The 72089-nt window shown below is 41.4% G+C and overlaps 1 protein-coding gene across 1 annotated transcript; it reads left to right on the top strand.

Moving 5' to 3' along the window:
• The first annotated feature begins 310 nt into the window (after positions 1–310).
• On the top strand, positions 311–35883 carry LOC111721608 (transmembrane protein 182-like). Its single transcript, XM_023507010.2, has 5 exons — positions 311–463; positions 4331–4448; positions 8183–8281; positions 10496–10633; positions 33895–35883. Exons 1-5 carry the CDS (start codon positions 311–313, stop codon positions 34125–34127), a joined length of 741 nt encoding a protein of 246 aa, XP_023362778.1. The 3' UTR covers positions 34128–35883.
• Positions 35884–72089: the final 36206 nt, after the last annotated feature.

A 72089-nucleotide genomic window follows, 5' to 3' on the forward strand; every position in this document is an offset into this window, starting at 1 on the left:
TTGCAAAGGTTTGTAGGAGCCAGCCTCCTTTTGGGACACGAATGTGCCTTTTTTCCCCCATTAGATTCTTTGGATCACTTGTGGAACTTTTTGGCTAATACTCCAGTGACTTGGCTGAACAAGATCATCTTCTTTTAATAGCACTGCTCTTGGAGCCCTCCACGATTTGGACCAATCCTAAAATGATATTCATCTGAGTCTTAAAATAGTGCCCTCCTCCCTATGTCCCAAAGCTGGGCAGTCCCTGACAGCTGATCACTTCAGAACTTCTCTTGTGGGCATAAGGAGCACCAAAGCCACTTGTTTGAGCATGAAAACTGGAATTGGTGCCCTGGTTGCAGGAATTGTTGGTGTTATTGGCATTCTTCTGTTCCTCATCGCTTTTGGAACTGAGTACTGGCTGCTAGCTACAGAGGCCTGTGGAAAGCCGGCATCTAAAAATGGAACTCTGGACATTGAGATGGTAAGCAGCAATCAAATGAACCTTATAAAAAGCTACCAGGAGTTCCCGCCAATGGCCTAAGAAAAAAATTAGGGTCCTAGGAAACTGGCACAAAAATAGTACAAGATGGCTCTTAGACTTTTCACTTTAACTCATACTTTTAGCACCTGACAATGATTGAAATGAAACTGTCAGATGTTAGCAAAGCACCTCTTGGAAAACACAGCTATTGGGAGGCCAAACTGAGGCCTGAGAGGGAAAGAGAGGCCCATTGGTATTTCTGAACTTGTAGACTTGCTTGGGAGTCAGGGGATCTTTGTTTTACCCCAAGCTTCCTAGCATGTGACTTTAACCAAGTCATTTATCTCTTATGAACCTCAGTTTCTCCCTCTGTAAAACAAGGAGGTTGGTCTCCATGGTAGCTAAGTTCTCTCTTCATTTTGAATGGTCTAGGATCCTAGCTAGGATCCTGCAGTATGGCAGGCTGAAGTGTCAGGAGAGGTATTTTACTTACTTAGAGATGATATGCTAGGTTCTCCAAATGTTTGAGGCTTTCATTATCTTTATTATTTCAAACCAAATGTCATATTTTTAAAAATATAGTTGTGTTCAGTCCAGACCTGAGATTTCTTCAGGTACAGGGAATTCCTTATGTGGAAAGTCTCACCAGTGGTACACAATGGCTACTCATCTGCAACTTGCAGTCTTAGAGAGTTGACTGGGCATTGATAAGGAAGGTAATTTACCTAGGATCACACTGCTGGGCTCTGTCAGAGGCAAGTCTTGAACCCAGCTTAGCAGGATTCCAAGGCTGACCTTCTCACCATTGTACCGCATGGCTTCTCCTCAGCTATATACCTTAAGCAGTAGATCAGGGATTAACACATTTGAGGGATTTGGCAAAGCAAGTAGCCAGGAAGGCTTACAGAGAAAAAAGGATCCAAATACTCCATTCATTCACTAAGGGAATGGTTTCTAGAATTAAGCTCTGAGGGAGAGCTTTCTCTGCTCAGACCTCCAAAAGCAGCCTTTGATTAGCCTGAACTGTGGTCCACCCCAAAGGGCTCTTTCATCGTGGAACTCAGATGCGGATCATGGCTTTAGCTCAATATTGTCATGGTGCTTATGTTTAATGGTGTCCTAAGACATGGTTAGAAAGGTAGCATGACATAGGAAGAAATCCCAGAGTCAACAGGAACTGGGTTCAAAACATGCCTGTGACATATGCTTACCCTCATCTGAAACTCTCAGGGCTCTAGGCAGCTCTTTTAGACCAGAGCTGCTGAGTTGTATCTGAGATGGGAGCCTGATACCAGGAGGTGACCAGAGTGATGAAATTATGGGTCTCGATTCACAGCAACCAGTCAAGGCTGTCATCGTGTACTTTTGGGGTAAAAACTGTATGGACGGCCTGAATGTCATAATTTTTTTCCTTAGTTCTGGGTGGGGGAGCTGTCCGCTTGCACTCCCTAGAAAAAGGAGCTTTTTTGTTCCCCACAGAAGGTCCTCAGGGAAATCCATAGTCAAAACTTCTGTCTTTGCTGTCTCCATTTCTCCTTTCCCCATCAATGGGATCTTTCTGCCTCATGATGTGATGCTCCTCTAGTTGTAGAATTCCAAGTGAAAGCAAACTGGGTAGGGGAAGTATTTGAGAAGAGAGGTTATGGTGATGTTGGGCTGTCCTGGCAAAACTGGAACCACAATTCAAGGCTAATAATGGCACAAAAGGATGTCACTCCTTGGCCTCTAGTTGGGGACTTTCAGTGTACTCTAGGAGGAATTTCAGGGAATCTATCCAGAATCCTTTGCTAGGAAATACTCTTTTTTTTGTCTCTGAACTTAACATGTGTCCTTATGGAACACAATATGTATGCACTATATTTGTTCAAATATACACTGTACTTTTCCTTCAGATCTGTCTTGTATAAAACTTGATTGTGATATTTTTTTAACTTTCTTTCAAGGTGTACAGCCTGTTTCTGGGAGAGGTCAGTATCTAGGCAAATACAATAATTAAATTTCATTTTAATGAAAAGTAAGTCCTTAACTCAAACTTGACCCTAATCCAGTCTCAGCTCACTCCTAGTTCCTTGCAATTAAAGAAAGTAGATATTATTTTAGAATCCAGCCTTTTATTCAGCCACTGCCATCCTGACCAAGAAACTTGGGGAAAAAACCAACTCACCAATCCACATTGGTGGTCCATTTTTCCATGCATCAGACTCACCTGGAATTGTTCTGCCCAAACAATAAGGCCGGTACATCAAGAGACCAGGGGAATCCTGGATCTCTGCCCATTGGATGACTATAGAGACATATTGAGACAGATGGTTTCACAGAGGTTTGCAAGATGTTTATTAGTAGGACTGGAGCATTATGGTTAGTTAAACTGAAAGTTTGTGTCCAAATGGTTTCTGATACAGTCCTAAGAAAAAAAAATACATAAATCTGAGTAGATAATGGGAAGGATATTCAAACAAACATCCCCATTTGAGATTGGAGTGCTTTAGGGAACTTTTATTTTTTCCTTGGGAGTTGAATCATGTTTAACCAGGAATTAAACCATTAGTGGTTCTTGTCTATAATTTAGTGTTATTTGCAACTCCCAACTACTATTTAGGTTTTTGTCAGTCAACTAACAAGTATTTCTTGATTTGTAATCATGGAATCTCAGAATTGGAAGGAACTTGGGGGCCATCTAGGCCAAAACCTACCTGAACAACATTCCCTTCTTAAACATTCATCCCCAACAAGTGGCTGTTCAGCTTTTACTGGGAAGACCTTTAACGAGACTACTAAGATAGCGCTCTCCACTTTTGAGCAGCCTCATTTCTTAGGGAGTTTTTCTGTGATGCCATCCCTACCCCATGTCCTAGCTCTGCCTTCTGGGGCCACGCAGCACGAGTCTATTCCCTTTTCCATGCAAGAAAGTTTGATGACTTCCTCTCCCTATCTTGCCTCCTCCCCTGGTCTTTGCTCCTTCAGCTTATATACCTCACATGTCTGGGTTCCTTCACTGGATCCTTTTAGGTCATTACCTCTGGGTCATTTTTGATCCTTCTTGGCCTCATCTGGATCCCCTTCATGCTACCAAAGATGACAGTTCAAAGAGTACATTTGATCCAGGGCACTTTGTTGGCTCTCTGGGCCTGGAGACTGAAAATCTCCAAATGCAGGTTAATAGGTTCCCAGTAGCTTGGGGGTTGCCATAGTTTAGTCCTGACTTTTACTGAGCTTGTACTTGGTTCACATCTCCAGCAAATTTTCAGGTAAGCTGATCTCCCTCGGTTGTACTTGTGAAGTTGATTGTTTTTCAATTCAAATGTAAGACTCTATATTTATCCATTTAAATTTTTACCTTATTTGTTCTCTTCAGTTGTTCTAGACTATCAAGATCTTTTTGGATTTCATCTCTCTTATGAAATGTGACAGATTAGTGGTATCTCCACATCTGAAAGACCTGCCTTCTTCATGGCCCTCACCTTTGTCTCCATCACTGATAAAACAGTTAACCAGTGGAGGGTCCAGCAGATGCCTGGGGGCCCTTAATTAGTTGACATCAAGCTGTTACTAACTGACCCTTGGTGTGCTCTGTTGTCAGAAGAGCCGAGCTTACATTTTGGCTCTGGGGTCTTGAGAATATTCATCTGCTCATCCATAAAATGACTGGGTGATCTCTCAAGTCCCTTCCATCTCTATAGCCTATGAATCAGGATGCACCCTGGGCCCAGTTCTAGGCATTTTGTTGGCTCTCTGGGCCTGGAGGCATTTAGTATGCTTTCCACTTCCTGAAAAGCTAAGGCAATGTTCCTGCTAGTCCGTGTCCAAGAGGGACTCCTTTTTGGTAGGACCATGAGTTCCACTGTTGCCATGTTTTGTTTCTTGTAGGAAGGTGTTTCCAGAGACTCCGCAACAGGTGTCCTCACATTCCACCATGAAGGCTTCTTCTGGAGGTGCTGGTTCTCAGGAGAGGGCACCCATGGGAACGTCTGGAAATTCTGGTTCAGTGAGTGCAACTGAGAGACTTGCTTATGGCTTCTGGGAAGCCCTATCATATGGGGATTATAAATTGGAGGGTACTGAATACGAAGTGCTGAGCCTGAGTTCTAAGAGGCCTGTGCTCAGAAGACATCGCCTTCTGTTTTCATTCACTGGTTTCTGCAGAAGGGCTATGGCCATGGTTTTTTTTTAGAGGGTTCATTACTGTCTTGGCTACTCACTAACAGTGTGGTCTATGGGCAAATCACTTAACCATCAGTGGTCAAATGAGTGGGTTGGACTAGATGATCTGTAAGATTCCTTCTATCTCCAGATTAATGATCCTATAACCTAGAAAACTCATTTATCCATTAATCTATCAGTAAACATTTATCAAACACTTACTGTGTGCCAGGCATTGGGCAAAGCCTATGGTTCTTAAACTGGGATTGATGGACCCTTTGCTCTATGGACAAATTTCTGAGGGTCTATGAACTAGGATGGGAAAAAAGTAAAGCTATAGCTTTATTTCATTATAATTTGTAATTCTAAATTTTATTTTATACATCTAAGAACATTATTCTGAGAAGGGGACTTTCAGGTTCACCAAACTGCCAAAGTGATCCAGGGTGGAAAAAGAATCCTTGTGCTGATCACTGGGGAGAAAAAGAAAAAGAAAAAAATGTAGTTCCTGCTCTCAAGGCACTTAGATTCTAATGAGGGAGTATCTACTTGTACATATCCTGTATAAAACAGTGCCATACAGGATATGTACAAGTAGATACTCTATCTCTTGGTTAATCTCAAAGAATTGGCTGAATCTTTGAGCTAAATTTTGAAGGAAGTTAGGGATGTGAAGAGGCAGAGGTGAAGAGGGAAAGCATTTCAGGCATAGGGGACAGTCAATGAGAAGACAGAGGTGGGAGAACAGCAAGTATACTAGTATGCCTGAATGTGAATGGGGGGGCGATGTGAAAACAATTTGAAAAAGGAGAAAGATGTGATGTTTGAAGTAATTTAAAGGACAGAGAATTTTTTATTTGCTCTTAGAAGAAAGGGAATCAGTGGAGTTTGACAAACCGGGGAATGCCCTGGTCAGATCTTTGGTGGCTGAGTGGAAAATGGACGGGGGGAAGAGGAGAGTTGGGGCAAAGAGAAACTATTATCAGAGTCCAGGTGAGTGGAGATGAGATCCCGAACTCAAATGGTGGTGAGAAGGAGAGGTATATGGGAAATGTTAGGAAAAGAGAATGGACAAGATTTGGGACTTGGCTTAGTAGATGGATGAGTTCAAGTGAGGAGTCAAGATGACAGCTTGGGTACAAACCCAGGTGACTGGGAAAATGGTGGTACCTTTGACAGTCAGAGGGAAGCTGGGAAGAGGGGATGATTGGGTGGGGAGATAATGAGTTCAGTTTTGGACATGTAGGGTCCAGGTCCCCTCTAGGCTTTAGTTTCCTCATCTGTAAAATGGAGTACCTTCTCACTCTAAGCCCATGCTCCCCTTTTATTTATTATCTATTATGTGGCCAGGCATTGTGGGGAATGCAAGGGAGCATAAGGAGGATAAGACACTTGCAGTTTAGTTTAGATCCAAGCTGTGAACAGATAAAAAGCTCAACAATCCAAGATGAAGATACAAAGGCATTGTCAAACAGTGATGATTCTTATCGGAGGTAAGAGTTGGGGAATTTCCCAGGAGGGCTTTGGAAGGGAGATGGTAGAGTAGCAACTGCATCTGAAGAATGGGCAGAAAAATACTCCGAGGCAGGATTTTCTCATAGGAGGCACTGAAACAAATGTACTTTGAATTGAGCTGAATTGCAGGACAAGAGAAAAGATCCCAAGGTGTTTGGAGGCCAGTGAATAAACCTGTCGAACTGAAGCAAGGATTTCATATTAGGAAGTAGTAGGAGATTAGGTTGGCAAGGTAAATTGGAACCAAATTGTGGAGAGCCTGGATTGCCAGGTTAAGGAATGAGACTTTATCTTATAGGCCCTAGGTATCCCATGAAGGCTTTTGAGCAGAATCACAGAATTTCAGAATTAAAAGAGGTTTTGGAGTCCTTTGAATCCAAACCATTCCTGAAACAATGTTCACAATGCCCTTGATATGTGATTGGTCAGACTTTATTGGAAAATCTCCAAAGAGCAATACCTATTGTTCCCTTAAGGTGGTCATTAACCTTGGCTCCCAATTATATTTCGGCTTTTTGGTGGCTTCTACCTAGTCCTCTTTGTTCTGTTTTCTAAGAAGGGGCCAAACAGTTCTGGCCCCTAATCCCAGTGACTGCCCTTCATACACCTGAAGGTATCTATTATGTCCTCAAGGCCTTTTTTTCTCCAGGCTAAATATCCCGGCCTCTTTCAGTGTGCCTTTCTATGGTGTGACCTTGAGGCTCGGTCAGGGGCATGACCTGATGAAGACAGAGACATTTTAGGAAGGTTAACTTGCCGTGGGGTGGGATCAGGGAGTGGAAGAAGAGGAGACTGAGACACCACTTAGCAGCCCAGGCCAAATGAAGAAGCCATTGGGCAGGAAGATGCTGAAGGGCTTGGCATCTTTGGGGCTTGTGGACAAGGAGGCATTGGGGAGGAGCTCAGTTCCAGGTAAGGGTGAGGAGGACAGTGATCCAGTGGAGCTTATTGAACTGTTTCCCATGTGAGGACACAGAATGGCAAAGAGTCTCCTTTTGGGGGGTATGTCTAAGCTGGGTTGCAGACTTGGTGCGCTGGGTACACGTGCAAAGCCAAGCTAAGAGGAAGGCCGCTTCCACCCTCCATGATTTTTGTTGCCCACTTCACTAGAGAGCGGACAGATCCTCACTCTTCTTTGGTGTTGAGTAGAATAGAAGCAGATTAGGTCCAATTATTTTGATCCCCTTGTACTAATGATAATCAATTCACTAAGAGTTCCAGAGACGTTTGGGTAGGGACAAGTGTCCACTTATTATGATATGCTCCTCTTAACTAGGGAACATAGGGAAAGAAGTGGCCTCGCATTAATGACTAATTGCAGCAGTCTCGTTAATCACTCAACACTTCTCTAGTGCTCCTGTCCTAGGATGGCACTTCTCTTGTCACTGCTGCAGACTCTGGCCGGTCCCTCGAGCAGCTCCTTTCCAGCTCCCTTCCAGATGGTTTGGCACACATTATATTATTATGGATTCTATTTTGGAGTATGCCATGGAAAGCTCTGATCTCTAGAGTTGAGCATTATCTTGGTTGGAAGAGATAAACTATGAACATGTCCTGTTGGGCTTCATGGCCAATCTGGAATGCTGACTTTGGGGACTTCTTTGGAGGCTGTTTCCTTCTGAGCCTCCATGTCATTGCTTCCCTCTGTGAGGATGAATACCTCGGAGAAATAATGGAGGGTGACTGCCTTAATCTGAACTCCACAGTGTCTTTCCGGCTTCCAATTATACAAATGTGCAAAAGGAACTCTGGACATGGGAACTCTCTCCCCCAGTGCAAATTGCACACATCTCTGACTCAGTAGAGAGTCCTGCAGAGTTGCCTGAGACACAGAGAGAGGGGAAATTGCTCAGCAAATGTTAGAGGTGGCATTTGAATCCAGGTCTTCCTGACTTCAAGCGCAGGGCACTAGCCACTGGACCCCAGCTGCCTTCATGGTCACGTCCTCACTAATCATCTTTATATCTTTGGCCCATTGTTAAATGTATAATTTGCAGAGGGTTAAAACTCTGTAAGATTGGATGCTTGTTAGGTTCTAATTGCTTTTCTTTTTTCCTTTTGTAGCTAACCAGCCTCATACCAAGCAGTGCCGTCCCGGTTATCTCTTTCCTATGCCCATTGCTCTGGGACCTTTACCGCATCCTTCTTATGATGCGACTGCAGGTAAGTTTGGAAAGTGTGCTCAGGCTTTATGTTTCCTCCTCTCTTTCACCCTGACCTTTGCACTCCATCTCATCTTACTTTATGTCACTGTAGACACAGAACAGAAATAGACCACACATGGGGCATGGTCCAAAGCCCGTTGCTTCAATGGGCTGGCACACAGAACTACCAAACCAAAGTTGTCAACTGGATCCTTGTACAAGCCAGTTGGCTTTGCTTTGTGGCCCTGAATTCTTCCAGTTATCTAAAAGGTGTGCAGCAGCAAGTGTATGGACTCATTTCTGCCACAGGGAAAATGATTCCAAAGTATTCCCTACTAATGGTTGCTAAAGATTTTTCTTTCAGTGTAGAAAGTTAACATCCTTCCTCTGTCCCTTGTATTCTCACTCTGCTGTCCTCCCTGCTCCAGATTCAGAAGCAGTTTTGTAGTTTTTATTATTTCATACATTTCCACTGATGGGATTCATTTCCAAGTGGCTGGCCAATTGGTGATAAGTCTCTCTGTACTTAAGCAGGCTAAACTAAGTGGAGCCTTGGAAAGCAGAACCATTTTGTTGCTGGGACTCTACTTAAGATTTTTCTGATATGCTTGAAGTCATAAAAACTAGGACTTTGTATGGGCTAGAGAGGACAGTGACTTTTGCCATCTTGAGGCCATCTATAACCATCCGCTTCACTTTTTGTGTTCTAAAGGTGAGATCTTTGTCCAAAGATCAATAAGTGAGTTATGCTAGGTTGGCTATGTCTTGGGGATTTACAAAAGGACATGGACAGGCATTGCACAGGATGAGCAGACATGACTGGGGTATGATTTGAGTCTTTGGAAGGAGTGCTCACATTGATGAGGTCTCAGAATCAGCTAGATGATATGGAATTCAGCATACTTTCCTTTGGATGTCAGGAAATGTGCAAGGTGGGAGGAAGTAGAAAAGTACCAAGAAGAATCCTATTTATAAGTACAAAAATGTGAAGTTCTTGTCCAGTGACCAACAAATGGACCATACTGGGTAGCCCCCTTCTGGTGGAGTTGTAGGGACACAGACACACATACACACATATGGAGCTCAGGAAAGGCTTTGTCTAAGAGGCAGCATTGAAGTTGTAGGGAGCTAGGGCTTCTCAGAGGTCAAAGAGCAGAATGTTTTCAGGCAAAGGGAACAACCTGCATCAAGTCCCAAGGGCAGGAACCACAGGTACAGAGTGTCAGGTACAGGGAATGCCATAGCCACTAGTTTGATTATTAACAGAGTGTATGAGGGGGAGTAATGGGAAATCATTCTAGAAAGATAAGCTGGCACCAGATATGAAATCAAGTGCTTTGTTCCAGTGTGAAAAGGGATGGTAAAATGCTTTGAAAATGTATCATATGCCATCCTAACACAGAACATTATGATGTTATGATTGATTCAGTGTTAGCCCTGGGCATAAGTAGATTTGAAGTCTTCTTGAAACCATCTGTCCATGTATAGAGATCAGTTCTTGCTTTGAAACATATTCCCTAATTTGTAGCCCAGATGCTTGACAGAGACAGAAAGGGAAGAGAATTATAGACCAGCTTGTGATCTCAGTAGAACACCAGAGGTGATGAGACAGAGGACTAGAGCTGCCTTGTCATCTCTGCATCTGGAAAGTCAGGTGCAATCCTGTAGTGGTGATTTCAACCCCAAAGTCCTCTTTCACCCAAAAGAGCAAATTTATTGGAGGAGGAAATAGGGTTGACCTCTATTCATCATCTAGATGTTGGTGTTCCATTTGCCTTTGGATCTTTGGGGTTAGGATTTGAAATAATGTGCAAATGAAGGATATAATTATTACTTGAGAAGGGGATCTCTTTTATGGAGAAGCCATCACTGGGTACTTGGACTCACTTGTTATGGACCGAGTCCAATGAACTCACTTCTTTGGGTTGGGCTGTCTCCTCTTGGTGTCTCTGCAGGTGAGTTTGGGCAAACGTCATCAGGCTAACCCCAAAATAATAATGCATTCCAGATTTATTTGGATGTGGGAGAAAAAAGGAAGGTAAAGCAAATTGGAGGGGCAGAGAAACATTGTTTCTACGTGAACAAACATATGAATCACACCAGGCTGCTTCCAGCCCTATATCTGTGGCCACATTGCTGCTGGAGCTCAAGTTTGGCTTGCTAGATAGCTATGGCCTTCTGTTGCGCTTAGACATTTTCTCAATCATTTCATTTTCTTCTCTCATTTGTCTAGTGTACCGAGGGTTCTGGACGGTTTTCATCGTGCTAGGTGTCACTGCCAGCCTGGTAGGGGTATTCCTCCTGGTATGTGGGGCACCCTTTGTCAATGCTCGGCTTTATAAATTTGGTGGGATCTTCCTTATCACCTCAGGTAAGATACTGAGTGACACTGATAGAAGGACTGTTCATTTTGGGGGCTGAGAACTTATGGGATAAAAGTCCTACCAAGTCAAGGAGAATGGAAGAAAACCAGCAATTCCATACTCCACTTGGAATCACGCTGCAGAGTCCAACCCTCATTCTACTCCTTCCTACCTGTGTGACCTTTGACAAAGGCCCTTAATCTCTCTGTTAAAGGAAGGGCTTGAACTAGTTGCTCTCCCAAGTCCCACCTACTTCTAAATTTATAAAGATTGTCATTAGTGAGTGCAGAAAGCTGCACGTGAGATTTTAAAAAAATTTGTAGTGAATTTATTGAAATCATTTGTCCTTATATTACTTATATTTTTCAGTATATTCCTCTCTCCCAAAGAGCCATCTTCTATAACAGAATTTTGAAAAAGATTTAAAAACCCTACATCAATAATAATAACCAACACATAGAAAAAGCCAACATTTTCTGCCAATGTTCCATGCCCATTAGCCTCCCATATCTGCAGGAAAAAAAGAAGGGATATGTCTTCTTAGATCTCTTCTCTGAGGTCATTTTTGAGTTTGAGCATTATAATTTCAGGGTAGTCAGTTTTAGTGGTTTTCTTATTCTTTTCTTTAGATTGTTAATAGCTGTCATGTATATTGTTTTCCTGGTTCTTTGTATTTTACTTTGTATCAGTTCATGTGAGTCTTCCTGTGCTTTTCTGTAATCATCATGATCAGTGTTTCTTATTGTGCCATAATATCCCATTATATTCACGTATCGTAGGCTCTAGTTATTCTCCAGTCTAAGGGCATTTGCTTTGTTTCCATCTCCTTGCTACTAATTAATATGGTTGCTAATATATTGGGTGGGTCTACTAACCCACTTCAGATATTCACTAGTGTGACCTGAAAGGAAGTCATTGGATTTTCTGCCTCAGTTTCTTCATCTGCAGGATACCCTCACTGACCTCTAGGTCCCTTCTAGTTTTAAAGCTGTGATCTTAAGATCCTCTGACTCACCTCTGCATCTCTGTCCACACCTCAGTTTATGAGCTGATTATAGCACAGTTCTATAGTGCCTCATTTCAGGAGCTCTGGCTGAGTAGACAACAACCTTTGTTTGGATGTCCCAGTTTCCAGGGCCGTGTTTGATGGGATGACTTAATTTCCTTATGGAGCATGATGCTTCCTTCCATTATTTATACTCAGTAGAGGCCCGATTGGGAACATGAGGAGGTATGCTTTTTGATGTACTGCCTGGAGGTTTGAAATCCTGGGTGGAATAATTTCTGGAGATGTCCTTTTCCGGGGCTGTCATTCTTTGGCCTACTCCACCACTGACAGTCTTCAGGGTTTGAGATCTAAGACCTCATCAGGAAGACAATATCAGTGGGCTCTCCCTACAGTATCCTTTTCCTCCAAAGTGGAGTGACAACTCATCCGGGGCTCTTAGTGAAAGGAAGTGTCCCACTGTCCTCCTTCATAGACATGTGGGGTTACTTGGAGCACACAAATGGAAGCACTCTGCAAGATTTGCCTTTGTTACTTTACTCGAAGCACAGCAGGGTTTCTAAATGTCCCTCTTGGACACTCAGCAGTGTGTTTTTAAGATTTGCTTCTTAGGATCAGAAACTTAGAGTTGGATTGGGCTTTAGAAGTTATCTTACCAATGAGGAGACAGAGGGCTAGAAGGTGAAGTGACTTGCCATACTATGATAATGATCATCATTGTCATCATCATCAAAGCTAACATTTATATAGTGCTTAATATGTTCCAGTGCTAAAGGCTTTACAACTATTATTTCATTTGATCCTCAAAACAACCCTGGGAAGTAGTCCTTTTAATATCCCCGTTTTATGGATGAGAAAACTGAGGCAAATAACAATCAATTGTCTTGCCTAGCATCCCTAGTAAGTGGCTGAGGCTAGATTTCAAGGCAGGCCTTCCTGAGTCCAGGCATAGTTCCCAGCATTCACTGGACCACCTACTTGTTCCTAGAAGCCACTGAGCCAGGATTTCAACCCAGGCCTTCTGATTTCAAATTTTGCCCTTTTGACCACATGTTTTGGTCCTGTCATTTCCCAGGCACAGTCTTCCTTACTGTATCCCTTCCTGCCCCCAGGCCCCAAGTCTCTTAGGACAGTTTCTGAAGGATTGCTTCAGAATCTGATCATGCTACTTACCTGTGATCAGAAGAGTGACTATTTTAGTAGTTAGTGCAGAAAACCAAGATGACTTCTGGCAGGGTAGGGGACTTGCTTTGAAGTCATCCTTGCAGAGAAGCTGAATGTTAACAGGCAGGCAAGCCTTGGCCCTACTTCCTACAAAAGCCACATCTCCATTCTGAGCCCTGGGGGACGTAGTTCTCAGAAGGTGGTGAGGTAAGATAAGGAAGTGCTTCTTGCACCTCAGTCCTTGCAGGAGAGTGGTAAATGAGAGGAAAGCACATGCTGGGCCAAAATGGGCCCCAATTCTGTACTTGACCTTCACTTTTGTCAGCAATAGCATTACTATTCAGATAATTCTATCCACTTGGGGATGCCCATGCCAGTGAAGCCTGTGTGGAAAGATGAGGAAGATCAGTGGATAAAATGGTAAACTCTACCTTCAAATCCTGCCTCTTCTGCTTTCTAGCTGGATGAAAGTCATGGGAACCTCTCTGAGCTTTGAAGTCCTCATCTGTGAAATGATAATGATGACAGTACTCATAGATCCCACCTCCAGGTGATTGTTTGGTCAGGTGAAATAAGAGCATGTGAAGCTCACAGCATTGTTTTCATTTTGTGGGTACATCCTATACTTTGAATGAAGCACTTTCAACTTAGTACTTTGTACTAAGCCAGTATAGCTAGGAAGATTAATAGTATTAGGTCATCCATAGGACTTTATGGTTTACAATAACCTTTCTGAACCTCAAGAACTATGGGATAAAGAGTACAAGGATTTTGATCCTCTTTTTGAAGATAATGAAAGCCAAAGGACTTGCCCAAGTTCACACAGCTAGTAAATACTAGTAGAGCTGAGATTCAAAACACCATATTTTGCTTCTAAGCTTAGTCCTCTTTCTGCTGTGCTGGATTGTCATTGGGGCCTGCTTTAATGAGGAAGAGTAGGGCTTGGATCCAGGATTCCATGATATATGGAACTCCCAGACAAAGAAAGTCCCTCTTTCAGGACAGGCTGGCAGCCTCTTAGTCTTACACAGTTGCTTTGTGCATTGTGAGGTTCAATGAGTTACCCACTTAGCCAGGTTGGTTAAGTGATTGTTTCTTAAGTGTCCAAGAAAAGGTCATTCTCTTAAGGAAGTTACGAATCTTGTCAGTTTTATCTGTAGCACGAATTTACTTGGCAAACTTTTTTTTTTACAGGTAGAATACATGTAAACCTTAGCTCAGCACATATGGAAATTATCATCACAGATTCTGAATTAATAGGGACTGACTTCAGAGCTTTACCCAGGATGGAGGCAGCAAGGCTTTGCTCCAGGTGCCACTGTTCTTGAGGAGGATGTGATCTTTCTCTCTTCCCACTGCCTCTCCCAGGATCCCTTTGCTGTGCTATTCCTCTTCTAGGGCCAGCACTAGGCTCTACTGCAGACCACCTCTGCCCCCTGCCTCCACTTTTTTCAGAGGGTCAGAGGAATAGACAAAAATGAAACCTGAATTTTTAAAGAACAAGTTTAGTAAGTAGGTGTGGAGAAAGCATCAGGACACTGGGCACCTGTTTCACTCCTGGTCTTACTGGGAATGGTTCCAGTTTATCCCCATTACATATGATGCTTACTGATAGTTTTAAATAGATGCTACTGACTATTTTAAGGAAAAGTCCATTTATTCCTATACTCTCAAGTGTTTTTTAATAGGAATGGATGTTGGATTTTATCAAATGCTTTTTCTGCATCTATTGAGATGATCATATAGTTTTTGTTAATTTGGTGATTGATATAGTTGATTATGCTAATAGTTTTCCTAATATTGAACCAGCCCTACATTCCTGGTATAAATCCTAATTGGTCATAGTGTATTATCCTGGGGATGATTTTCTGTAATCCTTTTGCTAATATTTTATTTAAGATTTTAGCATCAATATTCATTAGGGAAATTGGTCTATAATTTTCTTTCACTGTTTTCAACCTACCTGGTTTAGGTATCAGTACCATGTCTGTATCATAAATGGAATTTGGTAGGAGTCCTTCATTTCTTATTTTTTCAAATAGTTTATATAACATTGGAGTTAATTGTTCTTTAAATGTTTGGTAGATTTCACATGTAAATCCATCTGGTCCTGGGGAGTTTTTCTTAGGAAGTTGATTAATAGCTTGTTCTATTTCTTTTTCTAAAATGGGACTATTTAAGCAATTTAATTCTTCCTTTGTTAATCTGGGAAGCCTATATTTTTGAAGTTATTCATCCATTTCACTTAGGTTATCAAATTTATTGGCATAAAGTTGGGCAAAGTAACTCCTAAGTTTTGCTCTAATTTCCTCTTCATTAGTGACAAGTTCTCCCTTTTCATTTTTAAGACTAGCAATTTTATTTTCCTCTTTGCTTTTTTCAATCAAATTTACTAAGGGTTTATTTTTGTTGGTTTTTTCATAAACCAACTCTTAGTTTTATTTATTAATTCAATAGTTTTTTTTTAACTTTCATTTTTATGAATCTCTCCTTCTGTTTTTAGAATTTCAAGTTTAGTATTTGACTGGAGATTTTTAATTTGTTCCTTTTCTATCTTTTTTTAGTTGCAAGCCCAATTCATTGACCATTTTCTTTCTCTATTTTATGCAAGTAGGCCTCTAGAGATATAAAAATTCCCTTTATTACCACTTTGGCTGCATCCCACACATTTTGGTATGATGTCTCATTATTGTCATTTTCTTGGGTGAAATTATCAATTATGTCTATGATTTCTGTTTCACCCAAACATTCTTTAGGATGAGATTATTTAGTTTCCAATTATTTTTTGGTCTATTTTCCCCTGGCTTTTTATTGAGTGTAATTTTCATTGCATCATGATCTGAAAAGGATGCATTTACTATTTCTGCCTTTTTGCATTTGAATTTGAGGTTTTTATGTCCTAATATATGGTCAATTTTTGTATAGGTTCCATGAACTGCTGAGAAGAAAGTGTAATCCTTTCTGTCTCCATTTAGTTTTCTACAAAGATCTCTCATAACTAACTTTCCTAGTATTCTATTTACCTCTTTGACTTCTTTCTCATTTATTTTGCGGTTTGATTTATCTAATTCTGAGAGTGCAAGGTTGAGATCTCCCACTAATATAGTTTTGTTGTCTATTTCTTGTTGCGACTCTCTTAACTTCTCCTTTAAGAATTTAGATGCTACACCATTTGGTGCATATGTGTTTAATACTGATATTGCTTCATTATCTATGCTACCCCTTAGCAAGAGATAGTGCCCTTCCTTATCTCTTTTAATTAGATCAATTTTTGCTTTTGCTTGATCTGAGATCAGGATGGCTACCCCTGCTTTTTTGACTTCACCTGAAGCATAGTAGATTCTGCTCCAGCCTTTTATCTTTACTCTGCATGTATCTCCCTGCTTCAAGTATGTTTCCTGTAAACAACATATTGTAGGATTCTGGCTTTTAATTCAATCTGCTACCCACTTCCGCTTTATGGAGGAGTTTACCCCATTCACATTTATGGTTAAAATGACTAATTCTATATTTCTTGCCATCTTGTTAACCCCTGCTTATGCTTTTCTCCTTTCCTTCCCCCTTACCCCCCTCCCCATTTACACGACTTGCCTCTCATAGCCCTTCCTTTTTCGGATTCCTCCCCCCATGTTAAAGTTCCTCCCCTTTTCTTACCCCTTTTCCTCACAATTTCTGTATTCCCTTCTGCTTAGCTTACTCCTTCCCTTTTCACTTTTTCCCTCCTACTTTTCAATGAGGTGGGAGAAGTTTCTCTGTAATTCAGTAGTACCCCCATTTTACCATTTTTCTGGTACAATTTGCTTTCCACTTCTAGTTTCTTTTTTATGTTATAACTGTAAAACCAAAGTATACATGTGTTCTTTATGTATATTCATAACAGAAATATAGTTTCCAAGATTTCTTTTTACCTTTATATGTTTCTCTTGAGTCCTATTTTTGGAGATCAAACTTTTTGTTTAGTTCCAATTTTTTCATCAGAAATAGATGAAATTCACTTATTTCATTGAATGTCAATCTTCTGCCCTGGAAAAAAATGCTCATTTTGGCTGGGTAAGTTATTCTTGGCTGCATACCAAGTTCCTTTAGCCTTTTGGGATATCAGATTCCAGGCCCTCCGATTCTTTAATGTGGACACTGCTAGATCCTGAGTAATCCTTATTGTGGCTCCTCTATATTTGACTTGTTTTTTTTCTAGCTGTAGTATTTTTTCTTGGTCTTATAGTTCTATATAGAATTTAGCCACAATATTTCTGGAAATTTTGATTTTGTGGTCTCTTTCAGTAGTTGATTGATGAATTCTTTCAATGTCTATTTTGCCCTCTGTTTCCATAACATCTGAGCAGTTCTCTTTGATGATTTCCTGGAAAATAATGTCTAGGCTCTTTTTTTTCATCATAATTTTCAGGAAGTCCAATAATTGTCAGATTATCTCTCCTAGATCTATTTTCCATGTCTGTTGTTTTCCGACATAGGTATTAGGTATTTAACATTTTTCCCCATTGTTTCATTTTTTTGTTTTTTTTTTTTGGGGGGGGGTTTGCTTGACTGATTCTTGTTATCTCCTCGGATCATTCATTTCCATTTGTTCAATTCTGATTTTTAATGAATTATTTTCTTCATTTACTTTTTTATTTCTTTTTGTAATTGTCCAATTGAGTTTTTAAGTGAATTGTTTTGTTCTATGGAATTTTTTCCCCCATTTCGCCAATTTCATTTTTTAGAGAGCTATTTTCTTTTTCCAGTTCACTAATTCTGTTTTTCAGGGATTTGATTTCTTTATGCACTCTATCTTTAAATGAGTAACATGACTTATCCAGACCCTCTTGCCAAGCTTCCCTTTCCTTTGCCCATTTTTCTTCTAGCTCTCTTGTAAGAGCTTTTTTTAAGCTATGAGAGTCTTGTGTGGTAGGGACCAGATCATTTCCCCCTTTGGGGATTCATCTGGAGACAGTCTGTTTTTCGTCTCCTCAGAGTTTGAAGTCTGCTCTCTATCCATATAGAAGCTATCAATAGTTAGAGCATGCTTTAATTTTTTGCTCATTTTGACAAAAAAGAATCAAAGAAAACAAACAAACAAAAAAAGCAAATGTGGTCTGCCTTTTGGGCAGTATGGTATTACCAAGCTTCCTCTACAGACTACAGGAGGTAGCAATGAAGCAGCAGTGGAACAGCAATGGCTGCGCTGTATCTGCACAGCAGCGACTCTCTGAGACTCTGAGAGCATGCTGAGTCACTCTGAGTATTGGGTGAGTGTGGGCAGGTCCCAAGAGACCCCAGTGTTTTGGTATTGAAGTTTTTACCCACTATGTTATAGCTTCTCTGCTGATCTACTGCCTTGCTACCAGGGCAAAGAAGCTCACGCTGGCTAAGGCAAATTTTCCGATGGCTGTGACTACAGCCCGCCCCCTCCAGTCTGCTCAGTGTGAGCTACCTTTCGTGTTCTCGCTGCCTGCCTGCAGTCTGTGCCTGGTCTAACCGTCCTTGCCCACGAGCAAAAACACACCTTTTCTGGCAAATTTTGAGGATATCTTTGTTGGTAATGTACTCGTGGGTTTTTTCAGTCAAGCACTAATTCCGAGGCCATATCATGAAAAAAGTATTCTGAGGACAAGAAAGAGCTTAAATAGATGTGTGTGTCCTCTCTGCCATCTTGGCTGGAAGTCCTCAGTATACATTTTACCCAGTCATTAACATCTTCTCTGTTTCTGTGATCTTGAACAATGAGAATTTGTGTTTAGAATTTAAGTTCAGTAATATTACTAAATCAAAGTAAGATACCTACTATAATTGCTAAGGCAGGATAAGTGGCTTTAGCTGTGTAATAATATGATAAATAAGCAGCATGGTTTAGTGCAAGGGGTGTTCACCTTATGTCATGGGCCCCTTTGGCAGTCCAGTGAATTATGTTTTTAAATGCCTAAAATAAAAATGCACAATTACAAAGGAAACCAATTTTGTTGAAATGTAGTCATCAAAATATTAAAAACAAAACAAAAGAAATTCATGGAGCCAGGTTAGAAAACCTTATGTAGTAGATAAGAGAGTCAGCATTGAAATTAAAAGGATATGGATTCAAGTTCTGCTTCTAACACATCCCAACGATGTGACTACAGCCAAGTTATTTAATCTTTCAGAGTCCCAGGCAACTCTCCAAGATCTTAAGCTGCAGATGAGTGGCTGAGTTGCACCAAGGAAGGGTGTCTGCACTGGGAGTTCCCCATATAGATGGCATGGCAGATCTAGGTCCAGCACATAGAAGGGGATGAGTCAACCCCAGTTCACCTGGCTGTGTGCAAGCAGAGCCAGAATAACCATTTGTCAGGGATGTGGCATAAGGGATCCTTGAATATGACTGAAGATCCCAGCCAGATGTAAGAATCTGGATTTTGGAATCAGTTTTAGGCTACCCAGTGAACCAGAATATTAAATTATTCATATCCTCAATTTCCATAGAATCATTAAAGACAACCAACAGTTGGGTACATTATGAGCATTCTGTGTCTGCACCTTCATACAAGCATCAACTTGTATTGAAAGTTAAAAAACATAAATAATTTCATTTTTTGAATAATTTCATGTTTTTGAAACAATCTGGAAACGGCATGTAAAGACAACCTGAACTTTCTTCTACTAGCTGATCTGGAGCTTTGTTCTACTCACCCCAGGACCTAGTTCCCCTTCTGTTCCTTAGAAGCCATTTTCTAGACACCATCACACTTGGGAAACTTGACTGAAGCATATACAGCTGCATGTGATTGCCTTGCTTTGCTTGATTTGTCAAGGCTATTTAGGGGCAACTCTTTCCATACATGGGAGTCTGAGGTCCTAAAGAGGTGATCATGAGGCCTTCCTCCCTGCTCAGATGTGTAGCCACTGTGGCACTTGGCTAGGATGTCATGTCCACTCCATGGAAGCTCTACAGATGGGGAGAGAAACTTGGGCTTTGATGGAAAGCCAGCTATTGCCAGTCTAAGAGTAGAGTTTTGAGTGTGTATGAATTTAAGAGCAAAGTTGGCCTTTAGTCTTTAAGTTGTTAGAAGTCATTTGCCCCAGTCATGGGCCTCTCTAGGATAAAGGCCAAGACTCCAAGGGCTCTGATCAATTGTTATTATTTGTTTTGCCTTGGTTTCTGATTTTATAATCTCAGGAACTTAGTCAGCTCAGCTGATTTGTTTTTCCATTTTCTCTCATCCCTCTGGAATCTCAAAGTCAGATATCTTAAATTTTGTCTTGGTTTTCTGCATCATTATTTGTCTTATTTTCCATTGCAATAATTTTGCCATCCTGACTCTTGATAAACTTAGCTTATCGTAAGAAAATTCAGTGATATCTCCACAGGACTTCTTTGCAAATACATGCATCTGAGTCCTTAAGTTAGCTCTTCCCCTTCCACCTCTCCTTTAAGTCAATTCCTTAATCAGAAAGAATCTCTTCTTTGGAACTTTCAGGACACTTAGTTTGTACCTCTCTTATGAACCGATCACTTTCTTTTTGTCTTGAGATCATTTGTGTACATACCCTGTTTTGGTGGGTACTTAGATAATCATTTAGCCTCCCAGGGCCCTAGTACCCTGGTTTTTAAGACCAGGGCATGATAGCCTTTGATCTCTCACTAGCCCTGGAGTACCTCAAGGCAGCAACTGGACCTTCTTCATGTTGCTTTAACTATATTGGGGTATAACCCAGGGGCCTTCACAGGATAGTGGGCCTTTAAGGAATGTTTCCTCAATGGACACCAATTGTTTCTAAGTTGATAAGACTGCTCAAGGAGGTATTCTTTCATTCCTCCTTTTGGTGCAGATATCAAAGCAGCTTAGGGAACTATTTCTTTTTTTAATTAAAGCTTTTTATTTTCAAAATATATACACGGATAATTTTCAACATTCACCCTTACAAAACCTTGTGTCCTAATTTTTTCCCTTCCTTCTCCCCACCCTCTCTCCTAAATAGCAAGTGATCCCATATATATTAAACATGTACAGTTCTTCTCTATATATTTCCACAAATATGCTGCACAAGAAAAATCAGAACAAAAACAAAAAAAATGAGAAAGAAAACAAATTCTAGCAAACAACAATAAAAAGAGTAAAAATTCTATGTTGTGGTCCACATTCCGTCCCCACAGTCTCTCTCTGGGTGCAGATGGCTTTCTCCATCTCAAGTCTATTGGAATTGGCCTGAATCATGTCATTGTTGACAAGAGCCGCGTCCATCAGAATTGATTATCATATGATCTTATTGTTGCTGTATACAATAATCTCCTCTAATTCTGCTCATTTCACTTAGAATCAGTTTCATGTAAGTCTCTCCAGGTCTCTCCGAAATCATCCTCCTGATTATTTCTTATAGAACAATAATATTTAATAACATTCATAAACTGTAACTTATTCAGCCATTCCCCAACTGATAGACATCCACTCAGTTTTAGGGAACTATTTCAAGTGCTAAAGAACCAATTGATTACATAATCTGCCTTCTCATACTACTTCCCTTAGGATTATTTAAGGCATCTCTCTCCAATTTAAACTTGCTAACTCAAGAATAATTTGTTATCAGAGCTTCTAACATCTTTTGAAATAAGCTTTCAAAAGGGGAAAGAAAGAAAAAGCAAAAGGACTTTTTAGATTCAGTCTCTGATGTATGTGCCTAGCTGAGTGGAAATGGAATCACAGTTTTTAGAAAATAATATGATTAATAGCAACTGAGTTTTCTTTCCTTTCTCCCTTCCTCCCTTCCTCTCTCCCTCCCTCCCTTCTTTCCTCCATCCCTTCCTCCTTCCCTTTCTTCCTTCTTTCCTTCTTTCCTTCCTCCCTTCTTTCTTCCCTCCTTCCCTCCCTCTCTCCTTTTGTCTCTTCTTTCCCTACTTTTCACAGCTTCACATTTTTGAATACAGCACTCAGTTTGACTAGAACATAGAAAACACGAAAAGAAGTGAGGGGATGTCAGATTGGCAAGGCAGGCTGGTGGAAAGTTTTAGGATAGGGAAGTAACCCGAATTAGAGTGATACTCTAAAAAGATAGTACTGTTAATATTTCCAAGGTGCTCTATATGCATGATCTCGCAATCTCTTTAAGAATTCTATCAATCTTGGCTTTCCAGACAAGGACCCTGAAGTCACATGACTCACTGTGGTCACATTCTGTATGTGTCAGGCAGAGGGTAGATGAGCATTTGGCAGAGATGGGGAAGAACATGAGAGGGGGGATTTCAGGTCAGTGCTTTCCTGACTTCAGGCCCAGCATTCTTTTGCTGCTGTTGGGTGAATCTGGTCACAGTGGGGAACGCAGATGGGAGGGAGAGGAAGGCTGCGGAGTCCAGAGAGGAGATCCTTTACTCCAGAACTTGTGTGGTTATAATGGCAATTAATAAGAGGACCCAGATCCTAGAGAAACTGAGACTATCAAGTGGGGAGTACTTGGTGTCTGCATGTGATAGATGAGGGAAAAGAGTGGGAGCAAAGTTGATTGGGATGCTTTGAACATGGGTAGTTGGGAAGATGGCAGTGCTCTGGACAGAAATAAAGGAGGACAGGCAGGCCCTGTCTTTACCAACAAATGCTCCTCCTGTTTCCCCTGCATGGGAAGCCTTTCTCCCTCTTTTCCACCTGTCTTTCAAGCCCCCACCTGCTCAGCTTCACCTCTCTCTCTCTCCCCCACCCCATTCACAGTGACCTCTCCTTCCTCAGAATTCCTTTGAAACTGGAGGTTCTTATTGCTCATTTGGTACTTCTGCCAAATTGTTTATATATCTATTCAAATAAACCGTGCAAAGGTAGCTCTTGATCAGGAAAATTTTTGTCTGTTTATGAACAGGTGACCATTTCCTGCCCTGCCTTCTGCCACGCCTCCTCCCTTTACCTAGATATGTCAACATGGACAAGCCATTTCCCCTTTCCAAGACTCAGTTTCCATATGTGTAAAACACTGATACTATTTCTAGCACATCTCTCCTAAAACTAATGTGTCTCACAAGGCCAGAGATTCAGAGTGGAAGGGATCTTAATGGTCATCTAATCCAAATCCCCTTTTTTATTGATGAGGAAACTGAGGCTCAAGTAGCTTAAGTGACTTTCCCCAGCTAGTAAATGATATGTGAAAAATTTTGTAAACTTTAAAGCACCATATAAATGTCACTTATTATTCTTGGTGTTATTACCTCCCAACGAATGTGGAAAGGAAGAATATGCTTGCTAAATGGCATCTTAAACTTTAAGAAAGGCCAGGTAGCCATGAGAGAGGTTGCAAATTCATTTTTATCAGTTCTTTGTCTCATGCCCAGTAGGAAGACCATTTTATTTAGTCCATTACAGTAGGTATTGTATGTTAATGAAATAGAAATTGATTGTAAGAAGAATGCTTACGGAGCCTCACTTGCTAGCCAATTAATTTCATTTTAAATTACACAAGCAATAAAGGCTTAATTACATTCTTATCAATATATTGTATTTTGTGAAGAATGGGTGGCCATTTATACACACACACACACACACACACACACACACACACACACGCACGCACATGTATACAGAGTAATTTTGTTATAACCAATTAATTGGTACTTTATGCCTGTGTCCATCATATACTATATAAGTTATTTATTTGTGACCCTTGTTTCAGGTGGTCCCCCACATTCTCATGGTCAGCAGTGTTTAGGGCAGATATCATTTAACCCCTTGGCTACTGACCTTCATCAGAAGGGAATTTCTTTTTGCCATGAAACAAACAAAATGAACAGCATCTCATGACGGGGGGTCACAGACACAAGACAGGTCCCCTGGGGTGGACGTGATTTAGATTTATCTGAGTTCTAAAACTCACGCCCCTGTCTAGTGGCAGAGCTTGAAAGGAAGTCTGTGATAAATAAGTCTGCCAAGCTACACAGTGAAATAAATAATGCTGCTAGTAATGAGTTTTTAATGCCCTACTCAGACATTGTGCAGGCCTGACACTGGGGTCTGGGCAACAATGAAGGACCTTTTTAGTCCAGGGGTTCTAAATTTAGGGACTCTGAACTTTGTTTTTTCCTAAATATTTGGATAACTATATTTCAATGCAATCCATTTCTTTTGTAATCCTATGCATTTCAAAACATGACACCAAGAAGGGGTCCTTGAGCTTCCCTAGGCTGCCAAAGGTATAGATGATCCCCAAAAGGGGGAAGAACTTTCTCTCTAATCAGTTGTCTTATCAAGGCATCACTAGGGGTTTGTTAAGGGTAGACTCCATGCCCAGATTCTGCATGCTTCAGTGGGTGATGATGTGGGGTAGTGAGAAGAACACTCCATCTCGGAAGTGAAGGACCTTCATCTGAAGTCCTGCTTAGGCTTTTTCCAGCTCCGTAAACTTAGGCAACCCACTTCCCATCTCTCGGTTTCTTTTCTTACCTGTAAAATGAAATCCTAATATTAATACTGAGAAGCGATGAGGGAGGGGATACAGAGGGTCAGAGAGATTGTTGTTCAAGTCCTGACACTTTTATAGAATGATTGTGTGGATCTGAACAATATGCCTTGGACTTCCCTCTAAGATTTAAGTTGCAGAATAAATGCAGGTAATCATTGATAAAAGTGTCCTTATCCGGAGGTCCCCGTACCAAGGAGATCCCAGATCTGCACCCAGAATTGTTCATCTTGTTGACCTCACGAGGTCATTTGGGGCAAAGTCTCATGTGCTAGATAAACCTGAGTCACTGTTGTCATGGACTTAATGTTGTTGCCATATGTTTAATCTGGCTTCTAAATGTATTGCTGTGAATATCTTGAGTTTAGGGGACACTCTGCAGTGTTTTAACAGTTTTAAATTTCCCATCTCTGCCACAAACTAGTGGGGATTTGGGGCAAATCATTTTCCTGCCTTTGGCTTCAGTTTTTTTCCATGGAAAATGAAGGGGTAGTTGGAATGTTCATATATGTGACCTGTAAGGTCACATCCGGCTCCAATATTTTATGTTCTTTGGTTTCATGCTCATAATACTGTAGATATGAATCCACAGTATCTATAAGGCACAAAGAATCGGGGTTCTCAACCTCTTTGATAAATCAGAGAACTGAGGGCCACAGAGGTTAAGAGCCTTACTTGAGATAATGTATTTGTGGAATGGCAATGATGGAACTAGAATCCATGTCACCTGACTCCCAGCATACTTCAAGTGGCCTGCAGTTTAGTGGGGCAGCTGGGAGGCACTGCAATGGATAGAGTGCCATGACTGAAGTCAGAAAGACTATACAATTTCAAATCTAGCTTTAGATACTTACTAGCTGTGTGGTCCTAGGCAAATCACTTTACCTTCTTTGCCTCAGTTTCCTCCTCTGTAAAATTAGCTGGAAAAGGAAATGACAAACTACTCTACTACCTTTGTCAAGAAAACCCCAAAAGGGATCATGAAGAATCAGACATGAGTAAAAAAAAAAGAATGAACATGACATGGTTAGTCAATTTTGTTTTATATATAATATAAAACTTTCATTGAATTTTGCAGTAATTTTTGTAAAGTCAAGATATAATTCTTATAAAAAGACAGGATTGGAGAGTGGGTAGATCACTAGATTTAGAGTTGAGACTTGAGTCCATACTTTGAATCTAACATCTCATTAGCCGTGTGGCCTCAGACAAGCCACTTTCAATATCCTGCTCAGAGGACTAGATGACCCGAAAAGAAGATGTACTGGCCATGTAGCAAGAGCAAAGCATATCTGAGCACTGGAAGCACCTACTGGAAGCACTGAGCACTTTGCCAAGGAAAGGAGAAACAGGCCAGCAGCATGGGAGAGGACTCCAGGTGGCAGATTTACGAGAGGCATGGATGACTCCCTGGCTGCCTTTTTGTGAGGGGTACTTATTTCTATGAGTTCACGGATACCACAAGGTGTGGAAGCATCTGGGAAAGTAGTGACACCCCTCACCCAGTGAAAGAGTGAGTGGACGGGCTATGACACCATAGCACTCTAATGGTTCCTGCTAGAGGTTTGCTGATGTTTTCAAAGCGTAAGCTCTTTTCACTGTTGCTTGCTCAAGCCCGAGCAATCCAAAGCATATCAGTGTAGACAATGAACTACCCAGTCTGCATCTGATTATGTATATGGTAAGTCTGTGAATTGTTCACCACAGTTTTCCATTCCAAGGCTGTTTACCCACAGTAGCCCTGTAAAACCCTTCATTGCCTCCTCTGGCATGGGTCAATATATGCTGAATTGAGTAATACTAATTCACTTCCTCCTTCCTGAAATGAATAAATGGAAATGTTTTTAGTTTGGAGAGACCTTAGAAATCATTGAGCCCAACCCCTCTTAATTATCAAGCACTTATTAAATACCTACTACATTGTAGGCATGTTTTTAAAAAGTCTCTGCCCTCAAAGGAGCACATGTTCTATTCCTCTTGTTGTTATAGCTGAGGAATTGAGGCTGGGAGAATTTAAGCTGTCAAGCAGAATGCTGGCATTTGAAGGGACCCCAGAAGAGGCCATATAGCTAGGTGGTAGAGCTGGCACTCAAACCTCGGGCCTTTTTTCAAGTAATGCTCTTTTTAAAAAGATTATTGTCATTTTCTAATGACCCCCTTCTCTCTTCAAGAAAACCTTCCTTTTAACTCAGAGATATAGTTCAGTAAGACAAATCAGTGCATTGACCACGTGTGGGAGACACACGTAACCAGTGCCAGTGATCTTTTGACCCACTGCTTCACTGTGATGCTTTTGAAATCATGTAATTTGGGGATGGAGTCGGTTTTAGATTGGTAGAGAGGAGGGGATGCAAGGGAAGAACTTGAGGGAGTTCTTGCTGTTACTGGTGGGCTCTTGTGTTGGAGACAGATCTTTGCCCCGTGGATTGCCAAGTTGGACCCAGAGATGTTGTGACAAGAGAATTTCTCACAAGATGGCAGTTTATTCTGGCAGCCGCCTGACACTCTCAAGTCTCCAGCTTCTGGGCCGCCTCAGAGTGCTTTGCACATGACTTGTCTGGTAGCCCGGGAGTGCTGCCAGCCAGAGGTGTGGATTGATGTGACTTTCATCCAATTCAGGGCCAAATTTGAGGCTAGTTCTTATCTCTGGATTGATTCAGCTAGTCCTAGTCTTGACCCAAGTCATCAGATGAGAGGGGACTGGCTGGTTCCCCCTACCATCATCTTTGGAGGGTGACTTACTGACATAGTCTCTACAATGCCAGCTTGTCTATGGCTAGCTTGCTTAGGGCACTGTCTAACACTGAGGGCTGCAATGGGATGGGGGCTTAGGAAAATGAAGCGTTAAGGCAGCAGATTGTGCCCGAGGCAGCATTTGGCCAATGCCAAGATCACTGATGGCAGCCAGACTGTGTCTGACACAGATCAATATGCACTCACAAGTATTTCCCACTTGATTGTGCTTGTATTCCAATTCTGAGTCCATTAACTTGTCTTCGGACCTTCCTTTTCCCACTCAGATACTACTGGGAGCTCAGAGCTTGGCCAGTTAGATGTTTATTTGTGCCAGAGCACAGCTATCACAGCTCTCCAAATGCTGACATTACTCCTTCTCTGAGTATTGACTCTGGGGCTTAGGGCCCATGGCCTCTCTAGCCCAGTTGTGAAGAAGTGCTTGTCCAACTGGATGAATTTGAATCTGCATTCTTTTACTTTTCCCTTTCCTATTAGTCTCCTGGGAACTGCAGCTCATCTTATAATCATCTGGATGCATTTGTTCATATGGTCAGTAAGTTTACTGAGGCCCCAGTGTACCCCGATGCTAGATTCTGTGTGGAAGCCAAAAATGAATATGACCCAGGCCCTACCTTTTTATTCTTTGGAGCTGAGGGAGTTAGCAACTGCCTCAGTTCTGTTGTAAGTTAATAAAGTAATTCCTCAACTGTGCAGCAATATTATCTACCTGGGCTACAACTGAAAACCAGAGGTAACCAAAAAACCTGCCAGGCTTCAGAACAAATACAATAGATGGCTATATGCTAAATCCAATTTATTTTTCTAATAGGAGAAATCCTCACTCGGAGCCTAGTTACCCTTACTTTGCATACAATTAAATTTGTGGCTTTCCCACCCATAGACATGATGTATAAAGCAAAAGAAAGAGGGAAGAGAAGGGCTATCATGGGCAGGTATACTGGCAGAAATTAGAAGTAGAAACTGGCAGCAAAGAAGGTGATCCAAGGACTCTGAATTAAGTACAGAACCGAAGAAGCCCAGCAGCCTGATATCATTTATCACAGGCAACCCGCCAACATAGGCCAAAGTATTGCACATTTAAAAGAGGGTGGGGCATAAGGGAGCCAGCCTTAAGCCTCAAACACATACTTATTGTGTAATACTGGGCAAGTCCCTTATCCTCTCAGGGCTTGTTCTTGGAGACTCCCCATTGCAGAGCAGTGGCTGATTTGCATTGGTAGAGGGGATTTCTTTACATTAATGAAATCACAGATTCCTCCTCCTCCCTTAAAAAATCCCAGTTTTTACAGATGAAGAAATTAAGTTTAGAAAGTGAGAGATTTGCTCCAAGTGACACATTAAACTTAGAATTAGAACACAGCACAGTTCCCTAAATGCCAAAAGTAGTGACCTCCTCATCTCACTGCACAGTCTCACCAGAGTTCATGCTCTGTGTGGCTCCTATCCTATGCCTTGTCAGGAGACAAGGGAAACAGGCATCTTTGAGTTTGGTCCGAGCCCTGACAATGTGGATTGCTGGGGAATCCCAAGGAGTTGCATTTTTGTATAGTGTTCCCTTCCCCAGTCTCAACCTTATTCACTAGAATGAGTGGCTCCTGCCCCCTGGGGACCAAGTTGGGCACATGAAGGGGGACTGGGGAGAAGAGAGTGACCACAAGGGGAGGCACCTAGGAAAGGGATTAGTGTAAGACAAAGGGAAAACTCAGCAATACTTAGACTTTCCATAGCAGGCTCTGCCCCTTAGGAGACCAGTATGGGTTATGGATCCATTTAGTGGAACCCAGATTTGGAACTGAGAGGGACCTTAGGGCCATTTAGTACAAATCCCCAGAGAGAGAGCAGACACAGACAGACACAGACAGATGGGGGGGGGCAGAGGCAGACAGACAAACGGAGACATAAAGACAGAGAGACAGACAAACAGAGACAGAAAGGCAGAGGGGAGAGGGACTGAGACAGAGACCACAGAAAGATATACAAAAGTCATTTAGTGCAAATCCAGAGAGAGATAGGGACAGACAGAGATAGACTAAGGGATAGAGAATAGAGACAGAGGGGAGACAGCCCTAGAGAGAGACATAAGAGGGTGAAGTTTGCTCAAGGTCACCCCAGGCAGTAAATTTCAGAGCAGGGCATATTGGAACAGTGCCACTTACACTAATTTGGACTAGTTGTGGCCTGTTTAAGCTCCTTCAGACCTGTGATAATGAAGAGCGTTGCTGTAAAGCTCCTCATATTCTTAGAAAACTTTTCATATTGGTTCCAACATGAATGGAAGTTCAGACAAGTCGAAACTTGCCAAGCTTTTGTTTTATCCCTTTTAATTTTGTTCTTGCTACTAATTTTAGTATTATTATAACTGTAATTCATTTTCATTATTTTGATATAATTCCAACTAATTATGAACGATTTACACTATATCAGGTGGTTATAAGACTTGTTTGTGCTTGTTTAAACTCATTCAAGTTGATGATAATTATTTCCATTAATTTGCTGCTATTATTATAAGTTCCAAACAGCTAGTCTCCAAGACATCTACAATTACTCTGGATGCTTGTAGGCTATAATAGGGAGGGGGTACACTAATGAAGTTCTGGTTCTTGCCAACTTGGGCCTCTTGCTCTGCTTTTGATCCTCTGTGGCCAAAAAACCCCCAAGTCTTTGACTCCTTAAAAGCAGTGCAGAATTGTTCAAAGACACACTCTACTCTGGACCCAGTTCATGGTCCACATAGAGTATGTGTTTAAGATACACAGATAATAATGGACCAGCTCTGGACACTGTCCATCTACCTGCATATCACAACATGTAGAGTAGGCATTCTTCAGTTGTTTGTTTTGTTCTGATGTAGATGATTAGGCTAGATCTTTCAGAACAATTGCACATCTCACTTAGACTCACTCCCTAGAGTTCTGGGGATCAGTTCTGCTGCACAAGAAGACATTGTAGTGATTTCATCCAGAGCACCTCAGCATCTATCCCTAATGTTCAAGGATTATGAAAGTTATCTCTAGTGTTACTTCCATCAGGGAATGTGGTATATTTCAACCTATGCTTGGGATAGACCAAGGGAAAAGATTTTTAAGATCACATATTCTTCCTCTGAATCAAATACTTTTAAAAATAACCAAACAATAATCATTGGAACTTTATGTTGTTTGTATTTCAGCTAAGCATGGGACTGTAAAGATGTGATTTGCTGTAGAAAATCATGTATCCCCTTCTAATCTTTTCATCATGGATGCCTTTGATACATATAGATTGTTCTCATCAATATGAGACAGCAGATACTCAGATCACCAATTGTTGATACCCTTTCAATCTCTCTTTTTGATGGTAATAATGCCTATGATTTCCCTTCCAAGTGTTTACTATTTTCCTTTCTTTTGAATATCTTGAGAATTGACTCTTCAAGACCCTCAATTCTGTCACCTTCAGCATTAGACTTCTCTTATATAAATTTGGTTTGGACCAGTTACTTTTCACACATTTGGCTTTTTAGGGCCATTTCCACCTCCTCATGTAGCCCATCAGGGACATTCCTTCCATGTTTCCAAATTTAGTAAGTTGGCTGTCATTGTTGAAGGAAATTGCTAGAGAAATCTTGATTTTTTTTCTTTCCCCCCCACCTTTGTTATCCCTTAAATGCTCTCTACATGATGTGGATTAATTGGATCCCATGAAATGTTTTTCCTTCTACTGTGTTGTCTTCCGGCATAAGATTTTACTAGTGACTTTATATTCTAAACTGATGTTGCCCTTGTCTGTCATATCATCTAACTTGGCAAGAAAAGCCCATGTTTTCTGCCCCAGGCAATCTGTGGCTCCTTGGCCTTCTTTTTCGGTTGTGATTACTTTACATTGGTTAAACTGCTGTAGAAAATAGTGATAGTCTGTGTTGATATCAGTTCCTTTTTTAAATCCCATTTTTTTCTGTATCAATAGCTTGTTTAAATAGGTCAGGTAGAAACTGTTTGCATATCTTAATTTTTTTCTTATTTTTATTCTTTCTTTTAGCTTGGTGTTGACTTTGATATTTTGTGAGTGAGGCTGGTTTCTTAAAACATATTCAGAGTGACTTTTGCAAGACTTGTGAAGACCTCTGAGGAGAGTTTTGCCTAAATGAAACAAATATAAGATTTTTTCCCATATGTGGGTCTTTCTCTTGATAGCAAGCACCTTCTAATAATTGTGATAGGAGAAGATAAAAAAGATATCAGTTACAAAAATGCAGAGGTGTTATATCATCCACTGTTACCTGCCCAACATCGGACATGTGTTATATTTTGAACAATTAGTTGGGCATCTGATCATATTGCTGCTGAATGGCATATACAAAGTAGAGAAGTCTCATTGTTGCTGCAGGAAACCCATTTCTACATGAATTATGCTGACATTTTGATATAACTCTTTTCTCTATGGAGCAGCATTCATATCAGGCAGCTTTGTCTCAAAACTCATTTATGGGAGATTTTCTTTTTCAGTTCTTCCTTAGATCTGTGATTTTCGGTATGGGAGTATTCCTTCCATTGGTTCATATTCTCACAGAGATCCTCAGTTCAATGGAATATTTACCTAATGTACTACAGGCCTTCCATTAGGCCTTTTTCTATATCGTGGGTACCAATGGAGTGCCCAGACTACTGATCTCATCTCTTACTCTTGCCATACATATCACCCACTTCCTTTTTAATCATACATCTCCCTTAGGCAACATCTTGTACTCAAGTCATCATAGGAAGCATATTGAGGCATAATTATGCTTTTGATGCATCTCTCTTTGTGTCACTTACAACGTGGATTGTTCAGAGATGGTAGGAAATGAGTTTTCATCTTTGTGTTCCCATTGCCAGTGATAAATGTTTGCTCAATTTAATTTTGGTAGGGAAAGCTCTTTATAATATTAGTTTCATGAAGGGGGATGAAGATAAGCCTGGGCTTGTAGGATTTCTGTTTTCAAGATCCCATGACAGAGTATCTGAAATAGCAAGGTACTTTAGAATTCCACAAATACAAAGATAAAAATGATAATTTGGGGTCTATATCCCAAAGAAATAATAAAGGAGGGAAAAGGACCCACATGTGCAAAAATGTTTGTAGCAGCCCTTTTTGTAGTGGCAGAGGATTGGAAAATGAGAAGATGCCTTTCAGTTGGGGAATGGTTGAATAAGTTATGGTATATGAAAGTAATGGAATATTATTGTTCTATAAAAATGACAAATAAGCTGATTTTAGAAAGACCTGGAAAGATTGACATGAACTGATGCTGAATGAAACAAATAGAACCAGAAATACACTGTACACAGCAACAGCAAGATTTTGCGATGATCAATTATGACACACTTGCTTCTTCTCAGCAATCCCAATAAACTTTGGATGGAAAATGCCAACCACATCCAGAGAGAGAACTTTGGAGACTGATTGTAAAACTACATGTGCTATGTTCACTTTTTTTTCTCTCATGGGTTTTCCCTTTTGTTCTGATTTTTTCTCCCAGCATACTTCATAAGGAAATATTTTTTTTTTAAAGAATGTACTTGTATAACTAAAAAAGTAATTTTATACATAACTGGTGAAAATAAAAATAAATTTTAAAAATGATAATTTCTACCTGGAGAAACTTACATTCTACTACAGAAAATATTACTTGAATATAGGCAAGGAAAAATGCTTATTGAATTATTAAAAAGTACAAATGCTTATTGGATTAAAAATACAAATGCAAGGGTAAAGGAGAAATATAGCTAAAGTATACTAGGGAAAATGCCATGAAATGTCACTGATATCTTTTCTTCACAGTTATTTTCTCTTAACACCCTCTCCAATTGAACTTCCCTTTTTAATGAAGAATAAGATGTAGAAACAAAAGATAAGTCTGACAGCATACACCCATTGTATGCCTGGTCCCTTAAAGGATCTTTGCTCACTAGGATTAATCAAAGTTCTTACATCCTTTATTGTAGTTTTTATTTATATTATTGTAGTGGCATATGCTATCCTAATGGATCTGCCTCCTTTATTTTGTATCAGTTAATGCAGACCTTCCCAAGTGGTTTTGAATCCCTTATTTCTGTAATATCTTATGCAATAATACTATTCCATTGAGATCTTACTGTGAAAATTTCTTCAATCATTATCTGATTAATGGGTTTCTACTTCTTTCTAGTTTTGGCTAGCACAGAAAATACATCTATTGGTCTATGTGAGGTCTTCCTTTGCTTTGTGCCCAAGAGCAGCCCAAGAGTCACTAAACAAAGGGTACATAAAGTTCAGCCCTGCCTCATGTGACCTCAAGCAAACCTTTTAATCTCTATGAATCCCATTTTTTTTCTTTTGTAAAATGAATTTAGCTTGAACTAAATGACCTATAAAGTTTGTTTTAGATGGAAATCTGGGGTCTTCTGTTGCCAAGGAATGGAAAACTATAAAACCAGAATGTTATATTACTATCACTTTAGTGTCTTTTCTCCTATGATGTCAAATTGTTTTCCCTAATGCTTATACCAGTTCCCAGACCTTCTAGCCTTGATGGCTTCTAGCTTTTATTGGCCTTGCCACTTGCAGGATGTGAGCTGAAGCCTCCTAGTTATCCTTATTTGCCTTTTCCTTATTATTAGTGACTTGGTACAAAGCTTCATGTAGTTGGTGATAGCTGCCAGTTATCTGGAAAACTATTTGTTCATGTTGTCCCAGAATCATTTGGGGGGGGGCTCTATGTGCATATATTACTTAATGTACATATGAAGCACATATGTGTTATACACATATATATATATATCTGTATACATATGCAAGTAAATATATGTGTGTAAACATATATGAAGCTAGGAAACGTTATAGAAACTAGGAAACTTAGTTATCAGTAGCGTTATATTTGTCTTGTTTAGCTTGTTTTCAGAAAAGACCACGCTTACAAATTCTCTCTTTTTACCTTTGTTCTAGGGGGCTTCTTCCTCCTTCTCCTCCTTCTGTTTGTGCTGTGGAAGGAATGTGCAGCTGATTTTCAGAAATACATACTTCTGGAAAGGAGTGAAAAGTGCATCCCTGAGAATGTCCCTGTGCACGTGCATTATGGCTGGTCTTTTATGTTTGCTGCTTCTGGAACACCCTTGGTTTACCTTTCAGGACTTCTGTTTTATTTGATTGGCCAGAGGAACATGAAAGTGCCGAAGTGAAAGAAGGGAGAGAGGGCTACATCCCCACTCTCCCAACACCACCTGCTCAATACTCACACACACACACATCAACATGCTTACATACATACTTACACACTCACACAACACATTTACACACATACACACATGCACCCCATGTGTGCCATACTCTTCAAGGTTTTACCCACCATAGCAGATATTTGATCAAGAAATGGTAACAAATGGTACTTCGGGAGAAACATCGAGAAGGGAAAGGGAGCACTAGACTGAGTTGTATGAAGGGGCCCAAAAGTTGGTTTTCATTGGCCTCAGATTTAGAGGCCAAAGAACCTCGCTCTCATTTCCCTAATGTTTTTATAAATCGCCCTCACTTGGCAATATCGTTTGTATTGGAGCTGTTATTTCATTTCCAATCTCTCCTAAATCCAATTGTGATTTACAGTAAGATGTTTCTTTTTGAATAGAAATTGAGTGTGCCTTTTTTTTTTTGAGCGGGGTGGGGGGCGGAGCAAGAATTAGTCATAACTGATGTCCCAGGCCAGCCATGATTATTTTTTAGGCAATTTAAGCCTGGGGAAGTTGAAAAAGTTATGCCAGGAGACAGAGAGACAGAGACAGGGACACAGAGACTGAGATTTTTTTCCTTTTCCTTTTTCCTCTTCAGATAGAATTTGGAAAGCAAACCCAGTGTGAATGCATGCACATTTTAATGGGCTGGAGAAGAGATAGCTTATATCCAGAGGCAATCTAGCTCCCATTTCCATGCAGCTGACTTTACTTCCTTCCAAGCGAAGAGGGCTGTATTTCACTGAGAGAATTAGAAAAAAAAATATTCAAAACATAAAAGCCTACACTTGGGTAAGTGAAATAAAGAGCCAACTTTTCAGCCATAGTATATAGGTCCTTCTGCAGAGGAAAACGGGAGACATTGGAACACCACTGCTTTTGACTTGGTCCTGGAAATATATTTGTATTTTGTGGAACAAATAGCATTCCTGGCTGAAGATTAAAGTGGAAAAGTAGAAGAAAGTCAGTGTCTAGAAGCTGGAAGCATAAATAGCACATTCATTCATTAGGATCCCTTTCAAGCCTTCAGTGTCAACCATAATAATTTGTCTGCTTAGGGTTAAATGGTTCATATCATTTTTGGTCCTTAGACCTAGTCCCTCTTTCTTTCTTCTGGTAGGAGGCCATGCTAGCTTACCAGAATTCAGAGAAAGCCTAAGGCTACTTTGGAGAAGTGAAGGATATGTTAAGTTAGCTATTCATTTGTTCGGAATCAGAAACAAAGTAAACTGTCATCTTGTAAAAACAATCTTGTGGTGGGGCCTGCGGAAAGACTCTCAAGGACTCCTGCCTTTCATAGCTAGTCAGTGAGCTACACACCGCACACGCACACAGAACCATTGTGTGAGTACCATTTGGAACCAGCAGTAAGATGAACCTGTGTCTGCATTTCCCTGAGTGGGATTCACTTTCTAGGTTTGCATTATGGTGGAGTGACTTACTCTCAGAGACTATTTTCAAATGTTAATGCTTGTCTTTGAGGCACAGGAGTCTCTGTGAGCTAAGAGTTGTTACAACCAGATCCATTAGCCAGTGAATATGTTATTATTCTTTCCTGCCTTGGCCATTGTCTCCTGTGAAATTGTAGCTTTGACATATATGTTTGTTTAAAATATGGGAGATCTAACCAGTGATCTCACCAGCCATGAGCTTTCTTGTTGGTGTGACTTATTTGTTCACTTAAAAAGCCTGCGTTAATAAAATACATTCTGGTGTCTTCCTGGCTTCTCATTGCCTTATAGGGAGAGGAGCTCTAGGCTAAACCACCCTCAATGAGGTGCTCCGCCAACTGGGGAGGCCCGCTTGGCTGACATCACCTTCACATTGTGGAGGATGAGAGTCATTACCTTTCTGGGCTTCAGGGGTGTGTGTGGGGGGATCGAGTAAGGAGATTTCTGGGAAGCCAGTTGGTATGTCTTATCACATTTTCTCTTCTTTAGGACCTGCCAATCACTCTAGATAATTGTAGAGTGACATACCTATTCATCCTTCTCATGCAAACTGGATCCCATTCCCCTCAAAGAGTTTGAGGTCAGTGGTGGGGATAGGTGACATAAGTGTATGTGTAGCAAAATATGTATGTGTATACATATAAACATACGAATGTATTAACACACACACAAGCCAAAATCACAGTGGCCCATGACTGCTATAACTCAAACATTTCTCAAAAAATATATTGAGACACCCTTGTGAGTTGGAAAGACACCCTTGGGCATGTGATTACATTTGAGGCAAATGTAATCGTATGGAAAGATTGCTCTTCTGATGTGGCAAGGGGAACTTGTCTCACTGCAACAGCTGTTAGGTTCAATTTTTCATCCCATATTCTTGATTCTTGCATCACTGAATTATTCTCAGTCAAGCTCTAATTAGCACAGAGTATTCCTCTTGAGCTGAATCTAGAATCTGAGTCCCCTCCAGGCTAAATCAAAGTGCAATGATCTCTTAGGTCTCCTCACTCCCCTCTGCCAATTTTTCAATTCGAGAGTGGCTTGGGTGAGGAGGCATGGATGGGCTGGAAGGCTGCTAAATAAGAGAGACTTTAACTACGGTGTCTCAGGAATCCCACGGGTATATTCTGGACTGAAAAGGGTTGAGAAACTCTAGTTCCCTTCTGATCATACCAAGGGTAAGTCATGTTTACCATATATTCCTCCCCTATGGGGCTGAAAAACATAAACAGCTCAATGAGTTTGGACAGTCACCTTGCCCGCTTCTGTTCTTTTTGCTAATGGATCTTTGAAGAGTGATGATGCTGTTTGTTTTCAAAGAAAGAGGTTGAGCCTACTTTAAAAATGCCAGTTGGATCTGAGAGAGTCCCCAATCCAGTGCAATCCAAAAGACAGTTATTAAGCTCTTCAGAGGTGCCAGGCACCATGGTAAGAACTGCAATACAAAGACAAAAAATCAAAAAGTTCCTGCCCACAAGAAGCTTACATTCTGCAAACCCAGTGGGTAGAATTGTGGGCCCAGCCTTTGAAAAACATAGAGCAGTAAGTTCTGTGACATTGGGAATGATGCCAGTATTTAGGAGTTTTATTTAAGTCCAATCTTAAGTGTTTTTTAATGATATCTCATAGGGTTCTGCATATGGTCCATTGGCTCTTTGAGTGGTAATTCCTTCCTATAAATTGTCTCTTTGGATAATATTTTTGTCATTTAATTATCTATTCAATGTAGAGATGAACACTTATGACCAAATAGAATAAAAGTATATAATCTGGGAGCAGAAAAGGTCAGGATTTACAGTCATTTGCCTCTCATTGTGCCCATAAAACAACCCAAGTGTGTACAAATTATAGTCCCAGAAGGGATACTAAGGGAGAAGCACCAGAATGTAGCCTGAAATCCATCAGGCTTACTGCTATCCATGGTGCTGAGGACCCCTGAAGTTGGGAAATAGAAGTGGATTTTCTGTCACAGAATGAAATATCGATTAGTGTCTTCCATCTGTTCTTTAAAACATTGACTCTAATGTCATCAAGGCACTGATGGAATATGTTCCTCTCAATCACGTTTGCTGCCTTAGGGAATAGCCATCTGCAGAGACTTTCTTATTCTTGACCACATCTAGGACTAACTACAGTTTAAAGCTCAATTGCAATTTTAGAAGACTTGTAACTTCAGCTCATTTTGGATTAAATCATATGGTAAAATAAAATCTTGCTAGCTGGCTGTGTGGATGAATCCCGCCTGATACAGAAGCGTCAATCCTGTTGGGTTATAGGCTGATGGCGCCTTATTTCCCAGTGGGCACGAGCATTTATTAAGTGCCGCATTTGATGACATCTGGTTGGGTAAATTGTTCTTCAGTCAGTCTCTATCTTCTCCGATGGGCAACTTTTCAAGGCAAATCCTTTGGGTCAAGTGATGTGGTTAGGAAACAAAGGGTGTTGCTCGGTTTTCTTCTTTCAGAGTTATTGCTGAGCTTTAGGGGACGCTGGAACGAAGAGATTAAAGGAACACACGACAAGATTATGTATGGATTGAATGGATTGGTCACTCAGAATTCTCAGTTTCTTGCAGTCTTTGCTGTCCTCAATTCTTAGGAGAAAGAGAAATGACAAGGAGATCCAGTCACCTCAGAGACTGAGCCCAAATCACGACTTCTGGGGCTCAGGGCACATGCACCCCAGACTTACATTGACTTTGTCTCCATCCAGGGTCTCATAGAGTGCTATTTCAGGTTCTAAATGGCAAAAATTGCAGAATCCTTGGTCAGTGAAACAAAGATAATATTATGTTCAATGGATGGTGATAAGGTAGGAAAACGGACCCAGACAGTTAAAAAAGAATTTCGACAAAAGCACAGAAACAAAAATGCCCCTTCGGATTAGGCTTCCCTTAATAATGATACTTCCAGACTTGGCTTGTCTGCTTCAGGATCATTTTACGTTCTCTTTTTATCTCACCTTCCCATAGGAAAATGTGGCCAGAAGCAGCCAAGGCAATATCTGAAGTTAGCATCCTGTATTGATGCTGAAGAGAAACTTTACCAACTTCCTAGTTTTGTCCTGGGCTGGCCAGAATGGAAAGGACAGAAAGAAAGTGGAAGAGCTAACCTGTGCTCATGGGAACTTTGTGACATTTGGTCTGATCTAACATTAAAATCAAAATCAATTTTAACTAGTTTAACTACTGTGTGCCAGGCACAGTGCTAGGTGCTGGAGATCCAAAAAATAAAATAGTCCCTTGTCTCAACAGGGTCCCCTGAACTAAAACTTCATTTTACAGCTGAAGAAACTGAGTGATGGGACATTTAAGCAACTTGTTTAAAGTTATATGGTAGCAGTCTATAGAGCTAGAATTTTGACCCAAGTTTCTTGACTGAAAACATAGTGACTTTTCTGCTATGCCAATTTCTCAAGCAAGTAGGATGTCACATAACGTCAAGAGTTTAGAGATGAATGGGATCTCAGACGGCATCTTGTCCAATCAGTACTCGAACAAGAATCTACAATACATCTACACTGCATCAGCCACTTTCACCTTTCTTAGTATCCTGAGCACTTAGTGTAGTTACCGGCACATAGTAAGTGCTCAGTACCCGCTTGTTGATTGATTGATTGATCTAGTCTCTGCTTGAAGATTCCCACTGGAGAGGAAGCCACTTTCTCCCAAGGCAACTCATTCTACTTTTAGACAGCTCTAATCATTTGAAAACTTTCCTTACTCTCTCAAATAAAGGGAATACTGGAGAGAATGAAGTGACTGGCAGAGATGCTGTCTACTGACTGACTATACTACTTGTTTACCTACTACTACTTACTAGTATTTATGTACTAAGCTGGACTTGCCTCTTACGCCACTGACAGCAGATCCTGATCTCAGTGATTTGGGGACTCCTATCAGTGGTACAGATAGTAGGTAACCCATCTCTGCCTTCTCAGGCTGGCTGACTCCTTTAAATCCTTTGTGGGCCTTCACCCACAGTTCTATAGACCTTTCTACAGTTGTTTTGACATAGACAGGATACTTGGGCGAGGCACATGAGCTGTCCATAGTCATCCTTGATCTCAGCACAAGACCCTCCTTGTTGCACAACTCAGGAATACCTAGAGGACCAGTTGACCCTGCTGGCTGGGTCAGAGCTCCTTTCATCTGATAACTGGCCAAAAACACTTGACTCTCAACTCACTGATTTTCCTGAGGTAAGAAAGTCCCCTCTTAACCATATGAAAAAGGGCAGCTGAGCCATGGGTTTCCCAGTGTGCGATAACAACACTACCCCACTCCAGTCACTGTCCCAATTCCCTAACTGAGTTTATCCCGAAGTCTCTGCCTCGAATCCCAGTCATCAACATCACCTCTAAGCTCTATGGGGAAGAAAGAGGAAGTGTACCAGAAAGATGAATTGTGCTTCCTTCTCTATCTGGTAGTCATGCCATGGCCTTGCCTGCTGGCTTACCTTGTTTACTTCTGGGATCTCACTTTTGTCTTTCAAGGCCTTGACTGGACAAGGAGCTGACTTTTAACTTTGAACTTCCCTTCCCTTGGTAGAAGTGCCTCAATCAAAGCATATTGCTTAGGGAACTTATTCCCTAATTAATTTTCTCTTTTCTTTTTTTTAGCTTGAAAGTACAATAATAGAAGCTATTCAGCAAGATGGTAGTTCTCTTTAAGGTCTGTCTTTCAAGGCTTAGTTCAAATCCTAGTGCTGCCACAAAAGCTTCTTTTCATGAATCTCTTTCTCCATGGGCTGGCCGGATTTATCCCTGGCCTACTCTTCTACACTTTCCAGCTGAAGTATAAAGTCATTGAGGGAAAAGACCATTCCAAAAGTTCTAGGTATGAATCAGAACTCTGGTCCCTACTACCAAGCAAGAGCTTGAATGAGAGAGGAGTCTCTCAGAGTTCAGTTTCCCAGAGCTTTGATTAGGTGACTTCTAAAGTCTATATTTCTCTAAATCTACGGATCTCTTAGAATTTTCAAGATAAGTAGAGGACAGGATCCTGACTGGCGTAATTTAGATATATATGACTAATGTTTGATATTGGAGGGAAGAGACAAACATTTATGTAGTGCCTATTCTGTGCCAGGCATTATGCTAAACATTTCACAAATATTATCTCATTCAATCATCACCACAATCTTGAGAGGTAGTTGTTATTGTCCCCATTTTACAGTTTAAAAAACTGAGGCATACAGAAATTAATGGATGTGCCTAGGATTACAAAGTGTCTGAGACTGCACATTAAGGACTTCCCGATTCTGGGCTAGGAGCTTTATGTACTGTCTAGACATCTGCCTTTTTTTGCAAGAAGACAGAATAAAATGGATCATTGGATTTGGAGCTTGAAAACCCCTTACAATCTCTTATCATATCATATTGATGAAGAAATGGAATCTTCGAGAGTTTCGCAATTTTCCTGTAGTCACACGGGTAGAAGCTGTAAATTACAGTTGGGATTTGAACTTAGGTAGCTTGACCTGAAATTTCTGCATAGGATTTGGCATAGAGTTTGCTTTGGATTGTATCATATGATTTTTCTCCTGAGATTTTCCACTCCAATTATATTTGACTTAAGCTTATATTAAATTAGTGGGCATTTCTTGATCCCCAGGCAGCTGATACAAGGGGAAAATGACTCAGAGGTATGTGGAAGGTGGTGACCACCTGGGATTAAGTCACAAAGCAGCGCTTTGGAGTAAACCAAAGGAAATAATAGATGGGAACAGAGTAGCGCCCTGGTTAGCCGTCACCCAGACAACTGGCCCCGTGCAATTGGCACTGTACTTAATCCTTAAGTCTAGTTGGAATCCCAGGAGAGCTGAGGTACCTGGGAGGCATTTTGGATTGGCTAACTGACTTTAGGCACTAGGGGTAGGAAAGGCAATGGTGGAAAGCCCACATTTCTCCAGTTTCCCGGGTGTCTCTTTCTAGAAATTCCAGGTTATGTGGTTTGGCATCCTACTTAGCCTGGGTTCCATGTTATGGCTTTGTAGATAGCCCAGTTTCCGTGGTTTGGTGTTCTAGTTATCCCTGGTTCCGTGCTTTGAACTGTTAATTAGCCTGGTTTCCATGATGTGGCTTTCTAGATAGCCTGGGTTCTGGGGCGTGGCTTGCTAGTTCGCCCTAGTTCTGGCATTTGGTGTGCTAGTTATCCAGGGTTCTGGGGCTTAGTGTGCTACTTAGCCTGGTTTTCATGGCATGGATTTCTAGATTGCCCAATTTGCATGGCTTGGTGTGCTAGTTAGCCCAATTTCTGTGTTGTGGCTTTCTAGTTAGCCCAGGTTCCGGGGTTTAATGTGCTAGTTAGCCCATGTTCTAAGGCTTAGTTTGCTTGTTAGCCTGGGTTCCAGGGCTTGGTGTACGAGTTAGCCTGGTTTCCATGGTGTGGCTTTCTACATAGCCCAAGTTCCCAGGCTTGGTGCACTGATGAGCCCAGTTTCTGTGGCTTGACATGCTAGTTATCCAGGGTTCTGGGGCTTGGTGTGCTAACCTGGTTTCTATGTGTGGCTTTCTAGATAGCCCAGGTTCCTGGACTTGGTGTTCTAGTTAGCCCAGTTTCCGTGGTGTGGCATCCTAGTTAGCCCAGGTTCTGTGGCTTGGTGTGCTAGGACACAAACCTGCCTGACCAGGATCTCATGGTCTACAAGACTATATTTGGGAAAAGGGGGATATTATCTTGAGAAGAAAAGGCAGATAAACATAAAGTTGGGGGACTGAGGAGAAGCGGACTAGACATGGAATCTGCTGGGTTCTAAGCTGTTGAGGAACTGAAATCTAGATTGCATTTTGAGCAGGCCATTGGTTATGAGGAACTTCTGAGATTTCTAGGGTCTTCTATGCCAGGGCTTCTTAAACTTTTTCCACTTGCGTCCCTTGTTCATCTGAGAAATTTTTGCCTGACCCCGGGTACATAGATAAATAAAATAGGTATACAAATCAAACATTTACTGATAATGAATCATAACAAACATTTTAAAACATTTCTTTGGTACACACATAATTTTATCATTAATTAAAAATGAAAGCAGATTAGCATACTAATGAGGTGGGTGTACTTGTTTATTTTTACATAAAGAATTAAATCCTGGTGGGATATTTCATACCTTTTACTGTTGCCAAATTTTTCATGACAACCCCCATGTTCAGTTACACAATCCCCCATGGGGTCACAACCCACAGTTTGTCCTAGTGGCTTATAGAGAACCAACCTGGAGCTACTAGTGGCAGGGCTTAAAGCTGCCTTGTTTTCCCCACTGTAGGGCAGTAACCTGGATAAGGGAGAGCTTCTGCTCAGTGTCTATCCTAGGAAAGAGGAGAATGGGAAGGCATTTCTTTAAGGAATGGTTGTCTGCATTTCCTTTTCAGTTCCATTAAAATGCTTTTGCTGATTCTATGCTTTCTGTTGATCTAGGGGTCCGTTAGCAACCGTGTTTCTGTAAATGACTGAGCAATCAGAGTCCAGTGGATTTTAGAGGCCAGTAGTTTCACAGTAGGATTGGACTTTAAGCTACTTGGGGGGCACTTTCTAGAAAATGTTACCCATAAATATAAACCCAAGTCCATGAGGAGCAGATATTGGTGGTCTCATCAGTGTCACTGATAGAATAATCCTTTGAGGTTCATAAAACACTACTATCTTATCTTACTTAATCTTCACAATAGACTACAGCTATTGTCATATCCATTTTATAGCTGATGAAACAGACTTAAAGAATAACCTCCTAAGTGACTTTCCTCTGGTCCCATGGCTAGTAGGTGTTTGAGGTTGGAATGAAACCCAGGCCTTTGCTGCTGCCAAGTTCATCACTCTCTCCATTAGGTCATATGGTCTCAGGAAACTCTGGCTTGAATCTGCACCCATCTGCTTTGCTGCCTTGTTATAATGGAGGTGGCCTTGCCCTGTGCAAGGCTGGGGCAACGGAGCTCAAGCCTGAGGAGTAGGAGGCTCCCATCGGGAAAGCCCCATTCCACGTGGGAGAATCATCCCCAGCTCCATGGCAGGGCATGCCCTTTTTCTAACACAGCCAACCCTGAAGATGAAGGGAGATTCTGATCCAATTTTTTTATAGCTCATGAGGCTAATGGTATTTGAGTACAGGCCTTAGCCCTAGAGCTGGAAGGGACCCCAGGGGCCTTCTAGTCTAATACCCTTGTTTTACAGACGAGGAAACTGAGCCTTAGGGAGGGAATGTGATTTGCTCAGGGTCCCACACCTCAAAGAGGGATTTGAAGTCAGGTCTTCTGACTCCTGAGCAGCATTCGTCCCACTGTACCATTAATGCTGTCCTTAAGTCCAGTCTATTTATTAAGCATCTACTGTGTAAAGCACTCTGCTAGGCACTAGGGATAACAGAGATAGATGCAGTCCCTGCATTCAAGAGGCTTATAATCTGCTGGGGAATACAGTTAAGAAGGTTATGATAAGGGTCTTAGAATGTTCTAAGATTTCCAAAGAGCTTTATATACATGATTACATTTGATCTTCATTATGATCCTGTAAGCTAGGAACCATTATTATCCCATTTTACAGAGGCTGAGAGAGGTTAAGTGACTTGCTCATAGTGACACAGCTACCAAGTATCTAAGAATGGACTTGAATTTTATCTACCACGCTGCCCCTCTATTTACAGGTAAGTATGTTTGTTATAATCTGAGGAAAAGGGAATGAACACTAACACTGAGATCACGAAAGGCTCCTGTGAAAGGAGGTACCTTAGCTGAACTTTGATGGAAGGCCGAGATTCTGAAGCTGAGGTGAGAATTTTAGGGAAAGCAGACACATTTGGCTGAAATGCAGAATGTTGTAGAATGCACGAAAGGAAGAAAGTGACGTGAATGAAGCATGGAATATTCTTTGGAGCCAGATGGTGATAGATTTTAAAAGGCCAAGTTAAGGATTTAAAAAAAAATTCTCCTAGAAGCAATAGGGAATCATTGAAAGTTCTTGAGGGGAATGACGTAGTGAGACTTGTGCTTTAAGGAAGGTTCTTTCAGCAGCTATATAAAGGACGATTTGGTGGAAGGTGAGGCTGCCAGGCCAGAGTTTAATTAGGAGGCTATCGTAAAGGTCTAGGAGACATGGATGCATGCTTGAAGAAATAGGCTGCCTGTGGCCTTGGAGAGAGAGCCTACAAAAGATCTTCACTGGGATACCTACCCGTCCAGCTGGTCCACACTTGAGAAGGAGCCTTCCTTGGGTCCTAGCCAGGCCTATCTCCAGCTTGTTCAGTGGTCCCACAAGCATGAACCACCTTTAGCTAATCAAGCCATCAAGCTAATCAAGCAGGTATGTAATAAGCCTCCCTTATGTACTAGATTTTCTACCAGGTGCTGGGTACAACAGCAAAAACCAAAGTTTCTGTGTTCAAGGATATTACATTCTGGTCAGTGAATAAGGGGAAAAAAACCATACGTATGTGCAGTCACAACAAAAACATAGAAAAGAAGTTTGGGTCATTTTGCGGGAGCAGAGGAATCGGGTAGGCTTTCATGTAGAAGGCCAAGCCCACTTGCTCATCATTTGGGCCCTGCTAGACTCAGAGTGAATGTAAATAGCAGTTGTTTCTATTTTGGCCAGAAACCTTGAGGGGCTTGCCCTCCCAGATTGATTTTTTTGATTAGGTAAAAGAGATCATTTTTTGCCTCATTTCTTATCCAGCCTTAATCACTGATTGGGTTTGTCTTAGTCAAAAAGGCCAAGGCCCTCCATTTCATCCAGGGCCATCTCCATTTTCCCTGATCTACATCTTGCCATTGGACCCCAATGGCTCTAGTGGAGAAAGTGAAGCAGATGACTTTGCACGCCCCTCTCTCACTTCAATACAATTCACTTGCAAGTCATCCTCTCTCCAGCATCTTGAGAACGAAGGACAAACAACCACTACCACATTGGAGATGAGTTTTGAAAGAACAAGGTAAGAACAGAGAACCTTCCAGGGATGGGGAAAGTTAGCACAAAGGCATGGAAAAGGCAACAGGGAATATCATGTATGAGGAACGAACTATGTGCCAGGCACTGTGGTAAGCATTTGCTTTTATGTTGTCTTGGTTTTGCTTTTTTGAGTGCAAATATTATCTCATTAGACCCTCACAAGAACTCTATGAGGTGGGTGCTACTATTATCCCCATTTTACAATTGAGAAAGTAAGACAAGCAGAAGTTAAGTGACTTGTCCAAAAAATGAGTAAGTGCCTGAGGCCACATTTGAACTCGAGTCTGTTTGGCCCCAGACTTAGCTCTCTAACCATTGTTCCACCGACCTCACTCAAAAAGTGATGATATATAACATATGCCAAAGTTGGAAAGGTAGGTTGGGACCAAAGCTTTATAAGTCAAACAAGGGAATTTATATTTAGTTCTAAAGTCAATAAGGAGCCACTTGAGGTTGAGTAATCACATCTAAATTTGGCAGCTACATAAAGGGGTGGTTAGAGTGGGAGAGAGACTTGAGGTAGGGAGACCACATAGGACACTATTCCAATAATCCAGCCAATGATCTCAGTCGTTTGAGATCACTGATGAGTTTGCTAGTAGTCCTTTGACCGTCAATCTCCATTTATCTGACTATGGCATTCTTTTGATATTAACTACAGATATGGAAATGACAGCTCTCATCCCTACTTCTGGGACTTGATCAGATCTCTGAGGAAGGGCCACTGTGAAATGGATGACTCTAAAAGGGATTGGACATAAGATATGTTCTATAATATAGTTTGATTGTCCTGATTACTTAGGCTGGGTATCATAAACCCGGAAGGAAAATAAAAATCTTTGCTGAAGCGTATAACATAGAATGCTTTAGAAATCTTCCAGAAATGACAGGTTAAAAAAAACCCAATCTCTTCATTGATTTAAAATGGAGGCTGGTAAGTCCTTCTGATTTCGTTATTCAACATGAGAAGCTGTATTGTTTAGTGGCTAAAGAGTTGTGTTCAAGTCTCATAACTGACAAATACTGGCTGTGTTTCGCTAGGAAAATCACTGATCCTCAGGGAGCCCAGGCTCCATGCTAAGACTTTTAAGTTGCAGAAAAGGTCTCAACTTGCCTGGGTAGAGGGAGTTTCCTCACCTGGGATGTCTCGATACCAGTGATATTAGAAATGCAGTCCCTGTCCCTAGTCACAGATTTCAACATTTCACCTTTCCTTTCTCTTTAGGATACAATTGAACATGAGTCAAGTAAACAGATACACGACTCCAGATGAAGTCTTTAGTTCAGCCAGCATTTATTAATATGTCCTGTGTTCAGGGGATAGATACAAAGATCAAAACAATTGAAAACATTCTCTGCCTTGAGGAAACTTACCTTTTCCTGATGAGAAACAACACGTACACAGATAGGTAAAACCCGAGTAATTAGAAGGAAGAAGGGCTAACAGATTTGTTTGGAGAGGGGGCTAGGGATCAGGAAAAGTTCGCCATAAGAAGGGCCATTGGGGCTGAGCCTTGAATGGCAATGAGGAATCCAAGAGAGGGAGATGGAGAGAGGAGCAGTCCAGGTATGGAGGCCAGCTGAGTCAATGCAGACACATGAAGCAGCAAGTGGGCCCATTGGGTTGGATTGTACAGTATGTCATGGGGAAGTCAGGCAAGATGGGTTAGAGGCAGATTATAAAAGACTTGAAATACTAAAGACACATTAACTTTGGCAATACGGAAGTATTCCTGGGAGAATGTACTCACTTCTCCATCTCCCTGTTCCCTTAGCACCCACACCATCACACGCCCAGAGGAGACAACAATAAAGCAAAATGAGAACAATCAGTGGGCTGCTGCTGGGGAGCCTGGGCTGGGCCCGGCTCCAGCTTGCTTCTGTTTATAAACAGGAAGAAAACATTTCAAATGGGACCCTCCAGCTCCTGTTTACTGAGGTGGAATCTATCACACACTGCCCAAGAGTGAATGAAAGATAGCCTACGAAGGGAGATAGGCTTCCTATCAAATCCCACCGATCTTTGAGCAAAGGCCATGGTTTACTGAAGCAAATTGGAATTAGCCCTTAAGTTCTCTCAATAATGAATCCAATCCGCTGGCCCAGTGCACAATCTTCCTTTTCCAGGATTGTAGTGAATTAGATATGCTACAGACAGATTTCTGTGCATGCTGTTAGCTACGGATGTAAACCCTTGGCAGCAGAGTATCTCTCCTCATTTAAAAACTCTGCATCCTCCCCGCTAAGAATGCTGCCAAAATATCAAGTCCAGGTCCCTTCTGACCTTCCTGAGGCCTTGATAGGCCATCAGCTCTTTTGGACTTGTTCTCTCTGTCACTGCTAAACTCCTAGAAAGATTGGTCCATGTTTCTTGCACCCATTTTCTCACCTTCCACTCACTTCTCACGCCTGCAATCTGGTTGCTGATAGCACTATTCTGAGGAGGTGACTCCGAGATCAGCAACGATCTTCCCTTTTAACTGAAGGCCCTTCCACAGTTCTCATCCTCTCTGGCTTCTTTGTAGCACCTTGCATTGACTTCTCCTCCTGGACTACTCCCCTGAATACACAGTGAATGTTTAACAATTGGCTCTTCAAAATAATATATTCACAACATACTTCTTTGACCTCCATTATTAACATTTTCTCCATCATTGTCTTCAGTCTATAACAGGGCTTCTTAAACTTTTTCCACTCATGATCCTTTTTTTGCCCAAGAAATTTTTATGTGACCCAGGGTATTTAGGTATATAAAATAGGTATACAAATCGAACATTTACTGATAATAAAATATACTTTTGTGACCCTCCACATTCAGTTATGAGACCCCCATATGGGGTGGCAAACCATAATTAAAGAAGCTGGGATCTAGACAGTTAATGAAACAATGGAGCAAATCCCAATTTGTAGTGTTTGATTATTTATGAAAGTCAAACATTCACACTGAAAATTTAACAATCAGCTCTCCTGAACAGGTCTGAATGAGCTGGCAGCAGCATGTCTGTGGCTAGACACTGTTATTTTTTTCCTCCTGTCTGTTTGACTATTTCTTTCTTTTGCAGAGGTACTGTCCACAACCCAAGGCTGCCTTAGGCTTTCTTTTATTTAAGATAAGAATAAAGGGTGTTCTAATTAGTGCTGGAGCTAGCCCATTCCAGGGGGGAGGGGTGAAGGCAGCCACTGCCACGAAGGAAAAAGCTTGGGGCCACCTTAGGATCAGGACCAAAGACAATTGGCCACTTCATAATGTTGCTCTGGGTAGACCCGAGCATATGCTCTATTGCCCTCTGTGAGGCAATTTTCCCTCAAGTAGGCAGAAATTCAAATGCAAAGTTGTGATAAGGTGTGCTCGCCCTGTATGTATGTGTATTTTATGGAGGCTTAAATAATGAAAAAAGAAATTCCCAATGATATTCCCTTTTTTCACTCCAGGAATCTCCCATCATCAGCATCCGTATCCTCATCATTAACATTAATATAGCAATATTAATGTGGCAGGCACTGCACTCGGGGCTTTTCAAATATTATCCCCCTGGATCCTTACAACAACCCTGGGAGGTAGGTTTTATTGTTATGCTCAATTTACAGATGAGGAAACTGAGGCAGACCGAGGTTAAGTGTCTTTCCCAGGGTCATACTGGTAATAAGTATCAGAGGCTGGATTTGAACTCATGTCTTCCTGAGTCCAGCATCTATGTCAAGAAAATCCCAAATGGGGTCACAGAGAGTCAGACAGGATGGAAAATGCCTGGAACAGTAGCAACTTTCAGACTCCAGGCCCAGTTCTATCCACTGTACCCCTTAGCTGCCACACACAACAAATTGCAGCCAAGGAAAGCAAAAACACTTGTCTATTTCTTATCATGTAAACCTCATCACACACTTGTAGTCCACCACCTTCCTACTCAAGTATGGGCAGCAGCCGCAGCAGCCGCAGCAGCCGCAGCCGCAGCCGCCGCCGCCTCAGCAGCAGCAGCAGCAGCAGCAGCAGCTCTCTAAAGTCAAAGCCAACCAATAATTCCTGTAGTTAAAAATGTAAAACAATATGGAAAACTGGGGGAAAGCCCAAACTCGATTTCAGCAGTCTATAAATAGATTCAGCCAATGGCCAGGGTTCAAATTATATAACAGACTAGAGACAAACCATTGCAAATGAGTTGGCCAAAGACAGCTCTGTCATCACAAGACTTTGGAAGCGCCATTAATCAACCAAACTTGGGCAGAACTATTAACAAAAGGAAAAAAAAAATGCTTGGGGAAATAGGAATGGGGTAGAACTGGGAGAAGAGAATCCTTTTGATTTAAAAATATATCTGGATAAAGACATCTCAATTTAAAAAAAAAAAAGAGGGAGAGACAGAGACAGAGAGAGAGACTTATGTCTGTTCCTCAGTTCTTTGAACACTTGCTAGTTGAGGTGCTAAAAATAGCAGGATAAAGTGACAAAACAGTATTTATCGTACCAAAGATCACATGGGTTTTTAAAAAAATGATAATGAGACCAGCTGTCCTTTTGTACAAAGCCTCTTCTTTTGCATGTGGTCCTTGCAAGTTGGGGGGGGGGAGGATTGGGGTGGAGCCCAGTGCCTCAGTCCCACTGACAGCCCTTCCCTTTGGTCTTCTGAGGATGCTGGAAGACCCAGGCTGTAGGTCAGTACCTGAACAGGGTCCTGGGATGGGGGGGGGAACAAGGTGTGCTGGGTGGGGGGCTTCCAGATGGGCCTTTGGAGGAAGCTGTGCCTGAGCTGCTGGGTAACAGAAAGCCCCGGCTTCCAGCCCGCTCCCCTCCCCCTTTTAGCATTCAGGAATCCCTAAATATGGGCCACGGGCTAGATTTCCGCACACGGAAATGGAGACTGCTTTGAGTGCGGACTGTGGGGAGGCCCCCTGCCCAAGTCTCTCTGGCTCGAAGGCGGGCCCCAGGGGCGCGAGCCCCGTGGAGTTCGGAAACCCAACTCTGACTTCATCTGGGTAGGGAACTTCCCCTGACGCAGTTTAGCAGCTGGTTTCCCGCTTCAAGTCTTCATTGCCCTTGAGGCACCAGAGGGAACAGGGACCAGTCCAGGGTCACTCAGCCACATTGTGGTTCTGAGGCCTAACTGACATAATCCTTCCCAGGTCACCAGTCCGGCCAGTCTCCTCCATTATCCTTTTAGGCCAATGCAGGCAGTCTCTCGAAGGCCCCTTAAATGGGGGGTGGGGGGTGGAGGGGAAAAGAGGGCACCCAGCTCCTTACAGGTCAGAGAGTAGGAGGGAGGTGGGAGGGGGTGGGGCTGGTTCTAGTTGCTGCAGGGCAAGCAGGGGGGAAGGGGAGGAAGGCAGCCCCACCCGCCCACTGACAAGGCCTGTCCCAGTTGGCTGCGCCCCCACCTGGGAGCGGGGCCGGTGGTAGCGGGTGGTACCGAGGCGTTCACGAGGCCCTGGTGAACTTGGAGCCCCGCCACCAGCACGAGGGCGTGAGCCCCGGATTGAGGAGCCGGGACGGGGATGTGCCCGAGCGCCCGCAGCACATGAGGAACTCTGGCCTTCATCGTTGGCTGGCGGTCATCAGAACTGCCGAGAGGGCCGTGTGGGTAGGCCCCGCCAGCTCCCATGATCCTTTCTTTATGTGGGGAATGAGTAAAACTCATTTCTTATGTCTATGGAGATTCAGGCTGGAATGACAAAGCATTGCAGCTGCCAGAGCGTCTTCCTAAATCCTTCTCCCCTTCAGTTATTTTTTATTTCCTTTTTTTCCTTTTGAAAAGTTTAAGAAATGTTGTTCTAAGATAATTTGTACCATGCACTGGAAATTCCTTTCTCTTCTGGGACACAAGACAAGACTAGAAATAGATGGTAATTCCCATTTATTTTGTGCTTTATATGTGTTCTCATTTGATCCTGGTAGCCGAGGTAGCTACAAATTCTATCCCACTTTCACACCCAGGAAGAGTGAGGCTGGAGAGAGCTGAGTGACTTGGTCTAGATGGATATTCATAAATATATTCCTAAATGAACATGGTGGTTTTAACTCCCAAGCCCAGCTCTCTAGTCTGGGAGGCTTCAGCCCTAATGGTCCCTTCTTTTCATCTTTCCTCCCTCTTCCTTAAAAGCTGTTCTTTTTGTATGGGCTGGGGTGGTAGGGGAGGATACTGGGGGGGAGCAAATGCTATGGCTGTTCACCGTTTGATAGTGCCTCCAATGGTCACAGAAAGCCTCAAATAGTCAGCGGATACTTCGCCAGCACCCACATCTGCTTATGTGTTAAGCCTCGGATTCTTGCTGGAGGATTGGAGGGAGACAGACTGTGATAGACAAATGTCCTTAAAGGGCTTTTGGTGAAAGGGAAAAGAACACGGATGAAGAAATTCAAGTGCACAAGCAATGGGCATTTTTCTTGCTGTGATCCTTGAGTTTTTAAGTTCCTGGGGGCAAATAAGGAATTATGAATAAGGAGTGTAAAGCTTTTCTTCAGACATGTATTGAGTAGGGAAAAAAAAAATGAGCCAATCATGGAGAGAGAAGGGGTGACTGATGGACAACCAGTAAACACTGGTTTACTGGTATTCAGACAATGTCAGGTGGAACATGCCTGGGGTGCTATTTGTCTCTCCTACAACAAACCTAAGGGAAGGACAAGAATAAGAAGGACAGTATCGATAGGCTGGGGACAGCCTCCATATCTATGAAATCACAAACCACCCAGGCCATTGGAATAGATTGTGGGATGACTTTTCCAGCCAATGATCGCCAGGTTTCTTGGCCTGCCCTTTTTGCTACAGGTGTACCACTGGGGTTGAGGGATTTTAAGAGGGACCTTGTATCCCAGGGAGGCAAATGTTGAGGTTGTAAGAGTGCCCAGGTAGGCCAGCATATTATTCAATGATCACAACTGCAGGAGAAGATAAAGAGTGTGCTGTGGTGACCTTAAGCTGTCGTGAGTGGCTTCTTCCATGAATTCAATGAAACTTTGTTCTTTAAAGCAAGCGAGATGACCATTTCACAAAATAGCTTAAGAAACATAAACCTGTCTAGAGTGCTTGAGTCTAAGCAGAGCAAGACTCCTAAATAAGACTGGAAGTGTAACACCCTGTGGTAAGTGCTTGCCTGTTATTTAGCCTTGAATTTAGGAGATGCTGATTAGATTTGTGCTAAAAGCCCATCTGTCTTCTGCCCCGTACTTTACAGCATTTGTTCCCTCCCATCACCTTGCCATCTCCATCCCATTTCTGTCTCTATTCATCATGTTCTAATCAGATACGGATTTCTTATCTGTCTTTATCCTTTGCCCTTGGCATCCATTGTTCTTTCTTTATGACCATTTCTCAGGAGCACAAATGGAGATTTTTTTTTTAGGCAATGATGATCGTTTTTAAAATTCTCCTATAGTCTAAAAGACGGGTAGCTTTATCTCAGTGTAATTCCATAGGGCAGATTTCTTGGAAATGTATTCATACAACAAACACTTATAAAGTACTTAGTATAATAATTATAACATATTTTTAGAGCACCTTCAGGCTTACAAAGTGATTTCTATTCCAGAAGAGCCTGAGAGGGAGACGAGCAGTACAAACGTTGGCATCCACATTTACAGATGAGGAAACAGAGATGGAGAGGAAAAAACACTGAAGTCTGTGAGTTGAGCTTCCATTGCAGGTCTCTTAACTGAGGGTCCAAAGCCTTATTCACTACATCAGCTTTCTCGTCCTATGAGGGAAGCATTGAAAAGGTACACAAATCAGTTCATTTGTTCTACTTTCACCCCTTTGCTCCACTCTGCCATAGACAGCTGAATTTGTTCATCCTTTTAAATTGGACAGAATCGAGCCTTTTGCTGTGTAGATGTGAGTATCCCTTGTTTTACAGCATTGTTTGTAAAATTTTAATTGTATGACATTTATAAAGGGCAGCATGATGTGTGTGCCCTGATCTCTATTTGGAACTCTGGGATTTATATAATTTGAAGGCAGTAGCAATGGTCAAAGAGTTGGAAGGACAAAGGAAAGGCATGTAGCATCCATTTGGGGAATAGAAAATTTTCTTGGGAGTTGCGATTTATTCCATCTTTTCCACTTTTCTTGTCACAGGACCATAGAAACTCAGACCTGGAAGGATTATATAAAATCTATGAAATCAGGTTCAGTTTTCTCATTTTGCCAAAGAGGAACCTGAGGCAGTTCTTGGGATGTTAATTACTTTACTAAATTGGTTCTACTGGCCTGGTTGAAAGCCATGCATTCCTCTTGGCCCTTGGTGCCCTCCCTTTGAGCCACCACTTCATAAGCTCTCACTTTTCTTTGCAGTTATTGGAACTCTTGTCTCTATGTGCACATATGCTCTTGTTTCTCCTGCCTCGTCCTTCTTAGTTCTGGTTTTAGTCACTTATTTTTGCCAAAACAAAACTTTTTCCTTATTGTGACAAAGAAATAAATTTTTTTTTCAGACGATATAATGATGCTTGAAGCATCACCAGTGCCGTCATAGAAAATTTTGGGGAAACAAATCCTATTTAATCTTAATGTTAGCCTTGTTAGTTAGGAATATATCTCTAACTTAATAATAGAAATCAGTAGCACAGTATAATCCAACATACAGAATTTTGATTGACCACAGCTCTGCCCCCACTCTCAGTTTTATATATTGAGGTATACCTATAAGTCTGCCCAGTTTCTCTCTTCCTAGGCTATTGTATGGCGGTGTAAGAAAGAGAGGCCCAAATGCTTGAACAGCTAGAAATAGTATTAGGGATTAGAACTATTTACATTATGGATGCAGTGCTCTTTTAATGGGCCCCTTTTCTATCTCACCCATTTTTCTCCTGCTTTCATGCTCAGTTTTGCTAGAATATAAGAATCACGTTCACATTGTGACTTCTTTTTGAAGCTCCAAACAGCTTCTTTGAGATGGTTACCAAATTAAGAAAACTTGATCTTTTATGCATCCCTGCCAGAGCAAAGTAAATGAACTTCTAGACTCATCTCGTGCACATATACCCAGCCTACTTCCCATTTGGTCTAGGATGCTGTCATGGGGATAGCAGCCTTCAGTAAGGTAAGGGAAGGAAGCCACACAATGATTATCTCAGAAACCAGGCAATAAATATATCTCCTTATTACACAAAGTATTTTCTTCTTCCTTAAGTCAGTTAACATGATTATTTTGAGTAACCCCTTAAATATCTCGATTAGTGTTTAGATGTAATATGGCAGAGTGGGAAGAATATTAAACTTGACTCCCTTAACTACTTTTAGCCTCAATTTCCTTATATGAAAATGACAATAATTCTGCTTATTCCTATCCCTGGGCTATTATAAAGATTGTATGAGATAATGTTTGAGAAAGGAGTTTTGATTAGTATGTGAGAGTTTCTGGGAGTCTGCAGTCAATTCATGGATCATGTCCTCACACCCCACCATCAATATTGCACAAGCTGGTCTTAGACTAATTTTTCTTTTCAGTTTTCCAGTAATATATATGAAATAACTTTTTTCAAGTCCCAATTTTGCCATTAAAGAGCTGCATGCTCTTTGCCATGTCCCTTCTCTTTTGGGGGCTTCAATTTCTTCTCCTTTAAAATGAGAGTAATATCCGAATAAAGAAGTTAATGTAAGTCTAAAATGAGATCAAACATAGAAGCACTTGGAAAGGTATATATATATATATATATATATATATACATATATACATATATATATATATATATTTATATGCTTTCTGCTTTTTTGGTGGGCAGGAGAAAGCACATTAGATGTGAACTTGAAGGAATATGGAAGTAAACTCTGACTTGCTTCAAAGATTGGGCTAAGTCTCTTCCTTTCTCTGGCCCTCAGTTTACCCATCCATAAATAAGTATATTGGACTAGATGATCTTTAATATTACTGCCCATATCCTAGGGAATGAACTCATTGAAATCAAATAGCAGAGTCCCCAGTCTTAGGCTGGGGTAAAATCAAGCAAGATAAAAATAGGAGCCCCCAGAGAGAAAGGGTAGCAGGTACTTGAAGCAAACTCAGAGAGACTCTTGGGCTGTGTCTCATGAGAAGTCTGGTCCAGTGGCTCAGTTTCCAAGTTGACCATGCTCTAGCTAGTAGAGTCTCAAGGGTGAACAAGAGCAAAGACTGCTGCCCCCACTGTGGGGGTGGTTGGGCTAACAAGGAGAGTGCTGCTCCTCAGGAAGACAGAGCTTTTCTTGGCTGAAACATTGACAGAACTAATGTAGTTGTGACCCAAAACATAGTCGATGTAATTGTTAGAAGTCTAAGTGTGAACCAATGAATTCTTGGAAAATGTTTATTAGCTGTTTACTGTGTCATTGACTTCTGGGAGCTCACAGGGAAGTAGATTTAGAGGTAATGGAAAGACAGGGAGATAGCAGAAGAAGGAAGGAGAGATGGACAGAGATGGAGCAGGAGAGAAGAGAGAGATGGACAGACAGACAGAGAGATGGAGTGGGAGAGGAGGGAGGGACGGACAGAAGGACAGACAGATGGAATGGGAGAGGAGGGATGGACAGACGGACAGACAGAGATGGAGTGGGAGAGGAGGGAGGGAGGGAGACAGGGCAGAAGAGGGGGAGCCCCAGGGCCATTGGAGGGCTTGGTGTAGAGGCTTCCTGAGCACTAGTGAGTTCTGTCAGAGCCTTCCTACTTCTGTTCCCAATGGTTCCCCATCTTCCCCCAAAGGAATGATTGGGGGAGGGAGCTGCACAAAGGAGTCACCCTTGCCCTTGGCAGTGAAGGGAGAAAGAGCAGTGCTGCCCTAGCCTTGTCAGATGGCTGGGGCTTTTAGGGTCTGACTCTGTGGACCTCACTTTCTTTGAACCAGCCAGGTGCTGTAGCCAGCGCAAGCATCTAGTCTTATTCCCACATTTGGCCAAAGTCTGCGTCCCACTTGTGGGGTGGCAGGTGCATTTGCTCTGGCCCTGGGACTGCTGTGCTAGCAGTTAAGAACAAACATCATCCCGGTTTTGACAAGATGAGGTTGGGTCTTTTTAGTTTCTTATTTCATTAAAGTCCGTATTGCAATGGATTCTTGTCTCCCTGGCTTCCTAAACAGGCCTGTACCGGTACCCGTTGCTGTTGCCACGTGGCCCAGCAGCTCCCCCTGGTGGCCAGACTCTGGTGGCCACCTTAGATTCCCAAAGGGAGAGACCATCTAGTGAGTGCAGTTCTGCTGGCCCGAGGGGCCCCTGATCCGTATTCCAAACCAGTTGTGGTTCAGTCTCTGTCCGAAGCCTTCGCTGAGGGGAAGGCACTTCTCCCGAGGCCTAGTTGTGTGGCTCTGGGGAATGAGTTTTGACTGGGGGAGGATTTGAATGGATCTGGGACCTCAATATCAGAGAGACTCCTTCCATACCTTCCCTTCATGGCCGAGTCTCAGCCCCACATTTCTCCACAAATCCTTTCTGGAAGCTCCAGGCTGGGCCCTGGAGGCCCCCGGTTGGGTCCAAGGTCCGTTCTTCTCTTTCCATGACCCTTCCCTGTTTTTGTGGTTAAATGTGTGCTCGTTGGAGCCTCATTTGGCCACCTTAGATGCACAGATTCTCAGATGGTCACCATTGGTAAAGATTGCCATTGGGGACAGCTACATTTTAGTTCTGAAATGATCTTATTTTTTTCACAATGATGATAGTAAGTGCTTAGAGTACTGTAAGGTTTACAGATACCGTTATTTGATTCTCACAACAATTCTGAAGGAGGATTTGTAATAATTCCTGTCATACATTTGAGAAAGGTGAGGCTGAAAGAGGCTGTAATTTGAGTTTATAAGTTAATAAGGTTATGAGTGTCTGAGGTAGATTTTGAACTCTGCTCTTCCTGAATCCAGGTTTAGCCATGTATCTAGTGTGCCACGTAGCTGCCTCACAACTGTATGGCAAGTCCCAGCCAAAAGGAAAATGGGGAAGGAGGGGTTTTCAGGTTATCTAGTCCCATACCCTCTTTGAGATGGGAAGGTACTTGGCTAAGGCCTCCAGGTAGTGTCCTGGGCTCCCACATGTGTAGATAGAGACTTTGCCAGTTGTCGGGCTGTGAACTCCTGGACTGTGTTTTGCTGTGTTGATAGGAGTGGCTGCCGACTTAGCGTTGTCAGGATTCTCCAAGAACCTGGAGGCAGAAGCATTTCTTGGAACTTCTACTGCCACTACCTTAACACCCCCTCACGTGGGATACAGCAAGCTTCTGAACTTGCCTTTTGCTCTCTTCCAATCCATCCTTCACCTGAAGCCAGATGAAGTTTTTGGCAGCTCGGTTCTGATCATGCTGCCCCCTGCTCTGTCATATACTCTGTGCTGTTCACACGATATGCCCCCGAATCGCAAGATGTCTGAGCTGAGATATCTGGAAGGGACCTTAGACTGAACCTAGTCTGACTGCACCATTGACCACTTATCACCTTCGCTTCCTCCAAAGTCCTGCTCAACTGCCACCTCCTCCGATAAGCCTTCCCTAACTTTCTGTTCTCTTCTCCCAACTAGTAGCCACTCTCTTCCTCTTTAAATGACTTCAGAGCAATTTTGTACATGCTTTCCATCTAACTTCCATGTACATCTTCTATCCCCCTTGAAAAATGGGGGCTCCTTGAGAATAAAAATGTTTTCACTTTTATCTTCCAATCACCAGCATGTAGGAAGGAACTGAGGCCCAAACTGTAGGGGAACCATCTGGGGAGACAGCGTCTTATTTCTTACCATATCAAAATCAGTTAGAAAACACGCAGTATATTCTGTGCCCTAAGTCAGACCCAATGGTTAAGATCAATTGGTAGCAGACAGCTGTGTGGGGGTGTGGGTTGGTGGTGGGATAGCAGTGCCTTCTTATTTACCAACTTGGAAGGAACTAATCCTCATAAGGACCTTTTGTGAACAGCTTTGAGGAGCTCCTCATGTTCTTACTGCCTTTGGATGGCAGCTCCCACAGGGGCTAGTAAAGGAAATTGCTTACAATGAAACTGGAGCCCAATGTCAAGCTCTACTAGGCACACGTTGGCTCCCAAGACTGTCTCATTGCGTTGAGGCGACCAAAGCTTCCTGTCCTCGGCTCCTCCCTGATGGGCTTTTCAGAGGGCTGAGAGTGTTCTGTGTGATCCAGTTTTTTTTTTTGGGGGGGGGTGAGGATAAATTCTGCATTCTGACCTGAAGGGACTGTCAAATGCTTGAGCTGAAAGGAACATCAGAGCATCTCTTTCTTGTCCAGTCCCTCATTTTATGGAAGGCGAAATGAGGCCCCAGAGATGAAGTGACATCCGTTTGAGTCTCTTAGGGAGCAAGTAGAAGAGCTGCTATCCTAAGCCACATGTCTGGATGCCAAGTTGCTCTTTCCACAATACCATAACTGCTCTGGGTTGTGGGGGGTCTATGAGGAAGTACGCAACTGAAGCTTCTTTCTCTCTCGCCCAATCCTCTGTCCCTCAAGTTTGGGTGCCAGTGAAGGGAGGAGATGTAACTCTGCCTGCTGGCTCCTGCTAGAATTCACGTAAGAGAAAATCCCAAAACTGTACATACCCTCATCTGCTAAGGTAATGTATCTTTGTGACTTCTAGCGGATGTGCTCTATAGCAGATGGAATATTAGCACAATATTAGAGCTTCTGGGACTTCATTTCTTCAATTAAAAGAAGAATTATTGAGGAAGATCTTAAAAAATGGATTTACATCCACAAGCAACAGTGTTTGACATTTGGAACTTATCAAAAGGCCAAAGTTTGATCGTCACTGAGATGCAGCGCCTTGCACAGGCAAGAAGGGGTTCCTTTTCCATTGGCCTCTCCAGCATCCCTTGAAATGGGAGGGAGGCCTCCTCACACACATGGAAGCGTGCTGTATTGTTGGTGTTCAGCTTTAGCTGGTGGGCCTGCCTTTGGGGAAGGATAGTCACAGCGCACGCTTTGGCAGAGTGTCCGAAAGCCTCTGGTGTGTGCGGCTCATCCCCGTTGGCTGTTTTGGAGAGATTTATTACTGAGCGACGTTTTGGCCTTTCTTCCCGCTGTGCCAAGCCTGACGGTTATTTAAATATTGTAAGAGCTATAGGAAGTCAACTGAGCCAAGCCAGATTATTAAAAGAACATTTATTGAGGTTTTAAAATGGACCTTTCTCAGTTAATCCTGGTTGGCCCGGCTGGGAGTTTGTTTTGACTTGCCCGCTGTTTACTCCTGACACTGCCTCCATTGATGACTATTGGCAAGAACAAGGTGTTTGAGAATATGTGCAGATGGTCACAGAGCTGGAACAGCTTTGGAGGGAAATGTTTTTATTCCTTCTGCATTGTTAGCTCAGTCTATGCCAGCCCCCAATCTTTTCTCTCCTCTTCTGCCCCATTCTTGCGACTATTTTCTTTAAGCTTCATCTTGGGTACAGGTGCCTGCGAAGGTAGAGGATTGGCTTGGGCTGTCTCCATGCTACTTATGACCATTGACTGGAATTGTGGGAAATGAGAAGGCTTTCTTGGTAGCTAATATATTTTCTTTCTTAACCTTAAGGAACTACTTTAAATCTCTAATTCCTTAATTAAATGAATTTAATTATTTAATTCAGTCACTTCAATGTTGCTTGAGTACATCAGCAGATCTGTGCTCTTCGTGCCTTTTTATCTGCTGTGATTCTTGCCAGTGTTCTCACACAGATCCTCCAGACAGGAACTACCATTAAGTAGTTTTGACGTTTGGGGGACATGAGGTAGTTTGGGAGCTGTCACCTGTGTTCCATTAGGGTTACCTGAGTGGTCCACCTTCTTTCAAATGACCTCTCCTGGATGCTATTTCTGAAGCTATTGCTTGTGCATGTGCAATCATTGGTGATATGTCACAGCCTCCTACATGTGCTTCTGTTGTCCTTTGAGTCAGTTTTCAGACCAAACTGCCTAGTGGGTAGAGAGCTAGGTTTCAGGAAGATTCAAATTCTCCTTGTTCTCCCTCAGTTTGCCCATCTTTAAGATGGGCTTAATACCTGTATTTCCTGTCTCAATTTCAAATGAGATGGGATATATAAAGTACTTTGCAAATCTTAAAGGACTGCATAAATGTCTCCTATCGGTGATAGTATTATTATTGATTCTCTGCTAATGTGCCATCTCACGGGTCACGACTAGACAGCCTCACTGGCAGCATGCTTGTATGAAAAGAAGGGGTTTGGTGACAGAAGTATAATGTCAGTTAGTTGATAAACATCTTTTTATTAACGACTCATCATGGGTCAAAAACTGCTAAGTGTTGGCCAGATGGAGAAAGAAGTGAGATGCTCCTTGTCCTCAAGAAAATTCCTCCCTGCCGAGAAGAGGCCACTTGGCTGCAGATGAGCATATATGGGATCTTTATAATATGGCTGTGTGGGAGCTAATACCTGAGAGTTAGCCAAATCTTTTTGGGGTAAGTGGCCCCCGTACAGAGCCTAAAAGGGAGCTAGGAGTCGCCAGTGATTAGAGGTGGGTAAGAATGCATCTGACACATGGGAGAAGGAGCAATAGAGGAGACAGAATGATTTCTAAGGGGAGAAGCAAATCAACCAGTAGGGCTAGAGTCTAGAGTGTGTCATTAAAATCACTGAACCATTATTCAAATGCAATCCAGCCCACCATCTTCCTGCTATTCGTTTGTGGTCCAGGCTCCGTAAACAGCCTGGCAGTTAGTCCAAAGGGAATTTTTCATCTGGCTGGTTGAGAATAATCAGAATAATAACAGTCCCCTCACCTGACCATAGACTCCAGAATAAAAGGTTGTCATCAGATGTGTACTGAGCTTCAGCTGCCCAGAATCTGAAAGGCCTTTCAGAATTTACCTTCATCTACTTTATTCTCTGTTTTCTTTTCTAAGAAGCTCTTAATTAAGAAGCTCTAATTAATTCAATAGGTTGGTGTTTCCAGAAGTATCCAGGTATTACAGTGGTTAGAGTGCGGGGTTTGAAGTTAGGAAGATGTGAGTTCAAACATGGCCTCGCTAGTTGTGTGACCATGGACTAGTCACTTTGCCGGTATGCCTCACAATAGCATCTAGCTGGGGGGGAGGGGGAAAAGTGTCTTGTGAGGGTCAAATGAGATGATATTAGTAAAGTTCTTAGCACATAGTAGAAGGCTACTTAATGCTTGTTTTCTCCCTCTTTATTCCTCCAGGTAGCATTCACATTTAAAGACAGTATTTGACTCAAAGGAATGGCCACAGCAAACCTTTAAGGGCCAGTTAGGTTCAAGATGAAGGTAAAAATAAACTCTGCCATTTATTTAGTGATTTGAAAAGTTGCAAAGCACATTATATACATGATTTCCTTCCAACCTTTGATCGCAGTGTTATACCTTCTATTTTCCTCATTTTTAAATGTGGGGAAACTGAGGCCCGAGTATGTTAGGGGTGACTGACCGAGTTGCCTCTCCTTACATGACTAGCAAGTGTAAGGAGGCAAAAAGTGAATGGGGTCTTTCATACTCCAAATTCAGTACTCTAACTACTATGTAATACTGTTCCTCCCAATAAATAAAGTTGAAATGGGCCCCTCTCCTCAAGGCTGTGGTCTAGCAGGGGGAACACCAGATCCCAGTGTGTATCCCGGTTAAGTAGACAATGTCATAAGTATAAATAGAATTCTAAAGCAGGGAGAGTTATTTACCAAATGGGATGGAAAATCAAGAGTTGTTGAGTTTGATTAGTATAGGTAGGACTCCCTCCTCCCTCCTTCCCTCCCTCCCTCCCTCCCTCCCCCAGTGACTTTCTCAGACCATTGTACAGTGAATAAAGACCCAATTCTAGAGATAGATGATCTAGCTTCAAATTTTGTTTCTGCCACTTATCACTTTTTCTGTCTTAGGCAGAGATGTCATCTAGATGGCCTCCTAGGGACTCTGTATCTTAAGATCTGAGATCCTTTGAAGTAATAGATGAGTTCACAATATGCATCAGTGGAGGAAGCTTCCATGCCAGGAGTGTCCAATATAAGGAAAATCACAGGGATGGGAAAATTAAGACTCTTCTGAACAATAAACAATTTATGAGGCGGAGTACTGGCATGCCATTTTTGTTTTTCACTTTGAAGAAACCCCCTTTTGGCCCCCTTTTCTTGGGGACTTATGTAGAAATGTACATCTAGTAGCCATGATAAAGAGCAGCTCCTGGGAAACATATGGCGGCGGCAGAAATAATTGGGCTATCGCAAGCCCCACTGCCGGACCTCGCTGATCACTGACAATTTACATATCTTAGGCAAACCTTTGTTGGTTTCTGTCATTTCTGCACTATTATGTGCCTTTCTGGATAATTACCAGTTAATGTGAAAAAGCAGATGGAAAAAACCTTGAAATTTCTGATAGAGAATCCTCAGACCTCGCCTCTTATCTGTGCAGAGCAGCTTCCTGATTTCAAAGGAAGTTTCAAAACCTTTGTTAAAAAATGTCCCTGATTCCCAGTTTGAATGGCCCAAATGACATTCAGCTGAAATTATTCCGCTTTTTCCACAATTAAATTCCATTATCGGGAGTCGTCCAAGTAAAAGGAAAGGCCCCTTAACTAATGTGTCCGTTGTGTGCCTTCTTGCTTCCGTGTTGTGGGCTCTATAAAGCTGTGTGATTTGGAGGGGGGAGATAAACAATAGCTGTAGTTTGGTGACAGTGCACGAGCAGGTGTAGACCTTCATTAAGGGTTCTTCTTCCATCTTCTCCATCACCATCCTCTGCCCCGGTCCTGAATCCATCCCTTAGAGACCAGCTGTTCATTTCTTTGAGACTTGGAGGTTATGTTTGAACCAGTAAGCCAAGTGAGGGGAGAGAGTCTTGGGATGTTTTTCTATTTGCCATATCCGTCCCCCCCCTTCAGAAATATGGTAGAGGGAGCTGATTTATGAGGAAGGAGGCATGTTTTAAAAAAAAAACCTGGAGGTTGTGATGATTCACCTTTTTGCATTCCCTTGATGAGGTTTCCTTTCATGGTCCGTGACTCATAGAAAGTGGCTGTTTTTTTGCTCTGCCACTTGACAAAGGATGGAAATTGAAACATGCACTGGACATGTTAACTATGAAACTGTCCTCTCTGCTAAAGAGGTCATGGAACTTTTTAGGATGGCAGTGCATCACCGAGATATTTTGGAGGTCAAGGTTAAGTCTGTGCTGGCCATTTCTGTGGTCTTGCCTCTGCCTAGGTACTCATGGAACAAGATGTTTTGTTTTAGTCTCATTCATATGGTCTAGTTTGGTCTTGTCTCTGTCCTCCTAGGAGAACGTATTGGGTTATAGCTTCAAATTAAAATTGTTATTCTCATAAAATGTTCTTGGAAAATGCAATTATCACAAATCTTAGCTAATTCTCAGAGTTTCACTCCATACCCGTCAGGTTGGCAAAAATGATAAAAGATAACAGTGCTATGTTGGAGGAAGATGTGGAAAGATAGGTCTACAGCTGCACTATGGATTGAACTGTGAAGTGATCTCATTGTTCTAGAAACTAGACTAGAAAAACCACTAAAGTATATGTGCCCAAACCTAGCAATTTCACAACTGCGCATATTCCCAAAGGGAGGTTAAAAAAAAAACAAACCCTGAGGAAATAGTTCCACATGTGAAATACATGCACATGTGTATATATACACATATCAGCAATGTTGGATGGTCACTAAGTGAGTGGCCATCATTTGGGAAATGGCTGAACAAGTTGAGGTATAGGAAGGTCATGTTAAGAAATGTTAACTATGAACAATTAAGAGCAACTTGGGAAGAGCTGAAGGAAGGATGATGGGGAGCAGAGTGAGAATAATCGGGAGAACACTTTATACAATGATCACAGTAATTGAAAGGAAAATATTTTGAAAGACAACTCTCTTCGATGTACTTGCCAGAGGACAAAGGTAAAGTATGTCTCCCTCTAGGCAGAGAGGAGGAAGACAAAGGGCTGAAAGAAGCATGCGTTCTCAGACTTGACCATGCCATGGTATGTATTGGTTGGTTTTGTTCATATGTCTCATGAAAGGATTTTATGGGAAGGGAAATTGACAACATGGGGAACTAACAGCAACATTTTTAATAAAATCAAGAAAACATTTATTTAAAATTCTGGCTGAAAATAGCAATTGAAAAGCGCATGGTTAAGGCAAGAAAATGATACCATCATTTTAGTAAAAGATAAATATTGATTCAGAGGAGACAATAGGTGCAATAGATCTGAGGAGAACCAGATTAGAAATTGCCAATTAGTGCCTTTGTGTTCCTGGGTAAGTCAGTTTCCTTCTCTGGGCTACAGATTCCTTATCCTCAAACCAAGGGTGATTATACTTGGAATGTCTTCCTCATATGGTGGTGGTGCCCCAAGGCAGAGGTGGTGGAGAGAAATCTGTGGGCTACAAAGTGCTACTTTGATGGGAGTTGCTGTTATCATTGAAAGCTTAGATGAGACTGGAAAACAGTGAGAGGGATTTGCAGGACTACCACCAGGTAGTTGTTCTGCTATGTTAGTTTAATTTTTTAAAAAATGCCTATTCAAGGAATAAGCAAGTGCTTAAACTAATGGCAGCAGTGTCTGAATATTTTTTTCCCCAGTAGTAGAACAGGCATGGGAAGCTAGTGGTGCTGCAGTGGGGAGAGCACAAGACCTAGAGTCAGATCCACGTTCAAATGTGGCCTCAGCCACTTATTAGCAGTGTAACCCTGGGCAAATCACTTCACTGTTTGCCTCAGTTTCCTCATCTGTAAAATTAGCTGGAGAAGGAAATGGCAAACGATTCTAGTGTCTCTGCCAAAACCCAAACTCCTGAAAACAACTGAACCACTGAAACAACAATGGAGCTAGCATGTTCTGGCAGAACAAGCACTGGATTTTACTATCATAAGCCTCAATTTCATTTTTTAAAAATTTAATAGCCTTTTATTTACAGGTTATATGCATGGGTAACTTTACAGCATTAACAATTGCCAAACCTCTTGTTCCAATTTTTCACCTCTTACCCCCACCCCCTCCCTAGATGGCAGGATGACCAGTAGATGTTAAATACATTAAAATATAAATTAGATACACAATAAGTATACATGACCAAAACGTTATTTTGCTGTACAAAAAGAATCAGACTCTGAAATATTGTACAATTAGCTTGTGAAGGAAATCAAAAATGCAGGTGGGCATAAATATAGGGATTGGGAATTCAATGTAATGGTTTTTAGTCATCTCCCAGAGTTCTTTCTCTGGGCTAGCTGGTTCAGTTCATTACTGCTCCATTGGAAATGATTTGGTTGATCTCGTTGCTGAGGATGGCCAGGTCCATCAGAACTGGTCATCATATAGTATTGTTGTTGAAGTATAGAATGATCTCCTGGTCCTGCTCATTTCACTCAGCATCAGTTCGTGTAAGTCTCTCCAGGCCTTTCTGAAATCATCCTGTTGGTCATTTCTTACAGAACAGTAATATTCCATAATATTCATATACCACAATTTATTCAGCCATTCTCCAACTGATGGACATCCATTCAGTTTCCAGTTTCTAGCCACTACAAAAAGGGCTGCCACAAACATTCGTGCACATACAGGTCCCTTTCCCTTCTTTATAATCTCTTTGGGATATAAGCCCAGTAGTAACACTGCTGGATCAAAGGGTATGCACAGTTTGATAACTTTTTGAGCATAGTTCCAAACTACTCTCTAAAATGGTTGGATTCGTTCACAACTCCACCAACAATGCATCAATGTCCCAGTTTTCCACATCCCTCCAACAATCATCATTATTTTTCCTGTCATCTTAGCCAATCTGACAGGTGTGTAGTGGTATCTTAGAGTTGTCTTAATTTGCATTTCTCTGATTAATAATGACTTGGAGCATCTTTTCATATGACTAGAAATAGTTTCAATTTCTTCATCTGAGAATTGTCTGTTCATATCCTTTGACCATTTTTCAATTGAAGAATGCATAAGCCTCAATTTCAAATGTGACTGCCACTCATGCCCTGTGAAACATGGGGTAAACTCTTTTTGAGTTTGTTTCCTGTCTTGTGAAATGTGAAATCGATGTTCCTGTTTTAAATCTGTGTATTCCCAGGCAAATTAATCTCCTTTTCTGGGCTTCAAATTCCATTTCTTCAAACCAGGGGTGATGTTCCTTTCTGACTTGTCCATGTGATTGGCCATTGTGTTCCACCTTGGATCAAGCATGTGAGGAAATCACAGATGCCTGAAAATAGCAACTTTATCAAATGGATGGGGCCTCTCAAATTTGGGGGATGTTTCTAAGCCAGCTCACTGATTTGTGGCCTGTGTTTCAGTCAGCTAACCAGGAATGAAGCAAGGATGTGTTCCAGGCACCACAACTACACGCCAGATGCTGTGCTAAGGCACTTTAGAGATATTATTACCTCATTAGATTTTCACAACAATCTTGGCAGATGGATATTATTATTCTCTCTCTTTTACAGATGAGGAAGTTGAGGCGAACTAAGATTTGGTGACTTTCCCAGGATCACACAACTAATAAGTGTCTAAGGCTGGATTTTTGAACTCTGGTCTTCCTGATTCAGGACCATTAGCCTACCAATTACAGGATGGCCAGTTGCCTCTTTGTTTTTGCTCATCTTTGGACTTTCCAGAACAACTGCCCAAACAAATGTCTGCTTGTTTTCATTGTTCTTGTGGTGCTCATCATTCATACTGTTTGACCCAAAAGTGTAACTTGTGTTGTCTATAAACAATCAGAATGCCAATTTCATATAGCTTTGAGTTGTGTCTTACTCTGAGTAGGAAGTTGTTGGAAAGATGGCTAGGATGAGGGGGTCCATTGAGCTTTTTCCCCTATTAGAGCAGTGTGTCCCCTCCTTCCCCACTTATTTATGGAAGACAGTTTTCAGAAGGGCCCACAGCTAATGGACTACTTTATTGGGCCTTTTATCTTTGTTTTTGGAAGGAAATGTGAGCAACACAGCATTCAGAGAATGCCTTGCACCTTGGCCTTCTATTGTCATGGTAATTTCAGACAAATCATCCCTGAAAGATAAAGTTGGACTAACACAATGATCACAGAGCATAGATCCCTCCTGTCCAGTGCAAACCAGTAAAGGGCCTCGCAGGTGCCTTTGTTTCCATATAAAACTTAGACTAACCAATTTTTAAAATTTTTTAATAGATATATATTTAATAATTATAACTTTTTATTGATAGAACCCATGCCAGGGTAATCTTTTACAACATTATCCCTTGCACTCACTTCTGTTCCAATTTTTCCCCTCTCTCCCTCCACCCCCTCCCCTAGATGGCAAGCAGTCCTATATATGTTGAATATGTCACAGTATATCCTAGATACAATCTATGTGTGCAGAACCAAACAGTTCTCTTGTTGCACAGGAAGAATTGGATTCAGAAGGTAAAAATAACCCGGGAAGAAAAACAAAAATGCAAACAGTTTACTTTCATTTCCCAGTGTTCTTTCTTTGGGTGTAGCTATTTCTGTCCATCATTGAATTGAAACTGAATTAGGTCTCTTTGTCAAAGAAACCCACTTCCATCAGATTACATCTTCATACAGTATCGTTGTTGACGTATCTAATGATCTCTTGGTTCTGCTCATTTCACTTAGCATCAGTTCATGTAAGTCTCTCCAGGTTTCTCTGAAATCATCCTGCTGGTCATTTCTTACAGAACAATAATATTCCATAACATTCATATACCACAATTTACCCAACCATTCTCCAATTGATGGGCATCCATTCATTTTCCAGTTTCTGGCCACTACAAACAGGGCTGCCACAAACATTTTGGCACATACAGGTCCCTTTCCCTTCTCTAGTATCTCCTGGGGTATAAGCCCAGTAGTAGCACTGCTGGGCCAAAGGGCATGTGCAGTTTGATAACTTTTTGGGCATAATTCCAGATCGCTCTCCAGAATGGTTGGATTTGTTCACACCTCCACCAACAATGCATCAGTGTCCCAGTTTTCCCGCATCCCCTCCAACATTCATCATTTTTTCCTGTCATCTTAGTCAATCTGACAGATATGTAGTGGTATCTCCGAGTTGTCTTTGCATTTCTCTGATCAATAGTGATTTAGAACACTCTTTCATATGAGTGGTAATAATTTCAATTTCATCATCTGAAAATTGTCTGTTCATATCCTTTGACCATTTATCAATTGGAGAATGGCTTGATTTCTTATAAATTAGAGTCAATTCTCTATATATTTTGGAAATGAGAACCTTTATCAGAACCTTTAACTGTGAAGATGTTTTCCCAGTTTATTGCTTCCTTTCTAATCTTGTTTGCATTAGTTTTGTTTGTACAAAGGCTTTTTAATTTGATGTAATCAAAATTTTCTGTTTTGTGATCAATAATGGTCTCTAGTTCTTTTTGGTCACAAATTTCTTCCTCCTCCTCAAGTCTGAGAGATAAACTATCCTATGTTCCTCCAATTTATTTATAATCTCGTTCTTTATGTCTAAATCATGGACCCATTTTGATCTTATCTTGGTATATGGTGTGAAGTGTGGGTCCATGCCTAATTTCTGCCATACTAATTTCCAGTTATCCCAGCAGTTTTTGTCAAATAATGAACTCTTATCCCAAAAGTTAGGATCTTTGGGTTTGTCAAACACTAGATTGTTATTGTTGACTATTCTGTCTTGTGAACCTAACCTCTTTCACTGATCAACTAATCTATTTCTTAGCCAATATCAAATGGTTTTGGTGACTGCTGCTTTATAATATAGTTTTAGATCAGGTACAGCTAGGCCACCTTCATGTCATTTTTTTTTCATTAATTCCCTTGAGATTCTTGACCTTTTATTATTCCATATGAATTTTGTTGTTATTTTTTCTAGATCATTAAAATATTTTCTTGGGAGTCTGATTGGTATAGCAATAAATAAAGAGATTAGTTTAGGGAGTATTGTCATCTTTATTATATTCTCTCAGCCTATCCAAGAGCACTTAATATTTTTATTAAATGCTCTTTATTTAATTTAAGTCTGACTTTATTTGTGTGGAAAGTTTTTTGTAATTTTACTCATATAATTCCTGACTTTCCTTTGGTAGATAGATTCCCAAATATTTTATGCTATCGACAGTTATTTTGAATGGAATTTCTCTTTGTCTCTTGCTGTTGGATTTTGTTGGTGATGTATAAAAATGCTGAGTATTTATGTGGATTTATTTTGTATCTTGCAACTTTGCTAAAGTTGTGAATTAATTCTAATAGCTTTGAGTAGAATCTCTGGGGTTTTCTAAGTATACCATCATATCATCTGCAAAGAATGATAGTTTGGTTTCCTCATTGCCTACTCTAATTCCTTTAATCTCTTTCTTGACTCTTATTGCCGAAGCTAGCATTTCTAATACAATATTGAATAATAATGGTGATAGTGGGCAACCTTGCTTCGCTCCAGATCTTACTGGGAAAGACTAACCAATTTTTAAAAACACTTTTACTGACTTTTTTTATGTCACCAGATTTTCCCCTAGTATTTCTTTCCTTCCTCCTCCTGTAATGCCATTCCTTGTAACAGAAATTTTAGAAAAGAAAGGAGAAGAGAAGCAGCGACAATCTGGCACAACTAATAAAACACATCAAAAAATCTGACATTGCATATGTGTTCCCCTTCCCCACTTTCACAAGGATGTCTTCTCATATTTCTCCTTGGAGGTGAAACTTTCTCTAATTTAGCAAAATTCATTTTGTATCGTGTTGCGGAGGTTGTTCTTTCCATCCTCATTGTTGCAGCCATTGTGCATTCTGTTCTCCTGGCTCTGCTCATTTTGTATCAGTTCACGACAATCTTTTCATACCTTTTTTGTGTTCACCACTCTTTGTTTCTCACAGCATACAAATATCCCATTTATCAATGTATCAAATCTTGCTTGGCTGTTGGCCAGTTTGTGGGATCTACTTTGTTTCTATTTCTTTACTTCCACTAGAATTAGCAATATAATAATTTGCACTGCATGGACCTCCTTGGAGATATATTCCTCAGAGTAGAAGTACTGGCTTAGCCCTCTGGACATTTTACCCTCTTTTTTTTTTTTTTTTTTTTTTTTTTTTTTTTTTTTGCTTAATTCCAAATTATTTTACAAAGTAGTTAAACAAATTCACCAGTCCATTGATAATGCACCAGTATGCTTGTCTTTCTGTAACTTATGTAACAGATTATTCTTAAATTTTGTCACCTTTGGAAATGAGGTGAATGTGAATTGAAATTTCAGGGAAGTCGACCAATTCTAATAATTGATACTATTATGAACAAATAGAAAAGATTGTTGCTCAGTATTAACCTATCAGGCAGTCTAGGAAAGGTCCCTTTCATTGCTCTAGGAAATGTACTGTTAGTGATTAAGTCGGGAGAGAATGCATTGCTTCCTCCCTGCTATCATCTTTTAAATGCCTCCTCCCCATTGGGGACATCAAATTAGTGTTTGTTTCAGTATAAAGGCATTTTGGTTTCAGATGATTTGTCATTTGACCTATCACTATATGAGTCCAGTTGTAAATTCTATGGTCTTGAGCCTTGGTCCTAGAAGGGATCATAAAATCTGGAGCTGGGAATGACCTTGGAGATATCTTCCCAGCTTCTTATTTGGCAGATGAGGAGACTGACACAGAAATACTATAGGAACCCCAGAAATTACATAAATACCCATTTTGATTTTTTCCTTTTGTTTTTGTTCATATCTTTAAAAATAATGATTTACCATTTTCACTGCCGCTTCTCTTAATTTTTTTATTTGCTGTATTTCTATTCCAGTTTTTTAATGATCATCTCATTTTATCTGTACCAGACCAGTAATCCTTTTTTGCCATGGCATAACTGATAAATGGTCACTGAATCCAAGTTTTTTCTGACATCAAGCCTAATATCTTTTTGCGTGTGTGACTTCTCATTGTTTTTACTTCTGCTCTCTGAAACTATGGGGAAAAGTGTGATCTCTCTTCTTCATGACACCTCATCAAATATTTGAAGAAAGCCATGAAGTCTCTTCTGCCCTCTTCCAGGTCTTCTCCAAACTCATAACCCTGAGTTCCTTCAAGCAGAGATTATACAGAATGAACTTCAACTCGTGCTATCCTTGTCCTTATTTGGGTACTTTCCAGGTTATCAATTGCCTAAAATGTACCACCAAAAAATGAACTGCATATTTTGGTTCCATTAAGACAGGGTTTAGCAGGAAAGTCTTCCCTAGAATCCTAGAGAGTACGCCTTCCCAAATACCACCTGATATCACATTAGCTTTGGGGGCTTCCGTGACACTTAACTGACTCTTCTTGAAGTCCACTGAAATCCCTGTATCTCCTGCTTTTTGTTTAACTATGCTCTTGCACTGTCTATTGATTTTTATATCAAGTGTAACATTTTTCACTGCTTCCTACTAGTTCTAAAAGTCTTTGAATAAATTTTATCTTAGCTTATAATCTGTAGGCATGAAAATTAGAATATCATTGAAAAGTAATTCAGCATAGATCCTGGAAATGATTCACTAAGGACCTTTAAGTTGGCTCGGGACTGTTCCTGACTGCTTTTTGGGTCAGGCCATCAAACCAGTTCTGAACCATCTTATTTATTGTACCATCATCCAGCCTACATTTCTTCATTTTGTTAAAAAAAATTAGCATTAGCAACGTTGGC

Source organism: Sarcophilus harrisii, chromosome X (genome assembly GCF_902635505.1).
Source record: "Sarcophilus harrisii chromosome X, mSarHar1.11, whole genome shotgun sequence".
In the NCBI taxonomy this organism is placed as follows: Eukaryota; Metazoa; Chordata; class Mammalia; order Dasyuromorphia; family Dasyuridae; genus Sarcophilus; species Sarcophilus harrisii.

Excerpts from the sequence above, each read along its gene's own strand:
- LOC111721608 (XM_023507010.2), top strand. The coding sequence starts at position 311 with ATGAAAACTGGAATTGGTGCCCTGGTTGCAGGAATTGTTGGTGTTATT. Across the intron at positions 8,282-10,495 it reads TTCTTATGATGCGACTGCAG|TGTACCGAGGGTTCTGGACG; the intron begins GTAAGTTTGGAA and ends TCATTTGTCTAG. Across the intron at positions 10,634-33,894 it reads GATCTTCCTTATCACCTCAG|GGGGCTTCTTCCTCCTTCTC; the intron begins GTAAGATACTGA and ends CCTTTGTTCTAG.